The sequence below is a fragment of the Agelaius phoeniceus genome, chromosome 3 (genome assembly GCF_051311805.1).
Source record: "Agelaius phoeniceus isolate bAgePho1 chromosome 3, bAgePho1.hap1, whole genome shotgun sequence".
Taxonomy (NCBI): Eukaryota; Metazoa; Chordata; class Aves; order Passeriformes; family Icteridae; genus Agelaius; species Agelaius phoeniceus.
In genome coordinates this window covers 54116315-54188403 of record NC_135267.1, presented here as the reverse complement: position 1 = coordinate 54188403, position 72089 = coordinate 54116315, and positions in this window count along the sequence as shown.

Below are 72089 nucleotides of genomic sequence, written 5' to 3'. Positions count from 1 at the left end.
TCTCCCAGGTCTGTGATCTTCAGTGTCACCCTGAAGTGGGGAGGAGTGAGTGTGATGGCTGGAAGGAGAAAGCATTAGGTGGGATAAATTCGAATGCCGCACTGGAGCCCAAAAGGAACTGTAAAATTGTGGTCACTTAAAAGTGCAAATCTGGTTTATTTTTCAAGTATTAAAAACAGACATTGTCTTTGGCAGCATTTTGGAGAAATGTGTCTTAGCAAATTTCCTGACTGAACCAAAGAATTATTCAACATTACTTAAAGACTTGAAGCTATGGCCTAAATAGTAATTAGCATACTTGTTATTGGCATTGATGCCTTCCTCTGCAGAAAGCAGATGTAACAGTAAATATGAAAGTGATAAAAAATTTTCTCTTTTCAGCAGTCCTGCAAGTCATTTGGGTTGGTTTTTTTTTTTTGGTTTTTTTTTTTTTTTTTTTTACCATCATGTCATTCTCTCTTCAGAGTTCTATTAACATTTCTCATCCAAATACAGAAGGACAAAATTAGCCAGAGATGCAGGAGCATTGCAGCACAGTTGGCATGGCAGAAAGTTATTGAGATCAAATGGTGATCCATAAAGGATGTTCTGTAATCCCAAGGAGAAATGCATTGGTGGAAGCAATGAACCACATGGATGTTTTTAGTGATGGCAATGGCTGGCATTCAGAGTATTTAGCATTTGGCAGGGATGAACAGCCAGCCCAGGCAGCAGAGAAATTTGGAACCATCTGAGATCTCTTCAGAGCTAACAAGTTACTTCTGTTCCTTTTTTATTTAGTTGACAATCTGGAATCCATGGCTTGCCTGGTGATTAGCTGCCCTAAAGAAGGGAAATCAATCAGCCTCTTTCTATGATGCAGTGTTTTCTTACATTATATATGGTCTGTCCTGTGGCACTTGGTTTCAGACAGTGCTTTGGCCTAGCATTCATCTTCTCAAATCTATACCATAACTTAGACATATGTCTCAGGAGCCTTACCCTGAAACTCTGGGGGTAAGAAACCAAAAAAACCAAAACAAAGAAAGAGGGAAAAAATTGATTTGTGGAAGAAATTCTCTGAATCTTAGAATTCTCCACTTTAGAAGTCTAAGATCAGAATATTATTCCAATTTAAAGAAATTAAAATCTTAAATATTCGCACAGCAAGAATTTAGCAATTAATGAAATTCATTATGAAATAAACAAAAAGGTCTGAAGCATCAAATAATATTCAGCTTTGTGAGAAGCAACAAACAGAAGGAGTGGCCAAAGTATGCTGACCATTTTTTGCTGACCATTCAAGGTTTTTGAAGATATTTTTCTCTTACATAGAATGAAAACCAAATAATCTGGAAAGTAAGATATATCAAAACAATAAAATAAATATTCTGGAAATATTCTGAAAAAATTCTGGAAAGTGATCTATAGCAAATATTCGCTTTCAGGGCAAAAATGTTTATTGATCTAATTGTTTTCATGTGCAAAATAATCATGTCTTTCCAATGTCTACTCAATTTCGAGTAGATTTTTCAGGAGGAAACATCTTAGCACAGGCAGGAAATTATGTCTTCCATCCTGGTACCTAAAACACTGAAAACAAGTAATGAGGGGTGAGAGAGAGAGAGAGAGAGAAAGAGGAATTTACTTAATCTACTTCTGATACCTACAAAAGAGATGCCTTCATGTGAACTAGTGGCTCCCTTTATAATCAAACCTGGGTGTCTCTGGGGTGCAATTAGTTTGTCATAATTGTGCCTCTGTGTCAGAATATTTGCCTTAGGATCCATGTCCACTCTTCAAAAGTGATGTGGCACTGAGATTCCAGTGTTAATGTTCAATATGTATTTACATACCTGAAGTCTGGATTTATTTCAAGTCCTCTATTAACCTAGTTCACACACAAAAATGTCTGGATTCTGAAATCTTTCTCATATCCCATCAGGTAGAGAAAAAAGAATTTTGCTGTGTCTTCATCAATTAGAGAAAATGCACAAATAAGTAATTCACATGGAGGCACCTGCTGAACAAACATATAAACCCAACCAGGCATTCAAGGTCTAAAATTACTCCTTCAACTCTATAACCTCTACTACTCCTTCAACTCCTTCAACCTCTATAGGAAAAAAATTAGCTTTCCTGAACACTTTACTGAAGCCAATATTACTCCAAAAAAGGCACCAATGAAAGAGAAAGATTTTGTCAAATCTTCAGCTTTGTGAACATTTTTCAGCTAGATTGCTTTAAAAAGATGTAAGTCTATGAATTGAAAAAATTCCACTCACAAAATCAGAAGTTGCTGTCCATTTAAATACAGCATAAAGTAGTTTATTCCATCACTGGGGGGAAGTATAACATGTGTAGGCAGAGCTGGGAAAGCAACCATGCTGTTCCCCCTGTGGAATTTTTCCCATTTTTCCCATCCACATGGAACACCTTTAAGAGGGCTGCCTGTCTCCAGTGCTGGGAAAAGAGATCATGCCAGTGCAAAGACTGTTCAAAATAAATGTACTACACAGTTCTGCAGAAAGTGTCATCTTTGCTAATGCTTGCCTGCTTCTTCAGTCATGAAGAAAATAAGAGATAAAACATATTACAGCCTTTATTTTATTGCCTTTGGAAGTGATATTTTTTTGTTTGGTAAAAATGTGTGTTATTGTTTATTTTTAAATTCCTCTGCCAGGCTGACATCATGCTCTGCACATTATGAGAAAAAAATACTGCAGGGATTTTTCTTTTTTTTCTTACTTTCCAGAGAATGTAGTGTTGCAACTACTGGCAAGTTGCATAGACAAACAGTGAATGGATGATACTGCATTTAACTCCTCATTGGACCATTTATCTCCACAAAACAGAATTATTCTTTTTTCTTGAAAGATACTGTTTTCAAAGGTACCAGGCAGCCAGCAATCTGACCTACACTTGAAATACCAGCTCCTAAAATACCATCTTTTCATGTGTATGCTATCAAGCCCCCATGTTTTTCCTATTCAGCCTCAGAGAATAAATAAAATTTGAAATCTCATAACTAATTCTCCTACTCAACTATTCCCTTCATTTGCTCTGGCCTCTCCCTCTATTCCAGGTACTTCTCCTGACCCTGGATTCCCAGGGTCCTGTCTTGCTATTTCTCTTGCCCCCCAGCATGCCTTTTCAGCTTTTCTTTAATTCCAAAAGTTGACACTAAAATTACTTTGTTGGGGGGTGTTTCCTCATTTTAATGTGGATTTGAAAACAGAGTGACTTTTACTCTGAATGGCTTTTGTTCATACCAAGGAATGTGAAGGAACAAGGAATGAAAGACTTATTTTCTTTTTTCAGTAATTTGTAGTAATGTAGTCTTTGATCACAACAAATCCACCTTTGGGTTGGTCCTTGTGGCTTACTTAGAAAAGGAAGTGTTTTCCACTTCAGATGCTGACATTTGCCTTGGTGGGTTACCTGGGCCAAGCCATAATCTGCTGGGACTATTACAAATATAATAAAGTCCTTAGGAGTTTGTGCTCCACTTCATGAGAGCTCAATTCAAGATGGTTTTTCTGTCATGATGCACCAAAGTGTAAACAAGAGACAAATCCCCAAAGCCCTTCAAAGGAAAAAGTGGTGGGGACAGGGCCAGTAAAAAAACAACATCTCAGACTTGATCTCATCCTACGTTGTTGGGATGTTGTCCTGGTTCTTGCCAGGACAGGATTAACTTCTGTGGTAGCCAGGAGGATTTCATGGCCAGGACCTGGAGATTATTCTATACCACATCATGTAATTTTCCAAGAATGGGGGAGTGGGTCCCTTCTGGTGGAGTAACCCTAGTGGGAAGTGAGCAGTCAGGTAGTGCTGCTTCCTTCTGATATTATAGCTGTTATGGTTTGTTTTTCTTGCTACATTGCAGTTTCCAGTAAATTGTTCTTATCTCAACCTGTGATCTTTACCTTTTCTGCCTCAAATTCTCCTCTCTACCCTGCCACATGGGGAGGCAGCAGTGAGAGAGCAGCACCTGGTTTGGAGTGCTTCAGTGGGAACACTAAATTGGGGAATACCATTCCTAAACCATGACAGATGTTTCCAGTGTTGAGAAAACAGGAAGCAAAATACCTGAGGCTTCAATAAAAATTTGATTATACCTCCTCTACCCTGCCCACTCTGACATCAGTTGTCCTCTACTGTTTTCCAGAGAAGTGACTGCAACACAGACCAAGGGAGAGAAGAATTGCTCCTCCTAGTTTCAATGTCTCCATTTATCCCTTTAAGGAAGGCTTTAGAAAGAAACTTACTAGGTTGGAACAAGAAACCAGACCTTGCAATCAGCTCCACAGTCAGAGAGGCTCTGCACAGGCCCAAGAGCCTAGGGAGGGAACCTCTAACGACCTGGCTGCGGACCAAGATCAAAAGACATTTACCTTTTATTTCATGTGACATGAAGCTAATGCAATGTTTTAGAGGTGGTGTTGAACCAAAACATTGTCCCTGAGCCCCATTTGAGAATACATAGAGTCAGAACCTAAAGGCAGAATTAAGCTCTGAAATTTATGGCCGTTTTGTATTGGTGTGCTGGAGTGAACAAAAATCCCAGCTCACACTGAGTGTTGGAAGAGAGTTATCTCCCAGATCAAGACCTTGACTTTGCATCTTGCATGTAGTTTAAAGTTTGCTTGTTCACTTCCCATGAGAGTCATCTTGGCTCTGTCTGTATTGGTAAATTAAAGGTGCTTGGAATAGTTCTCTGGCACAGAGCCCAACCCACATGTGAGAGCTTGTGTCCATATCATTAACTGCTCTTGCCCTCCAGAACAGGATGACTGCATCCCAAACTGTCTGTTTGAAATGATCCTTGGCCCGCTGAGGGGGTGTGTGCACAGCCCACCCTTGGAAAAGCACCTGGATAACCCCACCTGCTAAGATGTAAGCGTGTGGCTGTAAACAGTATGTCTGGATCAAATACACAAAATCACCCCAAAACTCACAGTGTTAAAGAGGTAGATGACCATAAGCCAGAGTAAACAGCAATGAAGGAATTACATCAACTTTTGAAACAAAGAAGGACTAAGCTTGGAAGGAAATATAAAAGAAGGATCTCCATTTGTAATGGCAGGAGGAGATTGTGATGTGAAAACAGCGGTAGTCAAAACCTGATGTTCCCCCTGCAGAGACGCCCTGTAGCACCCTGAATTCTGACAGGCACAGCAGAGGCAGCTCTCCACAGAGCAGTCAGCACCTGGAGAAGAGACAGGAGGCATGGGAGCGCACCCCAGTGATGAGCCCTGACCTGTGGAGGCATCAGAGGGCTGCAGGGAGCAGCAGGGGAAAGTGGACAGCTGGAGATCCCCCGTGACCAAGTGTGTGCATGTTTGCATGTGCACGTGAGTTTAAAGTTTCTTGGGATTAGGCCTGTAAGAGTGTTGAGAGGTTTGTAGGTGTTTATTAACATGTTAGAAATGTGATTCATCTGTTATGTTATTGATATTTTTCTCATGAGAGGGCCAGCGTCCTCTGTGCAACATGTACTTCAGCTGCTCCTTTGGAGGTGTTCTCCCACTAAATGCCAGGAAATAAGCAGTGTCTGTAAGAGTAGGGCAAGACCTGGTACAAATATAAGAAAACCTGGATCCCCTTTTTTTTAGGTGAAATGCAGCAAACGTGGAAAAAAGCACATCATCAGCAGGTGAGCAGTTTGAGAGAATTATGTGCAATAATCCCTTACCTTTGTGACTTCACCAGGTCTTTAATCCTTCTTTATTTATGTATGTTAACATTAAATTTTGAGTGTGAAACTTGGTGTGATGGTGGCTAGAAGGTCACATCTATATTTCCACAAGATTTTGTAGTCAGCCCCTGCACAATCTGTGCATGGGAATTCAATCTGACAGTGGTGACACACACACAGAGTCCCTGTAATACTGGTAAGAGCAATTTTCATGCAAGTTACTCATGGTGAACTACTCAGCTCACCTTGCTTTGGCACCTAATTCAGTGGTCAGTGAAGTGGTGGTAGAAAGGAAAACTCTTGACTCTGCTAATGAGGGAGGAGACAGCAGAAGAAGATAAGGTACCCTGGGTGCTGGGGCAGGCAAGCAGCCTCTTCCCTTGAAGACCCTTGAAAATATTTTCTCTCCATTGGGTGGGCAGTGGTGCTCAATGAACTGCCTGAAACCTCAGCATGAGTTTGTTGCAGGCCAACTGGATCTCAGCTGGTAAATCCTTTGGGCCTGATCTAACACCTAGTAAAGAAATTGGAAATTATCCCATTTGTTCCACTAAGTTTCGCAGGTTTTTTATACATCTGCTTGTCTCCCTTTCTTCTCTCTTGTGATTAATATAAATTGCACAAGAGGAGTAAATATTTAAATACAAACGTTCTCACGTTAAGACATCTTATTTGGTTTATTCTTGGGATTTTTTTTTTGAAGTGGGGCAAAGAGAGCAATGTGCCTTTTCAGACTACTTCACTGTCAATTGTTCACTCTTCACCCCCATCTATGGATACAGAAATCACCAGACTAGCTCTGAAGGAAATATTTGGTCTAATAAAGGACTAATATTTGTGGCTGCTTTAATTGCATATGATTTAGAGTAACAGTCATAAAGTGTAGAACAACAGTCATAAAGTGTAGCACTATTTTAAATCTGGGTATTCTCAGCAGGGACTAAATGCAGTCTGGGAAAAGCAGGTAGAATAAAAAACATGCCTTTCATGTACTTTATTGCTCTTCTATGGCATGTAAGACTTCAGTAAGATTTGTCTATTGTTCAGGAAGCAAAAAAAAATTAGGCTCTCAACATTCTGACATATTAACTAATGTTAAAAATATTAGTGCTGAGGTGAAATCACTCCACATGTTATCAGTGATTTTATTGTTAGGTCTGCTCTGGTCTGTAGCCTGACCTAAATTCTTTCTACTCACTCTGTTTATAAATTTAAGACTAACTCTACAAGGGAATCTAGGCATGACTTCAGTGCACCTAATGTGCTCTCTGCATCCAGATCCTTGAAATAGCTACTTGCCTAATGGCCACTGGGGAGTACAGCACCCATTTAAATTAATGAGGGTTCCTAAATAAGTTTCTGAGGCATGCATTTAGGTGCCATTGGTGGGCCTGCTGTAGCTTGCAGACAAGGAATGCGAGTCAGATTATATGGCTTGATGGTAAAGTTGCAGCAGCTAATTCTTGAAGTGATAGCCTCAAAAAAATAATAGTTAACAAATGTTTTGGACTTTATCAGGAAATTATTTGAATGCTTCCTCACATGGCAAATGCGTCATCTGGTATTCACAACCAGCCACTAGCTCAGCAGGGACATGCCTACACCATTCATTTGGGAATGCTGGCATCTCCCTTATTCAGCAGGCTAGACCCTCATCTTTAGCCTGTGTGGGACTGACTTCAATAACCCAAGTCTTCTTTTTTAAACCAACGTATCAAAATCACCTCATTTAGCAATATGTGGTTGTCTCACTCTTTTTGTTTAAATTACGGCCAGCAGCGGTGGCACTCAGATTTCATGTTATACATTAGTCTGCACAACAATGCACTCTCTGGACTATTCTGACCATGTACTGAAAAATGCATCAGAGGTCTGGAACGCAGTGACCATGACTGGTCATAAACACATGACGCAATGTGTGAGCAGATGGCTCATGGGCTGGGCACAGAGGGTTACAGTGAATGTGGAGACATCAGGCTGGCCACTCATCACTTGTGGGGTTCCACAGGGCTCTGTCTTACACCTTGTGCCCTTCAGCATATTCAGAAATTACTTGGAAGCACAACTTGAAGAGATACTAAGCAAGTTTGCAGGTGATACAAAATGGGGAGGAGCTGTTGTCTCCATGGAAGGCAGAGGGGCCCTGTAGAGAGACCTTGACAAATTAGAGAGATGGGAAATCACGAAAGAAACGAAGCTTAACAAGTGCAAGTGATGAATTCTGTATCTGGGATGGAGATACAACCTGGGTTGTGTGTATAGGCTGTGGAATGAAAGGCTGGAAGAAAATGCTGTGGAAAGGGACCTGGAGGTCCTGGTCAATGGCAAGTTGAACATGAGTCAGCAGTGCCCTGGCAGCCAGGAGAGCCAAGTGTGTCCTGGGGGGCATCAGGCACAGCATGGCCAGCCAGGCAAGGGAGGGGATTGTCCTGCTCTGCTCTGCACTGGGGCAGCCTCACCTTGAGTAGAGTTTTGGGCACCACAATATGAAAAAGATATTGAACTATTAGAGACCATCCAAAGGAGGGCCACAAAGATGGTGAAGGATCTGGGTGGGGAAGCTGTATGAGGAGTGGTTGAGGTCACTTGGTCTCTTCAGCCTAGAGAAGAGGAGACAGGGGATACCTCATTGCAATCTACAATTCTTTCACAAGGGGAAATGAAGGGACAAGTAGAAGTACAAATCTTGTCACTTCTTTAACCACTGACAGGACTCAAGGAAATGTCATGAAGCTGAATTAGGGGAGGATTAGATGTCACTCAGAGAGTGGTTGAGCACTGGTCCAGGCTCCCCAGGGAAGTGGTCACTGCACCAAGCCTGTCTGAGTTCAAGAAGCAATTGGACAACTTGCTTCTCTGGACCATGACTCCCATATTCTTTCTTGTCACAGTGGTTCAGCTGTAGCAATAGGGCAGTACTACCTTAAAAATGGGATATACATTCCATGGGCTCAATCCCCGAAAGCACTGGAAAGACTAGAGTCCAGGTTTCCCCTTTATGGGTGACTAGTGCAGACAGTAGACTCCTGAGTGAAAGGTTTCTTCGCCCATTTATTTTTGAGAAGAAGATTGGGAAGCGGTGACTTGTTTTCATGAAAAAAAGTCATCTAGTGAACTGCAAGGCTTTGGAGAATGGTATGTGCCTGGACTTGACTTTAGGCAGCACTTAATCTATCTGGAGTCTTTTTCTTCCCCTAGATTTTACAATCTTTTATGAACTAGTTTGGAGTCTTGTATGCATAAGCTGGTGTTACTGGGATCCTGTACCCATCTTGAAGTCCTAGTTTGGCACTTACATATCTTGCCTTAAATTGCACAAGGAAGGTCTGTGTAAGGGCCAGGAGCTGAATATGAGCTCTCCATGTCCTAAAGTTACCTAAAACTGACCTGTTTGGGCTTCCTCCAATTTAATTTTGGCTTCCTCCAATTTAATAAGAATATTTATTAAAATTTAAAATTCTTTAGCATTGACTTTCCTGGATTTCTTGGTTTGTGGGTTGGATGCACAATAAGCATTTGTGAGCATTCATTCATCCTTTACTTTCAGAAAAATAGCTGACTGTAGGTGCCTGGGAAATTTTATCTGATTTGAATGCAGAGATCTATCTCCTAGATGTTTGGCTTGGCTAAGTTTAGCAAGCACTGTCATCGTCATCTCCAGCTTAGAACCAGAGGTCCCCTCAAAACCTTGGAAAGTTCTATGGTACAATCCCATCAACACAGGACTTTTTCCCCCTCCTCCCCCACTTCATGATTCTCCTTCTAGGAGTTCAGCTGCCTGTGATCCTAGGCTTAGCTTTGATACAGCCCAGCTGTGCAACCTTAGCTCAAACTTTTTGGAAACTACTGAGTTATGAGAAAGAGCTGTGAGAAAGTACATAGACTAGAATAACTGTGTACATAGACTAGAATCAGCCAAATTGTAATGTAGAATTGAAGGCAGAGGTAAGATCAGTAGCATGGGTAACAAATTAAAGATTCAAGGCAAAAAGCAAGGACAAGGAAAAGACAGCTGGAAGATGGCACCTCAGTGACACCAAGGACTAGCCTGCTCCCAGAAGCAGCACCAAAAGCTGATACTTCTCACCTGCTAATGCTTTCCAGCTCCCTTCCTCTCTTATGTGCCCCGTCCAACACATAACTGTCTTGTGGGGTGTTCTGTTGGTTATACCCTGTTTTGTGAATCTGTCCCTTCCTACATGGTAAAAGTTGCCCGAATAAAGAGAGCTGGGGGACAGAAAAATAACCTGTAAAAACATGGCTCTGTACTGCTGTACCTTAACATGGAGTAATACAGTATTGTACAGGGTACAGTTTAAATCGTTAGAGATATTTTTATATTGCATGCTTCCTTCCCAGGAATTATTACACTTCAGATGTGCTAGTTTTAGTGGGTTAGAAATCTACAGCTGCCTGACTGGAGACACATACCAGTTTAACCTTGTAATACAAGGAATGGGAAATATCCCAGAGGAGTTCAGTATTTGAAAAGAAAAATACCAAGACCAACACAGCTCTCCCTATGCCAGCTTATCAAAGGAAAGAGATCATTTAGATACATTCTTACTTTACTTTTGCTAGCACGAGTAATAGAGAACAGAAGGCTAAGAAACAGCACTGGTAGCACAGTGTATGACTGTAGATACCCACGAAACTGGAAATTAAAAGATCTCTTGCCATGTTTAAACATCAAATTTACACTTCCATGTTTGTTGTATTATAGAAGACTGATGGTAGCTAAAGTCAGCACAAGATGGCTCAGCTCTTCTCAGGTTTGGGCATACAACATAGGAGGAAAAATTTCTGATCTATCAAGAACAGAAGAACAGCAAAGTTTTCAAATTTAGGGGTGTCTGAAATTAGGAATCAAAGCTTTTTTCATTATGTGAAATCTTATTTCATTTTGTAGTGGTTAACAAGCAAAACAAGGCAACTTTAGTAGCCTGAATGTTGAAAAAGGCAACTTGTGATTATTGGCATGAATAAAATTGTCAAAATGTTCCCTTTCTTGATGTAGTGTCAGCAGCATTTGGATCTTTGTTAATATTCTGCCTTTCTCAGCTGTTTATTCCTGTATTTATTCGATAGTACTTCCTTTGAGTGTAACTCTACTTATCTAAAGTAGAAGATGGTGAATTAGAACACTCTGAAAACTGCATATTAATGTATCATGCCTTTTGTTTATAAACTCCAGGCTTCTTCAGATTTTTCTTTTATTCCTGTATAAATGTGAACTTTTCAACTTGGATAGTCTCGTAAAGCATTTTAAAAAAAGTACAAAAATTGCCAGTAGAAACATATATCTTAAAGTAATTCATATTTTGGCATGTAAAGTCCTCAGTTATTTTATAATGGTTACTTTATATTGTTCTCTTTATTAGATTTCTTTCTTCTTTTTTTTCTGCATTCAACTGATTATGTCCATGGAAACTAGACCTAATTGTAGCTTTACAGGCAGGCTATGTTTTCCATCATTGGCACATACTGATGTAAATCACTTGGGAGTAGCACAGGACAGAGCTGCTGTTTTCTGTTATGCTGCAAATCAGAACAAGATTGGTATTTCTGATTAATCATTTTTGCAAGTGGCCAACCAATTCCCTGCCAGATTATCATGTAATAAATAAAAACATCACCAAAGATATTAGGCTCAGCGCTAATCAAAAAAAAAAGATGATCTTTCAGGGTAGACATTTCTGAGTTTCCGCTTACTAAGTAGCCTTCACAACCTAAGTTCATTTTACCCATAAAAAGCCTAAGTGTTCTTCCTGTAGGTATGCAGACATGCATATCATCCCTTTCTTCACCCCTGATTGCAGCATGGAGCCTGTGACACCTCTATCCAGGCTGCTGCAGAGATGCACAGACCATACCAGTGGTGCAAGCATGCCTCCAAACCTTGCTTTTCTAAATGGCTCTGTGATGGCCATAAGGCTTGGGAAAGCTGGGGTACTGCTAAACAAAGAGGGAACCTTGGAAAAAATCTTTTTTGCCATCAAGACATCACTGAGACTTCCAGAGTTGTAAGGGATGCACCAGCAGAAGCTCAGCAGAGGGTCAGCAGCAGCCAAGGGCTGGGGAGCACTTATTTTCCACTGCTGAGGGAAAAAGGCAGGCTACTCCTTTGCAATTTAGCTCTATTTTGGCTCTGGCTTGGGCTAATCACTATCCTTTTCTTTAAAGCCAAAGGACCTTGGCAGAAGAGAATATGTGTCTCTTAGGGGCCACCCCAGCCCTTTTGGGAATCTGTGCCATGAGGATTTCAGATAGCACACTGATGAGTTTGCTCTGCCCCAGCAGATAAGGAGAGCCTTCTGTCAATACCAGCTTTGATCCCTGGCCTTTTCCAACTCATTGTCTTTGGGCACAGGTTTTTGGAGGGTTAAACTCAAATTTAAAGCCTCTGTTGTGAAACTCTCCATTGTACTTTTCTGTATGTTCTTCATAATATGAAAAAGAGATATAATTTTAATTATCACTGTTGGGTCTTGCATTAATCCAACATGCACTTGTCTTTGGCTGAAGGTTTTGATGACTTTACGAAAAACTTGCTTTAAAACACCTGAGGGTTAAAAAAATAATTTTTTTTCACTTTCAGCCTCTGAGATTTTGAGTCTGCTCTATGTATTCTACAAAACCTCATGAATTACAAGTACTGAAACATACAAAAGTATATTAAAATGTGTTTGCATTTATGATTTTTTTTAATTCCCCAACATTGGATGGTGTTAAGTTGACAGGAAAGCTAGAAATATAATGTCAAACCAGAAGCACCAAAGTTTAGCTGTTAGAATCTACGAGCTCAGGCACATATGCTCTCCTAACAGCACTGCTCATTCAATCACATTCTAGCAGCCTCCCGTCAGGAAGCGCTGATTTGTTTAACTCTATTAAGCTTAGATAAGAAAGGTAAATAATATGTCACCCAATATAAGACAACCACTCCAAAATAAGTTTGACATTGGCCAACAATCACTCTAACATTTTTGTGGCTTTAGCAGCTTTGGAGGCTGTTGAATGGCACAATGGGGAAAAAAAAGGAGAGCAGGAGAACGAACGCCCGCTTGTTGCTTTAGCCTATTCGAGATGAATTATTGGGAAGGACAGCCAACACTCGGGCTAAACGCTACCAGATGTGGCGCCGAGTGTGCCACCAGACGCTGCTGGTTTGCTGTGCAGCCGTAGGAAGTGGCCACAGTGGGTGGCAATGGGAGTCGGTGTCCGGCCGGTGACTGGGGGGGCCTGAGGGGCACAGCCCCAGCTTCTCGGGCAAATCCCACCCATCAGTGAGGCTGACACTGCAGCTAGGTACACAGTTCTATTTTTGTACCTGATTTCTGCCAGCAAACATCTTGTTACTAGGCATGTCTTTGACAACAACCTTGAGCATGAGGCAGGAGAAAGGACTTAGGTCTATTTGGGAGTGTGGGCAGCTCTAAAACTGCTCTGTTGCATAGGAGCTATACAGAGCAGCCACCAAAAGCTACCAGGACTGAACAGAGAGGCCTCCCTCATCTCATTGGACTCACTCAGGTTGTGATGAAGAAATAACTTTCTGAAAACTCTTCTTAAACATATCAATGGCAAAATCACTAATGGCTTTTGGTGTAAGATGGGGCTGGTACCCATCAAGAGCCAATCTGGAGTGTACTGGGAGCTGTGTGGTGTGACAAAAACAGACTGGTTGCTTCACCTTGCAGGCATCTGCCAGTTGTTTTCCAACAGAACTGTTTTGCAGCTTCTTGGCATGTAAATTACAGTGGCACAGCTCTCTGTTGAAACTTCACAAAGTCGTAGTAAACTGGTTGAATGCCTTGTGGTGTTCAAGGATTCAGTGATGGACAAAAAGGTTTTCAACACAAAAATTAATATTGCACAGTGATGTGGGAGGTCAGTCAAGGAGCACCAAAAACAATAGCAAAGACCCACACAGGGAGATGAAATTAACTTGTGAGCAGACTAAAAGCCAAAGTTTGCCCAGAAAAAGCTATCACCGGACATTCAATGAATGAAGGCATTCTTACAACAAGCTGGTTTCATAAAAGAGCAGAAGATGGTCTGTTGGCCAAGATACACTGTACCCCCTCCCACCTTCCTGATTCACAAAGGGTAAGAAAAGGTGTCAACCAGCAGCTGAAGTTTTTCTAGAACCATGCTCAGGGGACTCATCTTCCTGTGTGCAAAGAATGCAAGTGATTTCTGCCTCTGATCTTCAATGATTTTTTTTTTTTAAATTAATGATTTAGTTTGATACAGCAAAAAAATGTCACTGAAGAAAAGATTGTCATGATTTTTTCCCAATCTCAGCCCTCTTTTAGGTTTGACTATATCCTGCTCTGTGTTCGGCCGGTACAGGAATAATTTAAATCATAAACTAATATTTATATTCATTTAATTAATAGTAAATGTCTGCTCTTTATCTGTGCAGACATTTATCTGTACTATTTAATTAATAGTAAATTATCTGCTCTTTATCCCCTTAATTTATGGGGACTGAAAAAAAGTGGTTTTTTCCCTTTTCTTGCTTGAACTGGTCAAATCCATGTTCCCAGGGTCAAACAGTTAATTGTTGGAAGTTGGATTTCTCATTCATCACTCCAGTTTCTTGCCTGCCAGATGAGACAGGACAGTGCTATAGTCAAAAGTCCCCTAAAGCCATAGCAGCAGCATTTTAAAATTATTTCTTCCAGCTTGATAAATTTCATAGCTCTTAGGAAAGAAAGCTGTGGAATATCTTGTCTGGGGAAGTGGTGGGCCATTCACCAGCAGCAATCTGTAGATGTAAGTTTGCTGGACATCTGTCAGGAATGACACAGGCAATGTTACCTCTGCATTTAGGGTGGCCTGGAGACCTTCTGCAGTTCTGCATCTCTGTCCACCCAGAGGATGATCAGGGCCTGCCTCATCCCTCAGTGTACAGGATCCATGCCACTATGGCCATATCTCATTACCCTAACCCTTCATTTATGTGGAGGTGAACTTTCTATTTTATAGAAATTTTAACAGCACTGAACAGCAGGGTTTTGGCTCCTTCTTACAGTGTGACAGGTTTTGTTGAAGAGACCACAAGAATTTGATAGGTAGCCTGTATTCCAAGTCTGAGTTTAAAGTGCTCTGAAAACATCTGTTTTAGTTGACTCTTGTAGGTGGGAATGTCATTCCTAGCACTTTCATGAAACTGCTGACATCAATTTTAAAATTATTTTAATGTAAGGAACACAAATAAACAACTCATAGACTTGAATGCACTATAAACCACTCTGGTGCCTCCTATCCAGGTCAGTTTGGGAAAGATGTAATTATCAGACCCATTCCTAGGTTGAATTTAATCATTGGGCAAAACACAGCTGCAAACTCCATCTTTACAGGGACAAAAGCATAAAATTCACACCCTGTCTTTAAGCCACAATAAAGACACCAGTATCCAAAAGCTATCTTCCAAATCCATTCCAAAGTTCCCCTGCTCTTGATACTATTGTGTTCACCAAATCAGCTGGATTTTAAGGGTGCTTGCCCTTTCTTTAGGTCATAGTTTCCCATGAGACAGCCAGATCTCAATGTGAGTCTCTGTGACTACAGAAAAAAATAAGATTCCTTCCTGGTTCACCACCCAGGCATGGATTTATCCAGGCATGTGCAGGAGAGCTGGCAGGGATGGGGAGAACTGTAAAAACCTCACCTTAGTAGTGCTGCCTAGGTAGAAAGCAGATATTGTTTAATATGACTAATCTCAGCCACTTGCACAGGCTTTTCCAACAGGCCTGTGTTTTTCAGATGCCAGTCTTTGTGGATTTTGCATTTCTTGCTTAGATCTTTTGATTTCTTTGCCCAAATTTCCTTAAGCAATCTCGTATGAGTTTGTTATTCTATCATATGCATTACCTGTAGTTGTAAAATGCTGGTAAGCCACCTTCTGGAAAGACCACAAGAGAATGTTCTTTAGAATTACAAATGAGTTGCACTGGATGAGCTTCACATTTAACTGTTTTATCTCACTTCCCTCCCTTGCTCTGTGAAGTTGACAGAGAGAAACTTGAGTTGCAAAGCTGGCTCTAGACAACATCTCTAAAATTCAATTAGCTGGAATCTGTGCTTTTGCCTCAGTTTTTGAACAGCTGATATAAACCAGTAGACATCCACTGATTTCAAAACTTCTGCTGTTGAATTATGCCAGCTGAACTCTGGCCCATTTTGCATCTCACCATTCCTTGCCACAGTAGGCAGTGAGTGCAGAAAGCAAACACTTCTCTATCATAGCCACCCCCAGAATGGGCCAGACCCTAAGGTGAATTATGTGAATGATCCTAGGAAATGTTCTTAGAAGAGGAATTCATTTGACAGAGGGAAATCATTCAGTGAAAAGGGTGGGTGCACAGAAGAACTTCTCTCTCTTCAGGAGCAAGGTTCTTGTGAGCACATCTCACTCTAGCAGCCAGGGCTATGACACTTATTCCACAAAAGCTGCATAAATATTTTTGACTTCTGCTCAACATTGTTACATTAAGGCTTTTGAAAAAGTAAAGAGATCTTTCACTTCTTGTTTCCAAATGATACAGAAGAGAGAATTACATTTTCTGACAAAGACAGTACAGTCAAGTACTCAGCAAGGATTTCCTGTTACTGGAAAATATGTGATGCATTTTCAGTTTTCTACACTTCTGACGATTGATTAAATATCTTTTTCTTTTCTTTTCCAGTATGAATTGAGTAACAAACAGTACAGATTCATCATGGAAGAACAATTTAACTTTAGTACACAAAAGAGTAATAAACCTTTAAGAGTGTATAGTAACAGTAGATACAGGAACACATATCTTGACTGAAGAATTTGACTCTGTGCTATGCACTGAGCAAGTGGGTAGGAAAACATAGCCTGGATAGTCTGTGGAAAATGCTGAGATAAATTTTCCAAGAGACTCATAATTTTTTACATTTCCATGGGAAGAATGAATAAAGAAAAGTTGCAATTGGACTGTGTCCTGGCCAGGTGCCATTCAGTGCTATTGTAAGTAAGCTGGATGGTTGATAAAACTGAGTTACTACATTTTTAGAGGACATAATAATTAGAAAGAGCATACATCTGCTGGAAGCAGGAATTAAACAAAAACCAAAATAACAAAAAAACAGAATAACTGGAGAAATGTTCTAATGCCGTAATTATTACAGACTTACAGTATTTCTATATGAAGACAATAAGGAGAAGTACCAGTTTCTACACTTTGGTGGAAAAACATGTTCGTGGTGGGGAGAAATTGACTAGACAACAGATCTACAGGAATAAAAACAGAATAATCGGAAGATGAATGTGCTTGCTGGAAATTGTGAGTGTGAAAAGAACCTTGGGGGGTATAAACTTTTATACATCTTATAGTGTATATGATGATCATATGGTGTCATATGATCCTTGAATTCCATTCAGGTTTGAAAGACCTTTGTTTGACTCCAGTCTACAGTTGTACTCTAAAGAGGATTTGGACCTACAGGAAAGGGTTCAGAAAGCAGCAGCTTAAATCTCCTGACAGGAATTGGTCTTTTTTTACTTCCCAAATGGAAGAAGGTGCTTTCAAAATAAATATTCAGGGCAAGGACATTAAATGCTGGGAATTTCCACAGCCTCTTTTACTTGAGGCCTTCAGACAAACACCTGCTAGAAATGAAATATATAGTTTGTATAGCTTGTTTCTGAAATGAAGTAGAAAAGTATGATCTTCTGAGATCTCTTGAGGAGTACCTTGAGATTTCACATGGGTCTTGTGATTAACCTAGGACTTACGGCACTTCCAGAAACAACCAACAAAGATAGTGGCATTTAGAAAGCTGTTTGTGAAGATTTTACAAACCCTTCCAACAGAATCTGGAGTTCAAAGGTGTGTGTTTGCTATTCAGGATACATGAAGACACATAGGCTGCATGTGACAGGAGGGAGACACTGAGGGGAATGCACACAGGGGAAGGGATCCTTTACAGTCACCAACTCAACAACCCTGGTTAGGACTGTTACAAGAAATGGGCTCCCCTCCTATATTGTGTGCAGTGGGGTTTTTTTAACCTGTTAACCCTGAACAAAATACAGCAACATGCTTGACTGGAAAAATAGTATTTATTTGAAGATATTAAGAAATGGAAAATCCACTACTTCTTTTGTAATTTTCTTTAATGGTTTAACATTCCCTTCCCTTGGGACAGGGTAAAACTCAACCCATTCCAAACCAAACCAAATTAAACCAAACCGAAACAACCAAATAACACCTCCCTTCCCCCCTGTCTGCCTTATTTCCAGTCTGAATTTTTGTGGATTGAATTTTAAGCTCTTCTTTATTTTCTTAGTAGATTAAAAAGCCCTTGAGTGACTGGTTTTCTTTCTTTTCATTTTCTTTTATTTTCTTTTTTTTTTCCAAAATGTGGATAAAAACTTTCTGTTTGTCTCCTTGAGAAGTAAAGTCCCAGTCTTTCTGGTGCCTCTTTTTTTTTTTGTATTCCCTCCAAGTTCCTGACACCCTCTAAAAACTACAGTTACCAGAAGTGGATATGATGCTGTACTATCTTTTTGCCAGTGCTGAATACAAAAGTTAATTTACCTCTCAACTCCTACTCACTGATCTGTTTATTCAGCTATGAACTGCAGAAAGATGAAATGACCTCTTGCATCATGGGTCTGGTTCCCTGCTATTTGAATTGCCCAACCATTTATAAGAACTAGAACTGCTGCACTGGGTCCAGCCAAAAGTCCGTGAAGGCCACTACCGCTTCTCTGCCAGTAGCAAGTCACAGAAACTTAAGGAAAACCAGAACAAGTTTACAGTGATCTTTTTCCCAGTATATTTCACAGTTTTCATCAGTTTGCAGTTTAATGACCTCTTAAATAAAAAGCTGCACTTTTGTGCTTAATAATACTTGATAGATTTTTTCCCCATTGATTTATGTAATCTGACACTCTCTAGTTCTTGTCCTGTGAAAAATAGTGAATAATCCTTCACTGTTCATCTTCTCTATACTGTTAATAGCATTTTATTTCTTTACCATGCATCCCTTTACATTTCTCTTTTCCAAGACACATACTCTTAATCTAGCTCACTCTACAGAACTCAATGCCTAATGCTGTAATTTCTGACATATTTTTCTCCTTTTACTCTTTTGTTTTGGAAATGGGAACAAAGAACTGTGCATAGAATTCAAGATGCAAGTTCTATTTTTATTTGTTTGTCCTGGTAAGAGAGTTCTGCAAAAGGACTCACCACCTAAAAGGACTCAGTTACCTAAATTAGTTATTTAAGTAGACTGGCCAGATTTCCAGGACTATTGGGTACCCACTGCCTTCCACTGAGGTAGTGGAAACTGTGGTTTTTGCTTTTCTGAATATCTGAACCCTGCTGTGGACATTGAGCACATTGGAACTAACCTTTATAATACAAATATATCTTGGAAATAGACTGTTTGCCCAAACAGCAATAGAATGAAAAAAAAAATCCTCTAACTCTTTCACATTTTTTAATGCTGAGGTTAAATATGCAATCATGGGCAAGCAGGAAGAGGGTGTGCAAACTCTCTGCAACTGTATCATTTCATCATTTTTATGAGCAGTGGGGATTATTTTTTTTGCAAAGATCACTATGCATTATAAAAACATCTGATTTTTGAAACACATTTCCTGGCATCTTAGATTTCAGTAATATTTCTTCTTTTCTTCTTGTATTTTAACTTTTTTGTAGAGTTTGTGCTTTTTCTTCCCTCCCACCCCCCAAGCCCTCCTTCCTCACAATTTCTTGGAGAAAATATGGCTAATTATATCTAACTTAGGTTACATTTATATTGCCCTATGGAAAAAAAGTGTTTATCTTTTACAACAGCAGTGGGAATGTTGAACTGCTTTACTAGCCTGACGTATTCCCTTGTAACAGATAGGGGAAAAGTTTTAGTTCTTTTTAACAGAAGGCTTTTATTGGTGCAACCCTTATTCTTTGCCACGGATTGCAACTTCACTGAAAGGCCCAAGTGAAGAAAAAAAGGAACAAATAAGGAAGAAAAATTCATGAATTTGAGTACACCTGTCTCTTGTATTGGAAAAGTCCCATGGAAAAGTAGTGGTATTGTTCTCCTCTATGAACCTGTCTCCTTTCATAAGCATTGCACAGTTTTTTCTCCACATAATTAAAAAAAGGAGAGTTAGTGTCCTGGGAATTTGTATGCTTCATTTACTAGCACCTGGTGTACTTCTTTCTCCGTCTTGCTTTGTTTCCCAGTAATATAGAGAGTAGATTACATAGCACAGAAAAAACAGGAAAGTCCATGGGACTGCCTCTTTCTGGAAAAACATGGCAGTGTGGTTTTACTGCATTAGGAAAGCATCTCTTCTTTATCCTTCATGGGAGTCTTTCAAACATGAAATAAACATTTGGTGATTGAAGTAAATGGAAATATTGACTTTTTTGTCTACAAATGATAACAAGGGACCTGAATTGCAAGGATTTCAGATCCTGAAGCAGTAGGGGATGGTGGAGTTTGCTGACAGAGTTTGGACTAATAAATAACAAGTTTCCTTGATGAGCTCTACTTGAGTTTTCTTGTAACAAGAAAATTCTTCACCCCCAGGACGACAAATGAAAGATTGTCAGCATTTCCAGGACGGCAGCCTCTGCCTTTAGCTTCTGGAGTCAAAATCATCATTGCCAATGTTAGCAGTCCTCTGTTGGCCAAGGGGATTTCACCAAAAAGAACCTGCCTCAATATTTTGCTACCTAAATTATGCCTATGCCAGAACTTGTTATCAGAAGCAGAGCATTGCATAGAGCTAGCAAAAGATGTTTCTCATCTAATTGCATTTTAGTGCCTACAGCACTGTAAAGATAAAGCCTGTATTTTGTGATGGGCGTGTTGAAAATGTACAGAATAAATGTCCTGCTTTATTAAACAATCATCTAATTCTGAGAGGTGTGCTTTGAATTTCCCTTCATAAGCAGTAATGTTCAAATGAGAGAGAATTTTTCTATTCGGACACAAGACACAGTTTCATAGGTTCTGCCTAGAAAAATGAATGCTGTCTTGGGAATCTAAGGCAAGAGTTATGACCTCAGCCATGATTTGTTTTGCTCACAAAACCTGGAAAAGTGATCCTACTGCCTTATTTTTTTTTTCAAAAGAAGGATAATTGCTGACATCTAGACATGCAAATCAGGATCCATACTGATGTTTCCCTTTTCACACTCTTCACACATTCCCTCTCCTTTAGCTCCAGCAATGCTGGGGGTGTTTGTGGTCTCAGATCTAACAGGATTTGTCTAGCATCACCTCAGACAGAGCATGTTGATGCCATGCATCCTTTTCATCCTACACATGCTGTGACTTTGCTTGCATCCTTGGTCAATTGCTTCGAAATGTAGCATTGCAAGTACTGCAGAACAGGTGGGTTTATTTTAGCTGTGTGTTTGGCAGAATTTTTGGTATAGAAGATGTCTGAACACCAGCTCTCAAAGCAAGTGCTGAAGATACTTTTGGGGAAAGTTTGCATGCAAGAGCTGGCAGCTGCTCCCTCCAAAGCTGCTGGCATAACTCCTGGGAGCCCAGTGGATCCTCAGTGGCCAGAAGCCTGCTGGGACCAGATGAGGGCAGGGGAGGGATCCCTGGGCCTTGGATCAGCCCCAGGTAAAGATGTAGCTGGCTTTAATTTTGCCAAACCTGGAGAAAAGTGAGAGATAGCACTGAGAAACTGGGAAAAGCAAACAAAATTCACACATCTTCAAAAAGGCTGAACTAGGGCAGTAACATAAGGGTGGATCTGCAACCCTCAGGTCTTTGTTATGCTGGGGGAGAACTTTAGAGGGTGGTAATTGTCTTCCTGTGGATTTGCCTTACAAATTCTCATTGCTCTTCTCACCATTGATATCGTTGAATGGGATGGTGTGGGATGGTATGAGATGGAATGAGATGGGATGAGATGGGATGAAGCAGAAAAACCTAGTATCCTACTGATACAAAGTTCAATATTGTGTTGATTAAGAAAAAAATATTGGATTATTCAGAGTTTCACTTTACCTGAGTCTCACGAGACCAGTTTTGTGTTATATCGCACTTACTGTCCCTTTCCCCAAGTAATATTGAAATCCTCCTGCACAATCTAAATGAAGCTGAGCTGAAGAAATCTGCAGAAGATGCAGACTGAGAAGTAGACACAAATCGACACAAATCATTACTCAAAACTAGAGGATATGATGTTTTTCTTGCTGTGTTGACACTTTGCAACTTGTCTCCTGGTGTGAGCTTTTTAACTGCTATGGCAAAACTATAATGCTTTTTTGCCCCAGTATGATTTTGTTATAATACTGATTTTTTGTGGAAAAAAAAAAATTAACTAAACTACAAGCAAACAAAAGAACCCAAACACCAAAGCTCCCAAATAAACTAAACCAGCCACAAAAAAAAAAAAAAAGAAAAAAAAAGAAAAAAAAAGAAAAGAAAAAAAAATAGAAAAGCCACAAAAAGCCACACACAAAAAAAAAAAAAAAAAAAAAAAACCAAAAAAAAAAAAACAAAAACAGGTAATTGATATCCCCAAATATCGTACCTTACTGAAGTCAAAGGAAATGTTGCCCTGGCCCTCACCAATGCTGCAAATCCAGTCTACAGAAGGATCAGAAGTGAAGTCTGGGTTCACACCAAAGCAGTTGCATGGCTGTGACACTACAACATTGCTATGGTCCACTGGCCCTGGGCAAGGGGTGATGTCTGAGCAAGCACCACATGGCAGCTGTTCAGGGAGTCACCATGGAAGTTGCATGGAGTTGCACCATGGAAGCTGTGACAGTGCAGAGCACGCATACACGCATGCCAGCATAGAGGCACAGGATTACATTGTATATAAAAGTTTCCCAATCCTTTTGAGGCCCCTGGGGTGAATATGTCACCAAATCTGAGCCAAATCTAGATCTCGCCTGCTGTTGGTGCCAGCACTGGATATTTCTTGCAGCAAACTCTTCAGCAGGTCCTGACTGGAGTGGCACTTTGTTTTTATGAGCAGAGATAGCCCGATTGCTTCATGCAGCATAAATGTCACTTTTACATTCACAGTCTAACTTTGCATGGCACAAATGAACGGGCAATGGCACCTTATGTGAGTCTAGCGCAGTGCACTTTACATTCAGTGTTGCAAAAGAGCCTGGCTGGGCTGTGACCTTTTGCTTTTGTCAACCTCCTGACTCAAGGAGAAATGGAAACAAGCTCACAGATTACTTAGTAATGAATAATACTCCAGATGTTTTTAACCCCGTCTTCTGTTGGACATCAACAGAAGCAGTTGATGGGTGCAGCTATAATATATCTTTACTCTCAAAGAAAAAGAAAAAGCTGGCGCTTGTTCAAAAAAGGAAAAAAACACCACAGTCACATGAGTGATTTTACTCAAAGAGGCTCATGAAATGTGCCTCCTTCAAATTAATCTTACTGGAATCCTAAAAATCAGAAGGGTGCCACAGGGTGTTAGGTTAGCAAGCCAGAAGCATTTGCTATGACCTTCAATTCCTCTCGCCACAACTCAGGCCAAAAAACATCTCCAAGTAAGCAGATTTGTATTCTTAAGAGGTTTGTAACATGGGTGAAATTGCTATGTGTAAATTTTTTCTATGGGGAAAAAAAAGGAAGAGAGAAAATATTGCAGCTGCAATCAACCCAGGGAAACTGAAGCAACAAAATGGAGTGAGAGCTGTAGGAGTAAGGAGTTCTGTCAAAACTGAATGTGCTGGTGAAAAACACCCAATGAAGGTGCCCACATTCCTCTGCAGAGAAGGAAAGGACGATGGTTAAGACTGGCAACCCACATTAGCTGAGGGGCTGGTTGAGTTTTAAATGGCTATTATTTATTCATTAAATAAACCAATTGAATGTCTCACCTCACTGAACAGCCACAAGAAACATCAGCCAACACAGGTAGGCTATCCAAGGAGGAGAAAATGACAAAGAAATACCTCTGTTTTCTTCCAGATGCCTGGGAAATTTGGTAGCTTTTATCAGCATTCCAAGCAAACTCAAAAGTCAGATACTCACATCAAAAATGTTCCATCAACAATTCCTTTGTTTTTCTCTTCTTGAAAGGGGCAGAGAGTGGCAGACACTGGAGGGGGATGAAAAAAAAAAAAAGATTAGAATCTCCATCGCAATTCTTAAATTGAAAAACAAAATTATTATATTGAAGGGAAAAAACCCCACCCAGTTATAGAGGAAATAAGGTGTATGAAATATGTCCAAAAAACTTATTGCACCACCCAGCAAGTACCAAACTTAATAGTTTCCTTCAAATGCTTCCTGGCTTGTTTCCTGCATAGACATGCCACAGGCAGCAGGCTGAGACTCTCACAAGCCCTTTCCACCCTTCCTTCATGGTCAGCAGCTGATAACCAGCCAGAGCTGATCTGACTCACATTGCAGCAGAGGGTAACATTAAAGGGTAACATTAAAGAGCCACTTCACCTAGGAGAGCACAGCTATTTGATATGCAGAGCTTTTTGTTACCTCTGCCTTGTAGCCACAGGGAAGCATCTCTCACCCTGCAGCGCAGAGTTTCCAGCAGAAAGAACTTCTTTAGCACCAGGAGACAAATATACATTAATTCCATCGTGACCAGAAGCAGAATTTCAGAGATAACAGTTCCTCTCTCCTTTCTGCTGGGCTCTCAGCAGCTGCCAGGTGTACATCCTATGCCTGGCTTTGAGGCAGCTATGCTGACCCTCCACACCTGAGCCAATGGCATCCAAAGGCTGGATTTTTCCAGTGCACTAAGGATGGCTAAAGGCTGGATTTTTCCTGGCTTGATTTTGCTTTCTACTGAGTCCACACCATAATTTTTCTCTATCTGGAAAAGAAAAGCTGGACAAAATGATAGAAGCATCTTAACACCCTGTTTACAATCATCCCATTTAGAGATAATTACAAACATGTTGAATCTATCTGTATTTGAGATACGTATGTTTGTCTTCTCTTCCTCGTATTCTCTTTACTTTTTTATCAGCCATTGACTACATTAAGTGTAAAAAGGAAAAAATATTTTCAAAACATTAATTTCTCTCCTCTCTCTTTCATTGATTTGAACTCTAGGAAACAGGTTTATGTATTTGATTCAAAGACCAGAGATCAATACCATGGCTGCCTATATTACATGTATGTAATGGAGTAGTATAGTGGCATGGTACAGTGTATATACACTATGTGGTGAATTATTGCAGAGTTGAGATATATGATAAAGCTGTAACACACTGTGTGCATCTAGGCAGCATATATAGAATGTGTATATGCATTATATGTATACTTGCTCATACCTATATGGTGCATATTTTTATTTAGAAATCCAGACTGTCTGTTACACAGCATATATAATAGAGTATCTGGGCTTCAAACGTGGCTTTTATGTGTCACAGTATTCATGTGCAAATTGCTCTGTGCCGAACTGTTAATGAGGCCATATGCATTTATCAGGTATGTCTGTCTGTGCACTCTCACTGCAGTAACCTGAGATTACCTATGACTTCAAACTTCTGCAATATATGCACTTTTCTTCCACACCACCTATTTTCCCATGCCTCTCTGTCTACAGGATTTTGGTTAAAGAAGCTGAAGTATGAGCTGTATCAGTTCCAATGCTGACTGGCCAGTCCTTGCATGTGTCCTGACTGGCCAGCTGGCAGACCAAACCAAGTAGATAATTACTACTCTTACACTGTAGCTTTTTGTTTAGTCCTTGAACTGGGCTAACCTCCATTACCAAGCCACTGACTCCACAAAGTTTGCAGAAGTTTGCAGTTTGTTTGAAACTTCTGTCCTTCTGTTGAATTTGCTTGGAGTTAACCAATAGGCAGCGGGAGAAATGACAGGCACATATAGAAACAAATAGAGAGAGGAACTGAATGTGTATGACCCAGTTTCTTAGGAAACAATGAAGGGATTAATGTTCTTAGGCACTTCAAAGTTGTATGTCTAGTCCAAATTACTTGTCTTGGTCACTTCCACCCTCAATGAAGAAGACAGGCGTATCCAGCAGGCATTTGACCCAGTTAAGGATATGTAGAGGAGCATTTCTTGGAAAAAAAAAAATTGTGGCACTCTATGGCATATGGGCAGCTATTGATTAAGGACGGCTGTCCGTTGGTCTGTCACAGCCATTAGCTGGAGCAGAAGCTGAGCTCCTCGGTGACCCCGGCAATCAGCCTGGGGAGTGTACACTCCTGAAGAGGAACCAAGCCCAGATCAATCTGTCACTCTGCAGTTACACCCAGACCTGTGTTTCTATAGACACATCCATGTCCTATAGTCCAACATTTATTCAGAAAGAAAACATCAACAGTGCTGGACAAAATTTTTCGTCCCTGGCAGAATTATCAGTGATTAGACTGTGCTGCTGGGTATGCAAAACACAAGAGGGCTTTCTGCATACAGACAAAACTTTCAACAGGTCCAGTGCAGGCTGGAGGTGTCAGGCTTACTGCACAGGCTCAGATGAACCACCTGGGCACAGCTGCTCATCTGCCCACGGCAGATTCACTGCACTTAGAGAGGCAGAGGGCAAATATGACTGGTCTGATACAGCCTGGGCTCATCATGTTTTCTGTGTGTGCATCACACATTTCTCTGCCAAGGGAATTCGAAAGGGAAACCCTTATCATAGTTGGAAATGTTATTGGAAAATGTTAATAAGAGTACTTTTCAAATAGTACTTTCAAAACATGCAAAGTCTTATTGGAATAAAGCAAAATGCAGAATGGCATAGGTGTGGGGCAAGAAAGAATTACTGGGCTTGCAGGTATATGACTAAGCATAGGCTTATTAGGAGAGTGCTGAAGGCTTCAGCAGGAAAGAGTGAAATTTACAGACACACTCAGATCACACGAGAATTACCATTTTCACTTCCAAAATCATAACCAGTTACACCTAGCATCTATGAATTTAAAGACAGAGTCTGAAAACAATAGTTCTGATTAAATATGCTTTTAATCTCAAAATACTGTGTTTATGTTCCTTAAGCTAGAGTGGTGCTAAATTTGGAAATGTTCTAGAGCACTTTTGAAAGGGATGTAAAATATCCATATCCTCAATAGAGAGAAATGCAATCTTTTGATTGGGAATCAAACCAGCTGTAATCCCTACAGATGAAATTAGCCCAGCTGTAAGGGAGGAAGACCTCCCTCCCAAGTGAAGAAAGACAAAGGATTTCCTTCAGGCTGTGGTTCATATTATTATTTTTGCTTTCAGGTGCCATCTAAACTCTTTGTAGGCTGATGACTATTTCTACCCCTTGGGGTTATATCAGGCCACAGGCCACAAATTCCTAGAGTTGTTCTTTGCCACAGGTAAAACGTATAAGAATGTCCTCTGTCTTAATCAGTGATAGACTCTCCACAAAAACCCAATGCACTCCTTCAATTCCCTCAAACCCCCACCTTGTGGGTGATGCCTGCAGAGGACTGCAGGGCCTGTAGTTGTTATATTGACCACAGCTATTTTGTTGTCCCCTTATAACCTTCCCAGATGTATATTTTATTTATCTGTGGCCACTGCTTGCAGACTGTGAGATCCTTATAGCAGGAACAACCTTTACTGTTCTGCAGTTTTGTGTCCTGCAGTTAGTGTGATGGTTTTATTGCGCTATAATCCTTGACTGCAGGCTACAAGAAAATGCCTCAAAATGCAGATCTAGCTCTAGGCAGAAGCTCAATTTGCCTAGGGACTGTCAGGAAAGACAAACAATCTGTAGTCAAGCCTACTTACCCATGAGAAGGCCTTACAAGCAGGTTAGCAGCTGCTGCAGAAAGAGGGGCAGCAGCATGTGTGTTGGCAGCCTCTCCTGGCAGTCATGTCCTCTGCTTCCATCGATTGTGGTTTCCCCATGTACCAGAAGCAGCAAGCTCAGCTCTTGAGGAGTCATTCCTGGTTCTTCACCACATTGGTCTTTTCTCCATACCTCACTTTATTTTCCCTGGCAGAAGTTTCCTCAGCCTTAGCCTTGGCAAAGAAAAACTCTGTTCTTGCTGTGCTGCCCGAGGAGCCTTGAGCCAGCACCATCTCCACACATAGAAACATCTGTGAATAAGTAAACAATTTTGATCAGTTCCTGTCCAGTAACTCCACATTGAACTTCAATGTATTTTAGTTCATTTTAGGTGGGAGATGAGTATTCAGCAAAGGTAATAGCTAAATGCCAGACTTTCTCAATTCCCTCCAAAGCACACATGAAATAAGATTGCAGCCTTATATAATGCTCTATTTGTTAGAGGTAGAAAAATAGGAGGGTGTCTGTACAACCATGTCTAATACTTTGGTCAAGCTGTATTAATTATATACACTATTATTTTTCTATGCATGAATCAAAACAGAGGGTTTTTTTCCTTGCTATCAATATAGGAAAATGCCTTATTTATGCAGGTGCAAAGTGCTGTGTGTGTGTGTGTACCCTGGGCTAGGTGAATGCAGACTCTTGCTTGGAAGCCATTTGAAAAATACCACTGATTTGTTTGGATTTTTTTGCCAGCAAGGATTGGTCACAGGGTCAACATATGGGACTGATTTAGGGCATTATTCAAATGAGCACCCTGTGCCACTGCTTTCTTGCTCTCTCCCAAACCAGCAGCAAACTATTTCAGCAGTCAAAACAACAGTCACTTTGGTAGAATATACACTCTAATCCACAGTCTGTGAGTTACACCTTAATGATTTATCCAGACTAGATGCTTCTCTGTTCCCTGAAATCTTCCCCATGTTGTTATTTAAAAAGTATGAAAGTACATAGAGCACACAAAAATGTAAGCATGCATTTGTCTGCTTGTATTTGTATGTTTGTGCTGGTAGGGGGAAGTTTAACATTATGGATGACCTCATGTTGCAAAAATCATCTCTGCATATATATTTTAGTAATGCTCTGGAGTGTTCTGATCAGTGTTCTGGCAAGGTCAGTGCCTGGGATTAAAATGTTCTAAATTGTTAAAATTGATGTGATTTAAAAATGCCTCCTCCCTCCTCACAGTTTGTAAAATATTCCCCAAATGCTGGAGAAAAAGCAGAAGCAGGAATGTAAATTTTCAGTGATTAAATGACTCATTGTTCACTGCAGGCACAGTAGGTCCACCTCCTGAAAACCAAGCCCTTCAGCAGAAATGCTGTCTGGGAGGAGATCTCGTATTGCTTTTTGCTTACAGCAGAGGAATAAATGATTTGACAAATTGCAGGTCATTACAAAATCAATGGAAGAGTGTAGTTAATACTTAATTTAGGTACTTTCCACCAAAAAAAGCTGATAGTTAAGTAGTGACAGCATATTTCTTGGAAAGTGGGGATGAGTAGCAATGAGACAACCAAGGAAAAATTGAAATCTGCTACTGTCCACCTGTGGGGTGAAACCTGGCCAAACTTCAGCAGAAAACTAGAGCAGTTGAACTTGTGTAGAGCTACAGCAGACTGATATCAGATATCTATTTATGTCTTGGGGTTCCCTCATGTGCATGCAGACACACAAGCATGTACAGAAACAATGTGCACACTGTGAACAAAAAACTGTTCACAGTATGCACATACTGAAAAAGTGAATAGTCCAGAAAACTGTTGCTGAAATGCCCCAAATTTCAGAAAGTGAAGGTTATAAGAGATGAACCCCACCAAAAATTACTTTATTTTTATCAATACCCTTCTCTCATCTATTGTACTGGTGTTTATAATTTATAAACTGTGTTTATAAATGCTTCTACAGGTGATGTGTTTCTATATTTTTCTCTGTTCTTGACTAGAGGCAGTTTGTAAAGGGTACCCTCCAGGAATATGTCTGCAGAGAGGAGATGTAAGGTATGAAGAGTACTAGAACTTACCAGGACCAGAATTCACTCTATCACCAAGGAAGACAGCAAACTGGGAGCCTCACTGCTTCAGTCATTCCACCACAACCTAACATTGCAAAGAGGGTAATGGGAGTCCATATGTTAATTTTGTTTATCAGATGCTTGGTTTTGGGTACCACTACCAGCCTGGGCATTGGTACAGCCAGTGCTGCTGCCTCACAGAACAGCCTCAGTTTCCCCTTGGGCATATGGTGGCATGTGCCCGGGCAAGTACTCACCTGAGGACACGTCCAAGAGCTTCTGGCCATCATCTGCTTCCTATAATGCCATTCTCATCTCCTTCAGGTACTGTTCAGCTCCTCAGAACACAAAGTTGAGGATCTCTGAGAATTGGCTGTAGGGAATTGCCTGATCCAGTTCACAGGCCTCTTGTCAAGTCATATACTTAACAAGTAGAGGAAATGTTTCCACAACTTTACAGATGCATAAAAAGAGATCTTCAAACCTTAGAGGAAAGTGAGAAGCTGCTTTTTTTCCCCAGCTTCCCCCACAGAAAAAGAATGATGAGCACAGAAAAAAACCCAACACATTGCTTAGTTTGCACACTATCACAACAGGATGGGGCAGCTACGAGCATGCACTCAGTTTATGTTTTCCCTCACAATGACTGAACACACGGAGAACAGGAAACTCAGCTCTAATTCATGTAAAAACATACAGCATACAAAATAAACCACTAAAAAGTCTCATTCCTTATATGGTCTAATCTGAGGCTCTCCAAAACATGCAGGTGAGTTATCAATTTCTTAATAACTTTATTGGAGCCATGGGACAATGAAATAGATTATTACTATCTACATTTTGTCATGTATATGCTACCTGCATCCCATACCTAAAAAGCTACTGGAAATACTGTTACATAGCTTTTTCTCACTTAGCTCTTTGATCCTTAGTATTTTTTTCTTTTATCTCTCCTTTCATCAACTTTTACCAACAAATCTCTTCTACTCTTTCTTACTTTGTGTTTGAAGCTTTATCACTAGTAAATTACATTCAGCTAGGTTTTCAGTGATACTGGACATGCCTGTGGAAGATAAGAAAGTGGAAAGGCATGGTGACAGCCCATGAAGGCATTACCTGGAATCTTCCCTGCTGGTCCCTCAATGATACAGCAGCAAAGAAATCTTTGCTTGCAGAGAGATGTGTCCAAGACCTCTTGGATATCATCTGTTTCCAGTAATGCCCTGCCAGGTGATTTCTCACAGGAGGCTTCATTTTCTGCTTGCAGAGGTGCTTGAAGAGGGCGATTTTTTTTCCAGCTTAAATAATGGACCCAGTGAAACTTCTCTTGGAAAAGAGTGTAATAATTCCATGGGAGAAGAAGCTGGTGGGTATCCTGAGGATGGATTTTTTTTTCACAGTACTCAGGATTTGTGCATTAATAGATTGTTAAAGGTTAATTGCACTTCAGTACTTGTCTTTCCTTAACAGCAGTCTATATTTATACCATCATTAACTAGGATGTCAGGAGCTTAAGAGAACAGCCTAAATTTCCAAACATTTCTTACAAAAATAAGTTGTGCAGACCAAAGCTGTCCAATAACTGAGAGTTCCACGAAAATCAGAAAACAAACAAGGCATTCCCACTGAGCAGTGTTTTCAAACAGGTGGGAGGGCAAGGCCTGTGTATTTGGCTATTTTTGTACTGTAGGAACTGGGAGTACATCCCAGATCTAAAATTTGGAGCATCTCCATGGGACCATGGATGTATCCATCCCCTCCTCCTTCTCTTCTGCCAAACTGGCAATCACATTGCCACAGAGCCCCAAAATTTATGTGCAGCCATTGAGTACTTCTCAGGGAATTAGAGGGTGGCATCCCTCAGTGAGGGATGGGGGCCCAATACTCTCCTCTTACAGGAACATGGCACTAATTATAAAGCTAGATGTTTTGTCCTATTTATGCAGGTATTTCATTGAGAGCAATTAGTGCTTGTAGAGCACTAATTGTAGTTTCAAAGTTAAATGTATAAGTGAGAGCCAAAATTAGGATCAGAATTTAATATACAGAAAAAGCAACTCTGTAACATAGTATATTCATGAATGTAATTCTTGGAGACCACATTTGTTCCTTTACAACTCTGTCAAATCAATAGAATTACATTGGGGATTAATTCACAATTTAACCACATTGAAAATAACTATAATGTCCTATGACTATAATATTTTCATTTTCCATGGGGAGAAATTTGCCAATATGTAATATGGTCTCCCGTACCTGATTGCACATTACCTCCAAAATCTGCTAGAGCCTGCAAGAATGATAAAGCTGAGGAGACCATGCTGTTTAGGTTGGAAAAATGCCAGCTGCATCACTGGCTGAACATGCAGTCTGCCTTTGAAATGGATGCATAAAAATCATGTTCAAATAATGTGGCATATGTTGATTACTAGATCTTAAAACTTCTTGGTTGTTTCAGGAAATCTCTTTGTGGGAAAAAAAGGGGGCCCAGTCCTAAAGAGGTCATGACAGCTCCACTTCCTGGTGACTTAACTAGGAACTGGAAGTGCAGCACTGGAAGCTAAAGGATTTGTTATTGTCACTTTAGTCTGGCACATGCTTGGAGAAGTTTCTTTAGAACCATTAGAATCACAGACATATTTAGAACTTTCACAGCTTGGTCCTAACAGAGGTCTTTAAAACTATATGATCTATTTGTTTTCTGAATTCATGGTCTAGTAATTCTGTAAAGGATAAAAGTATAAAATACTAAGCTTCTGATGAAAGGGTATACCTATATCCCTTTATTTTCATCAGTCTGAGCTTCTCAAGTATCTTAAAATAAAATATGACACAAAAATATTTTAAAGAACTGGAAAATATTTATAGTCCCTCAAATGTTCTTAGGATATTGTAGTTTGTATTTTCACAACACCTCTTAAGAGTATTTTAGTTTGGTTTTCAACTACAACTAGAAGTTCATAGTTTCTTGATTTAAAATAGACCTTTGAAATCCAAAGCTTCTCATGTTTTTCATTCAGAAATTTCTTTTCCATAGTCTGATATCCTACTCTCCTCCAATACTAACTTTAAAACATTCAGGGCATTGTTTTAAATTTTCAATTTGTTTCAATTATTGAAGGCGTTGATGGTACAAAGAAAAGAATTAGAAGTAAAGGAATCTCATTAATTTGTTTTCTCGTTCAAAAGTAACTTTTTAATGAAAGTTATACTTTTAGAATCAGTTTTTCAATAAGCAAACGGGACAATCCAGGGAATAATTGATACTGATAATGAGGGACCATGTTGAAACAGGTGATTTTATCCTCAGCTTCAAATAATTATGGATATTTTAATGCTTATTATGCAGTGCTAAAAATCTTGTCTCCTGATTTTTTGTACCAGCTCTTGCTGTCTGCTAAAACATCTTCTCTGCCTTTCTTATATACAGTTTATATGCTACATCTTTACCTCACAGATTTGCTCTCCAGCCAGGTGCCACCACCAGTTTAAGAAAGGTTTTCCTCTGTGGTACAAGTAGCTCTTGGAGCATGTAGATCTAAATGTCATCACATTGCAGCATTTTAGCACAGGGTGATGATATTCTGTTTTGACACAGTGTCATCACGCTGCATCCCAGTAGGAAGATGTTTTGACACAAAGTGCTAACAAAACATCAAAATGTTAAAAATTGCTCTTTAATATTCATGTGCTCTGTGATGCCTGGAGCATACTAACTGATAATAGCAAGCCAGAGGACCAGTAAAGATTGCTGTTAATGTATTTCTTGAATTTTTACACAAACAAGTTCCTACTAAAAATTGCTGCCTGGGTGAAGGTGACCACATGTCCTCCATAAGGACTATTAAAGAGGATGTTACAAACTTTGCATCTTAATTTACAGAAAAAAATACCTAAACCATGAACTCACCCAAAACCTTCTTTCTTGCCTTTTTTATTTTGTTTTTACAATGTGCAAAGACAAATTAACTTATAGTCAGAAATAGCAGCATGGAGGAAGTACAACCCTAATCTGAGAGACTGGAGGTAGAAACTATTACAGCTGCCTACATATGAAAGAGGTGGCCTGTCTAAGAAAAGGACTGAGTATCTAAGAAACAACTCAGGCTTTTGGGGTGTGAAGTACAGTGAGGGGAGGAAAGGTTTCAAGCTGAATAGAGTCAGAAGGAGCCAGCCTGCTCAGGGTCCCAGTTTTCTGGTCTGAAACTCGCAGTTCAGCATCCTGGATGGGAAAACAGCCAAGCAAGCAGGGAAACTGCAAGAGGTTTGCATGCCAGAGCTGGAGGCAGCAACTTTTATCAATTTTAAATTGCTGGAAGAAGCAACTTTTATCAACCTAAAGCTGAAGCCCTCACATAAGTTTCTTAATATGCTTCATAGAAGGGATGCAGGCAATGTTTTTACTGAACCCAGACCTGAGTTTGTCCTGAATTACAGCCGTGTGCTGCAGGGCTGCAGCAGCAGCTGGGACAGAGAAGCTGCAGATCGAGGCTTTTCACCACCCAGGCTGAGATGAGCAGCAGCATGACACTGGGTCAAAGGCAGGATTTGTACAGTCAGATGTTCTCCCCACTGCCCAGTCTGTTCCTACACAGCACTGGCAGAGACAGCTGCACAACAGCCGCATTATTCATCATGTTTCATTAGGATAATTTTATTTTCATCAATCAGCTAAATTGTCTTAATTTTTTTAACCACAGAAAATTATTTATTTTAAGGCAATACTAGTAAACCAGTAAAATAATTACTTTACTTTATAATGATTAGTGGACAGCATCACATTTTCCTGACATTTTTAAAGTGTAAAACCCTGGAACTATTGACAGTTTTGACAGAGACCAATAGTTGTTTTTCAGTCTTTTTCAGAGCTACACTTCTCTTAATATTTGATATTGATTTTGTCAATATTGATTAATATTGACTTTATATTTGATATTACGGAGTTTACCAGAAAGGTGACATATTGAAAAATTACAAATAACTCTGGAGAAACTTTTAATGCAGAGGAATGCCTAAATTCTACAGATTAGCATAAACATGAAATTATTCCTTGTCATCTGCAAATATGCAGTGCATGCAAATCCATTCTGCTTTGTGAACAGTTACTGATTTCTTTGAATCTATCAAAAGACTAAAAGTTACTTACTTAAAAAAATGTGTTTGTAGAACCAGATTCTTAATAAAACCTGTGTCTGGACATGCTACTCTTTCATCGTGAATTTTCACTAGCTGTAACATTACAGGCTTGCTATCATTATAGCATTGAATTACTTGCACTAGTGTCCATGAAACTTAAATTTCATCCCTTTCTTTAAGAGGTGACAGCCAAGAAGAGACTCACATATTCTCACAGTCTGAAACAAATATTTTAGTTTAATAATTTAACAATATTTTATTCTAAAGGATTATTGTTAATGTAGAGATTTGGTCCTGAGCCCAGTTCTCCAAGGATTAGTCTCTCCAAAGCTTCTGGCACATGTTTAAGTTACATTTGGACATAATTAATGATTGTCATGAGGAATGGCCATAACCAGCAGTCTGTGCAGAACGTGTCCTTCACTGTTATAGGCTAAATACTTTAATAGCTCAGCACCTTCATTTCTTATTGTCTTCTCTCAGAGCCAAGGTGCTCAGAATAAAAATTGACTGGATGATGACAATTTCACTTTATGCAGCTTTCAAGGTTTAACAGTTGTTTTGGTTTCACATCGAATTATCTGTTGTAATACTGAAACCTGAACTGCTCAGTGAGGCTACCAAGTGGCATTTCTTATTTTACTTCTACATCACCTCAAATCTTTTAAAAACCCTGAAATCACCTTCCCCAAATGAATGGAGTAGAGCCCAAGACAGCTTCTCTTTTTTCTTTTTTTTTCTTTTATCCTTGTAAGAAAACCCAAACAAAAACCCCTCACCGTTCATAACTTTAAAGGAGAAAAATTAACCTGATGGCTTTTGTCCAATAAATGAGTGGGAACTTCAGCATTTTCTTGACTCTGGACCCCTGGGTATTGCACAGCCTTCACATCACTCAGAGGCCCTCTTACACCTACATGGCCAAGGAGCATGACTGGTGTGTCTGTGCACAAGCCTTGGCTTTTGACTCCAGGCAGGTGAGCAGGAGCAGGCACTGCTGCCTCGCCCACGTGGGAGCTCCAGTTTGCTCTGCTGTGATAGCATCCATGCATTCCTAAAACAATTTCAAGCTGTTTCTAGACAAAATCTGCAGTTAGCAGGTGATTGGGTTTTTATAAAAATGTATGTAAATGGTAAACACATGCTTTAGGGCTGGGTTCCATAGCAGATGGAAATTATTATAGCATGCCATTGATTTACAGAGATGGGTAGGAGAGTTGTCGTCTCTCTCTCTTTCTCCGCTCCTTCATGCTTCCTCAGGCAGCCAAACATCCAGCTCTGCCTCAGAGTTATCTGCATATGCCCAGCAAGGCTGGTGTGCCTACCACACATGTGCTGGCCATCTGTACAGAGCCTGTGCAGGCGCTTCAGCGAGCTGCTCTGAGATTTCCTGGACAAAGGAATAGGAGCTGTATCTACTTGCACTTGCGCCGTGTCAAGGGTGTGTGACCACACATTTGGCCAGTGTGCTGGGGGCTGAGTCCAGCCCCAGAGCACAGCTGACTTCAGCTGCAGGTCTGCCTATCCACTGTGGGGTGTTTTCCTTTCAGTTCTAGTCATTCTGTCAGTGCTGGCATTGATCTCCATTTGACTCACCTTTCAGAGCCCAGACAGAGTGGGGAAGTGATTGCCCTCTGCAGCTGCAACCATGTGAAAGGTCTCTGAGCAAATCCTCTCGCTTACTCAATTATCCCCTCACTGAAGTGATTTGCGCTGCCGTGGGCGGGGAGACCTGAACTCCCAGAGCACCACACTCATTTATCAGGTGAAATGAGGCAAAGAAAGCAAGGTCAGTGAGTGTCCATGCTGCTTACAAGCTGCAGAGCCCTCAAGCCTGTCATTGCCCAGATTACTTTAAAACTCATTCCCTTCCCAGCACACGATCCCCTTTACCAGCCTCTGCTCTCCACTTACCGGCAGGAGGAAGCTTGTTAGCCTTTGTCCCCACATCCAAGAGAGAGATGGGCACCACTGACAAAAGCCACATCACAGAAAGTAGTACTCATGCTACTGAAACAGGCTTCCTTCATTCTTGGTGCATCATCTGAGAAATTCCTCAGCCCCCTGACATATTTTGATGGAAATCAATATTGGTAAGAAGACAAATCAGGAACAGATGGAAAAAGATCACTTAAGATTGGCATTTTAGGTCATCCTTGGACAAAAAATTGCAAAATAGCCACATTAATAAGCAAGTTTCAGTGAACAATTTTAGCCTGGTTTTCTGTAGAAATGGCTATGCTATCTATCTGTTCTTCTCTCTTGTTCCTAATTCCCATTTCTACCAAGATTCAGGGAAAAATTTGGATCTTTAGGAGGGAGATTTCATTCATGGACGTCCTGTGAAGAGAGATCTGCTTACAGAGAAAAGATATCCCATAAGTGTCCCAGCTAAATCTGACCTAGATCTGTAGGACAGGAAATTTCATTTCTTTTGACATCATACCAATGACTTGTCACTATTACAATCAGTCTTAATAAACAAAGTGGGCCTAGCTCAGTTTCGACAGGCAGCATCTGTGTAGACTCTGAAGTTTGATAACTGATGTTTAAAACTTCACCACAGAGCTATGGCACAGCTTTCAAGGACTAAGAAACCCAGGACTTGTACAGACTGTGAGGATACTTCATCCAGCTCAGTACCCCCTTGTAATCAAAGGCTTATGAGATACCAGTGAGGAACAAATGGTGAGGAGAATATGTGTGCCTTCCTCCAATCTAGAAGCCTAGAGGCCTCTCCTAGAGATAATCTTGATATTCACTTGACAGATTATTGATATTTAGCTATTGAAAGGTAATTATCAACTATCTATCCCATTATTTTTGTCTGGATTTGACACTGGAGTGAGTGATGCAGAGAGATTTTGTCAGCTTTCAGGATCATAAAAAAGTAATTATAATCATATAGACCAAGCTTGGCTGCTCATCTTTTTCCTTTAGTGTAAGGAGACATCAGTAGATCTGCTTGTCCTGACAGAAAACTCAGATTTCTTTTGATTTAAACACAAATGCTATTTTTTTGATTCTTATCCAATCTTAAGAATAGGCAGGATACTCTGGACACGATTTTTCTGCTGTTGTTTACGTATGCTTCTACAGGGTGTGCAAGGTATGAAAAAAACCAAATATATAGAGATCCTTTTGCAGAAAATCTTGGGCCAGTGGTGAGCATGTTCTCCAGCTGAGAAGATGAGTGGGATGCAAGGGAATCCTATCATTACAATAAGAAAATGGGAAATATGTGTGCACACTAGCTGTTTCAGAAGTGATATAGCAGCTGCTTTTTAAGAAAAGTTGAAATGGACATTTATTTACCAGAAATTCTTGGGTTTCATTCATATGATTGAGGTACTTTAACAGAATGCTTCGTGTTTTGCTATCTTTCATTCTCTTGTCTCTGAACCAGAGTTTTCAGTGCTGGTCTGGCATAAAAGCAGTAGCTGTACTTATATTACCTCTTCCATAGAGAGCTGCCCAAGCAACTGGAATTGCAAAGACAATCCCTAGGAACAGGTTCTGAAAAGGCTCTTACAGCCACTTTCCCACTTCTCCTCATAGAATAAAGAAAACATTGCTAATTATCCTCCATTTATCCAATTTCTTTTGTGCATGAGGCGTGCAAACAAGTTTACACAGTTTAAATCCCAGGTGTTATTTCTGTAGCATTCCTGGGAAGAGATTTTGTCTCTGTGCCACTGGCTGCATTATTAGTTGGCAGAGCAGAGGTCTGAGCACTGCTGATGGTCCCCAGAGCCATGGTGAGTTTGGCTGCAGCTCTGGAGAGACATCTCTCCTCTGCACTTCAGACATCTGTCTGCTGTCTGGTGGGGAAAATGAAAAAGCATAAGGCTTGAACTTCATATCTTAAATGCATCTGCTTGTCATAGGCAGTATCATATGGGAGAAAATTAAATACAAGCTGTACGATGGTCCAGTTCAGGTTAGCACCCTATGTTGCTCTCAGAAACTATCTAATAACGGACATAAAATAATCCAGAGCAAAAGCTTCAGCTTCTTTTCTGAAACCATATATTTTGGTGATGATGGAAATATGCCAAAGGCTAAGTTTGCACAGAGAGCAATGTTGAAACCAAAGCAAGCATTCGAAGGCCAAACATATAACTTCCTTTTCCTCACTGCATAGCTGGTGGAGTCTCTCCTCCTTTTGCACAAAAAAAAATTTAGAGAAGTTTCCTTGCAGATGAGGTTTTTTTCTCATTTAATATAGATTGAATCTACTTTCTTCTTCATTAAGTAAAATTCTGAAGTCTGTTACTAAGGATAAAACCAAGCTCTGAACCAAAAGAAAAACAGTTATCAGCTGCATTTTCTGAACTGGCAGACTGAAAAAACCCTGTATTTTTATGCATGAGGCAAATAAGGGTGAAAGTTTTCATAGAAATCTTAGAGTGCTAGAACACTCACCCTGTCGAGTGCTAAATACCTTTGATGAATATGAAATGCAATGTGGTATGCAGATGACAGAGCGGGCGCTTAGAAAGCGCAAAACAAAACAAAAAAATCCTAACCCTTGGACAGTGAGATTAAGCAGATAGGATGACACTATACAGAGCTCCAAAGACACTCCATGTGCAGACATGCACTAAATCACAGCCTTTTATAAAGCCATGCAGGCTGCCAGTTCAGATCCTTCATCAGCTGCAGTGAACATGATGGACTGTCTGGTGTGTGGGTGCAGTGCCATGCCAACAGATGGGCATGAACATAAACAGGCAGGAGACTGCACAGGAGCTTCAGGATGGGCCCACTCAGGTCACAGGTAAGACAAGAACAAATAAATTTTCATGTGGTTTCTATGGTTTCCACTTGGCATCAGCATGTGTGATTTGCACACCTCTCTGGGGCTGGATTGTTGTGAAAGATTGCTATAAAACATTTTTGTGTATGCAAAAGGCAGGATCTTTAGAATCCACCTACTGTCAGAGATTCAGGACAGAGGGCGGAATGATTGGAGAGGAAAAAGCATGCATGAAATTTCTTTTCATTTCATCAACACAAAACCCCTTTGAGTAAGCAGAGGTCTGCATGCCTTCAGTTAGCTCAGTGTTGTCTGCACTAGGCAGGTGGAAGATGCTTCTTCCACAAAAAAGCCATCTTGCAGGCAAACCCTGCTGATGAAAGGGCCTTCTGTGTGGCCACAGTGCAACCAAGTGATTTTCTTTCAGTGGGTAGAGATTATTCTAGTGGCTTTGGCATCTCAAATTGAAAGCAAGTTGCTTGAGCAGCAATCTGTTTATTTAATCATTTGCCGCACAGTATGCATAGCTGTCAGATGACACAAATCCGCCTTATTCTGTCAGCCAAAACTATTTTTGCAAATAATAATTTTTTATCTTGCTTCATCCTTGAGGAATTAAACCCCCCTTGATACAGGATCTTTGTCTTTCTCATGGTTCCTCTGATGGAATACTCTGCAGCTTTGCAGATAATATAAATGATAGACAAGGACAAACTTATTTTAGTTTCAATCACCAGGTCAAACTCTGTCCTCACTTACTCTCACTTAACCACAGAGACTTCAGTGTGGCTGCAATCGAGGATGGAATCTGACCCATTGTGTTTGTTTTCAATCACAATATGCATGACTTAATTCTGCCTTCTCCTTTATTTTAATCTCCGAGGACAGCCTGAAGAATCAGATGTTGAATCTCAGGAGATTTCTCCCCAGTGAAATATTCTAAGTATGTCAGGAAAAACGTTTTGTCAATTCCATCTTGTTGATTCACCCCAGCCAGCTGGCGGGGCAGTCTCAGCCACGACACGCTGCCATGCAAACCGGGAGGTCAGAGCTGGGCACGGGCAGGCAGGATGGTTGGACCTTGTGCTGGAGCAGATTGGAAGGATTCCATGTATTGTTGTAGAGGAGGTGCTGTGTCTTCTGAGGGGAGGGGAGGGGAGGTTGCGCGTCAGCTGTCGCTCAGGACTTCATTTAACCAGCTGAAGAAGAGATAAATTGGAGTTAAGGCATATCCTTGTTTCCACCATCCTTGATGAGATTCTGCCCCGTCTTTTTTTACCAAAGGCATCAGAATCGTGGTGCACCTATGAAGATAGCGGAGCTGGAGGCTCTGCCTTGCCAACCTCCAGATCTACTGATACTTAATAAATGATTCCATGCAGACAAAACAAATCTTCCACCAAATGGGCACTTCAGAAATTGCCTCTCATAAAGATCAGATATATTTTTTATTGTCCTTGAAAATTAAAATGATGATTGACTTTTTATGTGGCTTATCATTACAGTTATTACAGGACTTATCATTACAAGACTTTTTCTTTCCTTGACGAAACTGATCCAGATCCTGCAAATAACCTGGAGAGTTTCAATTTATCTCTGACATACCAAGGGATTTCCCAAAAATGATGTACTTTCACTCTGTAGATTATTTGCACTGCAATGGCAAAGGAAAGATGGCAATGGTGACCCATGAAGAACACCCCCTTGACAGGGGACAGCTTAGATAGGCACACATTTCAAAAAAGTATTAGATTTATGTTTATGTGTCACTGTGTGGAAGAAAAGCATCATGCTACAGGTGGCATGGGAGGGCACTGAGTTGTTCGACAATTCAGAAGGAAAGTGTATGTCAAACAAGAGCAACAAAAATTTTTCTCCAAAAGTGCAAGTTCTTCTCTTAGAAACCATGAATTTGTGACCAGAAGCCCTCTGTGTTACTGAGATTTTAACACTAGAGGGTATTTTAAGAAAGTAAGGCATGACTGTTCCACTAAGGGTTATATTTTCATAGTGCTTCAGGTGCTTAGATCTGTATTGCCCTTGCCTTGAATCATAGCCCTACAGACCAAAACAATACTATTGGTGCCTTAGTGCAAAATTAACAGGGAAAACAACCAAAGCAAAGGAGCAGACGCAGAAAGCAATACACAAAGAGACAAGCGATACAAAGCAGAACCAAACTTAGACATCAGAGGTCAACCCACAAAATATTGTGAAGGGTAAACATGTAAAAAAGAAGTATTCCAATGAAAGTAGTGACAAAATGGTTTCTGAGAAAGCTGCAGGGCTCCCTCATATGGGCTCCTTATGCAATATGTACCCCTTGCTCTCCTACATTTGGCTTTGGCACACACATGACACACAGTAAGAAAGCAATCATGAACCATTTTTTTGGTGTTAGAAATGTTAATTCAACTCTAATTTCAATGAAGATTTGTTGTAGAAATTGAGAGGGCTCCAAATAGATAAAGGAAAAAAAAAAAAAAGCACAACTTTGTTTTACCTTACTTTTCTGACTCTTACTTTGCTGACTCTTACTTCATTTAACGGGAGAAATGTCTCAGAGAACTAGAATCTGCAAGACCAACACATGATCAGAATAACAGAAAAAGAGAGAGGAACACACCAAACAATGTATGCAGTCAGAAGTGAAACAAGTTTCTTATTGCAAACCTATACTATTTGCCATAATATTCTGTGCACAGGAAAATAAACTTCAGTCAATATAAATCGTTATTCTGACATTTCCTCCTAAAATGCAAAGCCTGCCTTGTAGCTCATTAGTGGAAAGAAGTTTTAACAGCACCTTTAGTAGGAAATTGGAGTAAATTTCAGTCCTTGCATTTGCTCCCAAAAATTAAAGCACACTAATAGTTTCAGGGACTCAAAAGCCACCTTCTCACCAGATAGATGTTGTGGATTTTCAGCTGTCCTCAACTGGTCCCTGATGACTTCTGCTCAGGTTCATCACTGTCACTGTGAACACTGTCAAGGACCCAGATAGAAGCAATGTTCTGATTTCCCAAAGAGAAAACTAGTTGTTGTGATTTCCCAAAGAGCAAGCTGGTTGTTTAAGATAGGTCTCTTGCTGAATGTGATGTTATATTCAAAATTAGGCACCCTCCAGAAGGATGCTTATTTGTGTAAGCAATTAAATTATATGGTTCTTCCTTAGGGTAAATAAGAGGCTTCTTCCAGCTCCTTCCTTTCACTTCTCCATGATTTTTTTTTATATAGATCTAGATATTTGCAGTTCCTCCTGGTCTAACTTAGGTTTAAGACTTGTATGAGTTGCTTCTATGACTGACCTCCCAAAGTCCATTGATTGTCAGAAAGGCTCTCAAAGGTGAATTCCCTCCAGGTGCCCAGGTCTTGGAGCACATCCCAAAGGCAGACCCTGCCCCTGGTCACTTCTTCCTGACTGGCCTTTATTCAAGAAAGTTTTAGTCCTCATGACTGAAACAAAACATCCTCAAGGAACTTATGAATAAGTCCATTTGCTTCCTGCTTCAAACACTTCTAAAACATTAACCTGAAGCATAAACGTTTCTGCCTTTCATTTCCTTGGGGATGACAGGAGAGAGAGACTGAGACTGATTGCAAAAGCTGAAGTGCTTGTCTGAAGTTTTTAGCCTGACTCTGGTCAGGCCCCAGGTGACCAGCTAATGAAAATAATTCAAACTTTACCAAAACAAGAGCCATTTATAATGTGGAAATTCTAGACAGACAGCTCTGAAAAACCCTGGGAACAAACATGGAGATAAATCTTTGCAAGAAAAAACATCCCCACCTCACTACTCACAAGGTCAATTTAAAATAGCATTGTGGGGCACAACCCCCACATGTGGCAGAAAATTAGTTAGTATTAGGTCTTTCTTAAATACATCCATACCTGTGCTCTTGTTCCTTTGGAGTCATGTGGTATGAGGAAATGTTTGGCTTTAGAAATATTAGGAAGAATTTTGATCCCATGCCTTTTAAGTAGATGGATTTTAGGATTATTCTTAAGAACAGTTTCTTTAACTGCAAATGAAAGAGGAAGAAATGACCCATTGAAAATGGGTACAAAAGCCCTGATTTCAAATAAACAGAACACAGCCAAGAAACGAGACATAGAACAGTAAGAGGAACATGCACGAAGGAGGAAATCAGCTGGGGCACTCCACTAACAAAACTGGAAGCCTTCAGATGTCAAAAACCTCCCAGAAACAGGAAAAGGAGGATGGATTGCATGCCGTGGCACATAGGCTGTGCAAGCTTGGAGCAAGCCAGCAGCAATGAATCCCAGCTGCAGGTAACCAGTGACAGGGAGCCCCAGCATCCTGGGCAAAGTGTGTGCTGGGTTTCCCAGGCTTGGTGGCCAGCTCCTGACCAGCCCTGCCCTGACTAAAGGGCTGTACATCCTGTGTGCCAGGAGGAGCTCCTTAGCAGCCCAGGAGCCTGGGATTGGCAGGGACCTCCGGGCCAAGAAGCCTGCCCGTATTAGGAAAACACGCATTACCTCTTGCTGGCTCAGGACCACCCCAAGGGCATGCCCAAAGACCAAGCAAGGGGAAAAATTTGGAATCACGCTCAAAACTGTTCTGAGACCATTCCCCACACCAAAAAATAGAAGGGGCTTCTTTCCAATTAAGTCAACTTAGAAGCCTTATCTAATGTGTTATAATTGAGGCATTCAAACTGCATTAGAATAAAGTGCTTTTAAAGCAAGGTTTGTTAATAAAATGTCTTTAGCAGACACACAACAGAGCTAATAATTACTTATTTATATGATCTTCATAATAAAATCTAAAACATTTCCACGTGCATATATACATTTTCATCTTGCCATTTTTTAATACTTAGTTTCTTAATAGTTATCTTAGCATTCACCAAGAAGTCTGCAGAGGCCTAGATTGTATTTTTTCTGTGGAAAACCAATGATTGGAAAATTGACTTTTTAGCAACTGCTGCTTTCTGAGGGATCTTAGATATGTCCTAATAAAAAAGTTGTAAAAATTATTCAATTATTTATACCAAATCATAACCTAATATAGAGCTGAGCAAAAGTTCTTTTTTACTAACTGTCTGTTATCAGGCTGAATAACCTGTTCACATAACACCGTACTAATGCTATGGAGAGGAGCTTTTTAAAAGTATTTATTACTTCAAAAACAAGTGAAAGACAAGAACATTACATAAAACCTCAATATATCTTCATATTAAACCAGTCGCTCTGGATATAGTTGTTTCCTTCAAGTTCTCACTGAAAGAAGAAAATTATTTCTGAAAATGATGGAGAATTCTCCATGTGGTCAAAATTTCTAAATCCTGATTGCTCCATTATGTCGTGTTGTGACATACCAAATTACCATGGAGCATTACTGTCTACACCATCACTTGGAAGCAGTTTTAAAAACATGTATGCAATCAATGATGAAAGTCAGATCTATGTGATTTTTCTTTTTTCCCAGGTGTCCAACATTATTTTGGTGGGACTTATTTCAGTACATTATTGAAACTGTCAGGAATTAGCAAAATGAAATGAAAATAGAAGTAAAACCCTTGAGAGATCTAATAGTGTAATTCTGCTCCTTTCTAGCTCCTCTGAGTACAGCTGTCAAGAAGACATCACACCAGGAAAAATACTCAAAGGCTTTTGGTGTCTGTGCTCAAGGGAAGAAATGTGTTAAACTAAAAAAATGTTATACTGGCCAAAAGGGTTTGGAGGAAATTTTGTCAGTCTGTTACTTTTTCCACTACAAGATGTCTCACCTCTAAATTCCAAGATAATGCATTATAGTTTGTTCTTTACTTAGTACCAATCATCTTGAGCCATATCATTAGTGTGAATAAAATTCATATGAAATATAAACAAACCTGAAAAAGTCTCCATGAAGGTTTATAGTTGAATATGTAGTAGTAGACCCCATATCAGAAAATTATGGGAGAATGGCCAAAGTCACAGCCGTCACTACCAATGCCTAGTGAAAGACCTTCAAATTTCAGAGGTAATCTCCCATTACCCCAGCTTTCTATCCCCCAACTGGGATCATGGCCAGGAGCTTCCTGCAGGCAAAGCCACTGGTGGTGCAGTGATGATGAATGGTTTACTTCCTTCCCTCCAGGAAGTGCACAGGTTAGAGATGCTGACATTCAGCAGCTCAGGAGGTCGCTTCTCCAAGAGAAGCCTCTCTCCCACATGAGCTACATAGCTACAGCTGACTCCCATAGCTCAGTGGGGGAACACACAGCCTCAGAAAAAAAAGTGTGGGTGATGCTCATGGTCTGGGTGGGGCAAGGTGAAGGGGAACACCTTTTCATTGCTAGTCTACAAGTATTTCAGTCTTATCCTAAACATATCACCAGGGAAGCTTGGGAGAGGCAAGTAGTTTCATCCCTACCTCACTCATCCCTGACAGTCACTCCAGATGCCTCCAGGGTATTCCTTTACAAGCTTATCAGGTCCTTTTGGCAAGCAGATTCCCAGATTTGCAGTGACAGGCTGAAGCTTTCTGACTACATCACTGTTATTTTCTCAACAACTGTGCTACAAAAGTAAATCAACAGAGGCTAGCCTGGGTCTTCCAGTAACTCAGCAATCTGATAACTATCTCAACAATTGTACTAATAATTAACACTCCCTTTAAGTGTGTCCATGCCCTTGAGACCAATTGTCCTGGTATCTAAATTGCAAGATCATAAAATAGCAAGAAAAGGAAAAAAAATTGCCTGTCCACTCTATTTACATCTTTTTCCTAATAAATCCTCTTAGAAAGAAGAAAAATTTGCAGGGAAACTTTTATGAACAAGCTAAAGAATAACAATTATTTTTTTAAATGACTTGTGAATAATTTCCAGAAAACCAGCCATGTCCCAGACAAATTGTTGAAAGAAGGAGGCCAGATAGACAGGAACTGCATAGAGAATTAGATTTGTCATGACTGAGTGACTCAGTTGTAATCCAAAGTGAAAATTAAGGTACAGAAAGTTATATTCAAATAACTTTCAAGTTTTGGCTTCATTTCAGGTGAGCAAGCATGCTACATTTGAGTCATGCTGCTGAATTTTTTCCCAGCTTGCACTGTAGGCTTTAAAAAATGAGAACCTTGGCATTTTGTATAGGTCAAGCTAAGTGGTATCATAGGTTAAGTTCTGGCATTCAATCTAAATGCCCTAATGTTTGTACTCTACAGCCAGATTTGAAACATTACTTAAATTGTCTACAGCCAAACAAAGAGTGATCACTGCACAAGCCTCCTCCAAGAGTTTTCTACTCTTCCTTCTCTGCTTTCCTGTGTCAGAGAAATGCCTTTTCAAAGTGTCAGGAAAACCATTAGGTACTCTCTGCACTTGGAAGGGATGCTGACTTTTTAAAAAGTTTGAGCTGAAATTTTTCATGTTGTGGAGCATTTCGATTAAAAATAAAAAATTATTGATACAAGAGTTCAAGTGGCATATGCCAAATGACTGGAAAATAGTCCTTGCTGTTCCTTGTAAAATCTATCTTCTAAGGCTTTACTATAACTGTGGTAGCAAAGGCTCATAATTCTTACCAACTTTGTGTGACTCTGAGTTTCCATTAATCACCTCCTAGGAAAGCAACTGTTCTCAGTCCTGTGGACTGTTTGTCTCATCTTTTCCTGCTCAGTGTGCTAGGGTAGCCTTCATTTTATGTTTGCCACAGCTTAATCACTTAGCAGCTCTCCAATAATGATGTTGTTCAGACCCAGATCATCCAATGTCATCAACTAGGCATTTACACACAGTACTTTGGTTTTGGAACTTAGTGCAGGCTTTAATTGCAGAAGACTAAGGAAAATTCTGTAAGAGAAAGTTAAGAAGCAGAAAGTATAATTTGAACCAAGTCAGATTTTGCAACTTACAGTAGATGCTGTGAGTGTGCTCAAAAACTTTCTTCTGGCTTTACATATTTCAAAGAATATCCCCCTATTCTTATGAGGAGTAATTCAGGTACTTGAAGATATTCCCTTCCAGCAACTCAAGCTTTAGCAAGCAAAGAACTTCCCTAAGGGAGTTGAGCTACAAGACCTGGTGTTAACAGTTGCTTTTCAGATGGGATAGGGAATCTGCCCTAATCAGTGTTCTCAGCAGATATATCCCACCTGTACTGCAGAGTGTTGGGTGGAATCCTGTTTGTGCCACCTGTATAAAGCAACCTGGAGCCCTGATGGGGACAAGGGGCATGCAGGCACATACGCTCTATTGGTACCTCTGTACAACCCACTTCACCTCTCTGGATGGCTGGGTGACTGGTTTTGGTTGTTCACCAGGAGTTAGGGGCTGTATGGCCCCTGCTACTTTACAGCTACTACCAAAGAACATTTTTTCCCTCCATTGGAAACTGGTTAAACCTATGTCAGCTAAACCTTCTCTATTTCTAAATGAGCACTACCACAGAGACACTCACTTTATGTTGAGTTCATCCATTTACTAAATTCACCTTTGTTTTCCAGACCATCATTGGGTAGACAAGACACTAATACCATAATAACATATTTTTACTTCCTTTTTAATAATTCTGGTACAGAAGCCTATAGGTATTTCATATTTGTAAAATATCTAATAAGTTAGAATATTTGACTTTAATCACAACTGCACTGCACATGCCTTGATAATCTTTTCCCTCATCTACTCCAAACTGTCATTTTGAGCTTTGCATCTCATCATGCTTCTCTATGGTGTGTACAAAATGCCGCTAAACCATATTTATTCCCAAACAAATCAAGCCTTTGTCACTTCTCTTTTTCAAATACCTCCTGCAGATTCTGCTAAATTCCTACATAACATGTGACCTTCTTATCAAAAACTTTTTCACATTGTCTGATTCCCTGACTGGTGCAATACCTGAGTCATCCATAGTTAAATATCCCTTTTGTTTTCTTTCCTGGCTTTACTATTTTTTCCTATAAAAACCATGTCTCTTTGCTTTCTATTTTGTGCCAATGGCATTTTCTTCATTTCAGCCCTTCCTTCCAAGGCATTTCTCACAGTAAGCCTTCCACTAGTGTCCAGATAAAGCTTTCACTGTCTGATGTGCTTAAACTATATTCTTGATGTTTTACAGGCAAACAATACATTGTAACCACCAGTAAACTGTACTTACCAATACTGTGTGTGGAAACTAAGCTTGAAAGAAGTCAGCCCAAATTGCACCTTGGAAATATACAATAAAAAAACCCAAAAAGCAAACAAACAAATGTTTCACTCCAGCAATCAGAAATTAAAAGAGTGAGGGATCGTGTGTGCATGTCTTTCTGGCTCAAACTCTGATTTTTCCCCATTTCTGTCAATGGAAGTTTCACCATTGGGCTGAATGTGTCCAAGGCCAACACTGTAAAGGGGCTCCAGCAAAGAAAAACTGATTGCTGATGAGCAGCCTTGCTTAGGTTCTAAACCCAGTAAGTTTTGCTTGGTTTTGACCAGCTTGGTTGTTTTCCTTTCAGCCTCATTTTTTAGGGCCCATAGAAACAAATGAGTTTCTGCTATTTACAATAGAGGTGAGGGAGCTAATGTGCATCACTGTGGATGCTACTTCAGTGTGTCTCAGTGCAAAATCAGTTTCCAAGGGAGTTTCAGCTATGAAGGAATCTTTAACCTTGCCTGTAACTACCCTCTGAACTGGTCAGGTCAAGCTCACCGCTAAGAATATTTTTAAATGGGTCTTAATATTTCTGTAGAGATTTTTGTACATTGTTGATGATGGTTTCTTTAATATTTTTGTAAGAGTTTTTGTGATGTTGACGGTGGCTCTAGGTGTGTTTTTATATCTGCTTTGAGTGCATATGATGGGAACTACCAAGCATATAGAGAAGTCATTTAATTATAACCCACTCCTTGGGAAGAGGAAGATTGGCCTACATTGAGATTAATGAACTGCATGGCAGAGAAGTTTGTAAGACCAAGTTTTAACCCATTTATATTTTAGGGAAGTTTATGCCCCTGAAAACTGACTATGGGGAAATTCCCACATCTCCCATTAAAATGTTCCCACCTACTGCTTCACAATGGAAAGAATACCAGAAAGATTTTTTTAGGGCAAAGAATTCAGTCATGTTATTTCTACTATCCCAACTAGAAATGACTCCTTGCACTATTGCAACTAGAAATATTGCCACATTATTTGTTGCTGAGCTTCTTCCAACAGAAACACCACAAAAATGCTTTTTTCTTGGGGATATTTAGACTATGAAGTTCTTACAAATTGTATATATCAACATAGCTCAAATGAGTACCAAGTATTTTTCTTTTTTAACGTTACCAGTGTTTTGAGGCCAAACTTCCCTTTTCATTTTGAGGAGACAACATCAGATTAGAGATCTGGCTGAAAAGAAATTATCACCAGAGTCCTTACTAGGCAAAAGATGAAGAAATTATAAATAATTAAGAAATGTACAAAACCTAATCTTTGCTTTAGAAGTAGGTCAGAATTCTATCTTTTCTGAAAAAGGAGATTGTCTGGTGTATTTAAGCAGGATGGACAGACAACCTGATAACTTTCTGGTTGATTTATTTGTATACATGTTATGTCCTGGTCCACTCAGCTGGCTTAGGGGAAGGTTGCTAGATTCAGTCTGGGTGGTACATGAGAGAAACAACAAAATGCTCAGGAGGTTCAATAACTAACTTTTACTTGCAAAATTTAAAACATCAAGGTAGGTTAAGGCACTTGGCAAATTTTAAAACAACATGCAGACAAAGTAAAGCACTTTACAAACTTTAACTTAGAACACTTAACCTTAGCCAACTTTCACTTATCCCAACACAACAAGGCTCTTACTAAGGCACTGACTTGAATTTTTTAGTCTGGCTTACAATATACTTAGAGAAGAAGAAGTTGGGAGAAGAAAAAGAGAAAGAGAGAGGATAAGAGTAGAAACATCTCACCACCCATGGATCCAATGACAAGACTTTGTTGTTGCAATTTAAATGTCTGTTGGTTAAGGTGTTGGTTGAAGTCTTGATCCACAAAGGGAAGCCACAAAACACAAGGTTCAATGGGTTAATATAGACTCAGGCTAGGTGGGAGCACCCAGGTACTTCCCCTGGGGATGGAGATTTACACTGTGATGTAACACTGTGGATCATGTGCAGTCCTCTGTTGGAGGGCCCCAGAAATGAGTCTGGGGGCTCTTCAGGGATTTTTGATGGTTTATCACCCCTTCTAAGACATGACAGGTGCCTCTCCCATCAGCATAGTTGAGCCAAATACACCAAATCAGAAGTGATGAGCACCTTTAGGTCTCCATGTGAATGTTGCAATACCTCTGAGGAGTGGTTGTGGGAGAAAGTTTTACAGCTGGTCAAGTTATGTCCCATCAGAAGGGATGAATAGTGTGAATGTCCTGATAGCTTTTCTGGAGGGGAGTCTTTCAACTGGGCCAGTTGTACCATGGAGAACTTTGGCATGATGATGAAAAGCACCACACCACCTCAAAGGGTTTGCTTCATATTGGCTTCTTCTCTTAGGTGGCTCAAACCTCAGCTGTTGGCAAAACAAAGGTTGATCTGTCATGGTGCTCATGCCCTCTGAATGGGTAACCTTGAATATCATCAACAAAGCACCTGCTGCTTTTGCAAATGGCTGACTGAGACATTAACTTTTCAGTCTCTCACAACACATAGTTACACAGGTCTTACAAATTCTGCTACTAGACCCAGCACTGGTAGGGAAATCACTTCCATTTTCAATAGCTCCATTTAGGTTATCTTCTAATTCAGAAATATTTTGTTATGTGATTGAACAAAGATGTGTTTCATGTCTTCTCTTCTGTTTATTGCATTGAAAGACCCTAAGACTGACTTTTAAGGTCAAAATAGGGAAGGGAGACCTCTGAAATTCTGCTGCTTTGGTGACACAGCTATTGGAAAGCAAGTGAATCAAAAGGGAGGTGTCCTTTCTACATTCATCACCACTTTCAAATGGTTCTCTGCAAAAAAAAGGTCTGAAATCTCCAAAATCTGGAGGAGAGCTAGATAAGGTGAGAAAGCTTATAAAAAAATATATGGAGACCCATGCTGCAAGAATTCAAGCCCACAGCAATTTCCTTGCTTAAATTAGCCATCATAATTTTGTCACATTGCATTGTATTGTCTGTGCACATTTTGGAGGCTCACTGTGAGGTAAAGCTTGCCAAAAGTTGCTTGGAGGAGCATATTGATTGTGATGAAGATGGATGCTGGATTCCCTCTACCTTGGAGAAGTTTAGGTTCAGTTGAGAAGCATCTACCTTATTCTGCTTAATATGAGGGATCAAACTGGACCACCAGTCTAAACTGACTCCTCAAATTCCCTGTGTTGTGTTCACACTTAAAGTCTATGAATGTTATGGCTTGAAGTCTCCTCTAAGTAGCAAAGATGATAACTGGCCTTGCTTTGACTTCTAGGAATGAAAGAACTGACCCATAAAGATGAAGAAAAAAAATTATGTTTTATTAAATGTACTTCTAGTCTGTGTCCAACACTAAAAAAGCTCATCTTAAAATTAGCATTATCTTTGGTTTCTTTTCATTTCCCTTCAGTTGCTCACTCAAATACTGCAGTTCTGCAGCATCCCAGAGGAGCAGCCCAGGAAGGCTGAGACTCATGAAGGGACTCTCAGACCTGGTAACTGCACAACCAATTTCCAGAGAGTGATGCTTCAACAGACTACAGGCAGAGAGATGTCTGAACACAAATAATCTCAGTGTTCAAAGACAGTTCCCAGGCTGAGTGCCAGAATGGGTTTTGGGATGGTACTGAGGAACAGAAATGTCAGTCAGAGCCTCTCTTTCCTCTGACTCACACTGCTTTTATCATAGTATGGCTGCACTGAGCAGCCAGCACACTGTCATGGATAGAGAGGACATCAGAAATGGGCACACAAAGTAACCAAAGAAGCGACATCTAGGTAGGTCCCTTTGCTCCAGCCTAAATTTTATTCTTTTTTTTCCCAAAAACTATTTGGCAGTCCCTGGAGTTGTTGAGTAACTGGGCTAGAATTTTTGGTTTGTTTTCTTTATACAAAATGGGATTTTAATTGTGCAATAGCATTGTTCTGGGATGCAGACAGCTTTTGCAGTCTGTCTGCAGCCTTGTATTTTTAAAGCATCTGTGTTTTTAAAACAAAGGTCAGTGATCATGCTATCAGGTCATTACTGTATCTGTGTCACTGAGGGATAAGAGCCTGCTGATGACTGGGCCACCAATTCCCCCACGCCTCCAGCAGCAGCTTGGGTGCAACCATCTGCAGGGCTACTGCAGGACTGCTGCGCTCTCCCACCCTGCCCAGCCATGCTGCACATCAAGGTTGTCTTTCCCAGGTGTTCCCCGTCCAGACAGGTCACAGAACGTGATTTAGTACTGCTGGTAATCAGCACCTTGAGGTAAATTAAAAGCAAGACTGTAAATCCTGACATGCTCTTTCATCCATGACTTTTTGGTTCTTAACATCAAAATAGACTGACATTCCTTAGTCACACGGCAGGGCTGGGTCTTGTTTTACAGAGAAATTGAAGACTGCAGCCACAGTGCTCCTGCTGTAATGCTATAGCATGTGGGAAGAGGGTGAGTGACATGGTGAATAGAGTACTGGCTTTGTTCCTCTGGGATCCTCTGGGTTTTCAGCTGAATCTCAAGTCCTCTGTTAAATGAGTAGTCTCTGTTCCACTCCTGGGAGAATGGCAGTCTGCTTTAGAAAACTGTGGTGCCTTAATTCATCAGGCTCTGTAGCTGAAAGCTAGGAGCCAGATTCTTAGAGAAAGTTAATGTCTTCCTACTGGAGAGAGGATCACTTCTGCCCCTCCAAGTTCAGGTCATGTTGCCCATGAAGAAGCCAAGGACCCTTCTGCCAGAGCTGGTCTCAACCACAAAATGTAGCAGTAATGTAATTCTCCAGCTAGCACCTGCTAACACGCCTCCTAGGCAGCACTATTATTAGTCCAAAATAAAGTGAGTAAACTGTAAGTCCAAATAAGCTTTAATACTGGTCCACAGTCTGATCTCACTGTTGAGGTATTCCACCAATGTCAATAGAATTATTCAGCCCTTAAGAAGATTTGAATCTATCCCAATGTCATACATGTCAACATCTCAGCACCTCATTCTCAACAGTAAGCCAGATCTCACAACCTATGGTGTCTGATGATCAGTGGGAAGTTGGTCTATGCCATTTGCTCTTCTGGGAAAAGGCTGTAAGGGGCACGATTCAAGGGCTGTAGTCTGAATGGAGAGATCTGTGTTCATGCTGAAAGGCATTGCTATGCAGAGATCTGGAAACAGGGTAGACAGGGCTTAGCAAAAATATTCTCCTCAAGGGCAGCAGTGGTGTTCTGACATAGGAACACAGCTTCCAAGTCTAGGTCAGTGTCTCTGTGCTGCCCTATACAGATACTCCTGTTATCTGGAGGCTCCTTTAACAGGAGTTCTGTACACAGTCCTCGGCTGACTCATACAGATACACCTGTGAGATTCTGCTCCTCTGAGGGGAAGATAAAGTAGTACTTTCACTGAAACAGCTGTGAGTAAGTCTGTGCAGCTTGGTAAGACATGTATGGAGCCAAAAGAGCTGTATGAAATTCCACGGTGTGCCTTTCTTCTTTCCTTGCAACCAATGAGACATTAGTCCACCTTTCACTCAGCATCTCTTACACCATCGTATCCATTCTCATCTTTCCTTCATCTCCTTTCACATCTCATTCTCTTATGACCAGCCTTGAAGCTTCACTGCAGCCCTCCAGGACTTACCACTCAGCAACACCAGCACCCCTGTCACCTGAAATGCCAGTGCTCAAATAATTCATTATTATTCTTCATTGTATACATTAGAGAGAACTTTCTCAACTAATAATGCTTTAGATTAAAACTTATCTGAGCTTTAAGCCACTTAAGAGTTCTCAGGTGTTGTACTTCCAGTCATAAGTAAGTCATAAGCTGAAGTGTGAACAATTGCTTTTTTCCTTCAGAACACTCATTCATTATTAATCTCTCAGCTACAAGTGTGATGACTGGAGTCTTACTTCAGGGAGACTGATAGCAGAGCTATGTCTTGGGGTAGGGAGTCAATATCTAAGACCTATCTCTTTTAGATAAGCAATTAGACCAAGGTTATGAAGCTTGTGTGAAAAAAAAAAGGGATTTATTTCAGATCCTTAAGCACTTCAGTGGGTTAGCAGGAACCTGGAGGCTAACTTATTTGTTGGCTCCTACATGTACATGATCAGGTTTGTAAATGTTTGGTTCATTTTCCATAAAAGAAACCAAACCATGAATTACCTAATACTAAGTACTCAGGAGAGAAGACAAACAGTTTTGGAAATAGGGTGATGTAGCAGATCAAATGTACATAGTTATCAGCTGCTGCTGGGGAAGGTGCACACCTGCAGCATCCTGGAAATCATATCAGCAGTCTTGAACAAAAGGGCAAACAGTCCTGTGTTTAAGATAATAATTACAGGGAAAACTGGATGGGGAGCATGCTGTGGTCCTAATTGCATCTAAATACAAAGCCCAGTGTTTTAAAGGCAGTGTTTAAATCAAAGCACATTCCCCTTTCATTACTGGACCTTCAAGGCAGGGTGAATTCATAGCAAATTCTAAGGTTTTAAAGTCCTTTCCCATACATTAAATCATCAAAGACTTTTCTGCATGTATTTTGGACTGGCTTATGGCCAATCAGGGGAGACCTGACCATTTTCACTATATCTGCTTAGTGTTCCTACAGCAGAAGAAAACACTTTGTGTAGGAACCAACCTACTTGCTGACTGTTAAATTCACACTGCCTGTGTTTGTCTGAACAGTGGAGAATACAAACCCCCATTATCTCAGAACTGTGATTCCTTTTAAGACTCAAAACACCACTAACAACTAGAGGAAAACTCTGTCCCTGCCCTTAGCAGTTTAAGGACAAACTGCCAGAATACCCAACTCTCACAAAAAAAAAATTAATTCCATTATTAACTACCTCTCTTCTCCAAAGAAAAACATCTCAGAGCTTCAGCTTGAATCTCCTAGCGTAAGAAAAGCAGGGTAACTCCATAGACAATAGTCTCCTCATGGAGATGAACCACAATGAATGTGGTGCTTCACTCTAATGTCCCCAAGGCAGACCTTGCAGCTGATGTGGCACCTGACATCTTACCTCGAGCAGGGAGACTCAAGTCACACTCTATGAAGTGTGAAAGGACAAAGCTCACAGTTCCCACAGGCAGGTGTGGAGGAGGACAAAGCCCTTATATTGTATACTGACCTGCCTTTAATGTGCCATTTATCTGGCATCATATGCCATCCAGAAAACCAAGTGAATGGAAAAGCTGCTAAGCAGAAAAAAGAAGAAACCCTGTAAAGAAAAGGCAAAGCACTGCCTATCAGGCAAAAACCACAAAAAGCTTAACAAGTGATACAAGCTTTCTATCAGTTGTAGTTTTCTATAAGCTTCAAGCGTATCCTATATGGTAGTGACCAAAGTGGAAGTTTACACAATGTACTAGAAAACTGAGTTGTGCATGGGAGAAAATAATTTTTTACCACCTTTCACACCCATTGTATTTGTGGACCAATTTCCACTAGACCCTGATTCAGCTGCAATGAGTAAAGGAACAACAGAAAACTGGCATGTATTGCATGCAGGGAATACTGCAATCTGTGTCTATAGGGATGAAATTGCAGCAAGATGACATTGCAAGCACAGGTGAAATATCTGCTGCACATTGCCCTGCCCTCCTAATTTCTGAACCAAAATGGACCACTGAGGAATCAGAAGGTATTAAGCACAGCTGACTAACAGTGGGCAGGATTTTTTCTTCATCTCTGTGTCTAGACAAAGCCATCCTTTAACAGTGAAAAGAAAAACATGTATCCTAAAAAAATAGTTCCAGCATGTTTGAGGTTGTGGTGTGTTCAGAAGGAATGGGAACTTTGTGATAGCTGAAAAAAGAGAGAGATAAAGGATACTCTTTGGATTTAACCAATTCCTCCCTAAGGTAAGACAGAAGTAGAGGATCTCAATGTTCTTCCTTTGCATTTGACAGATAAGCCTAAAACCTGCCCCATCCTCCTGAATTTCCTAGTCACCAATCCAAGAGCCAGCTTCTCCTTATTCCTCATGATTAAAAGAGTGCTGTCCAGACTGTACGATTGTCCATAGGTTGAGTTCTGCAGTCCAAGCATTTCATGGAGGTAATTAAAGAAGACTTAATAGCAGACATATCCAGGAGGTATCAGAAGGAAACTTGACATTATAGGCTTATCAATTAATTTTTTCCTATCTTTTTGCCATTTCTGTGCTTATGATGCAATAAGGCCCAGTTGTACTCAGTGGCAAAACTTACACTACATTTTGCCACTTGAATGCAGACAGTCTTTGTGTTCCCAGCTGGAGAAAAAAGACCATACCCAGCTGCTCAGTAAGGGAATAGCATGCATGGGAGAGAAGGAGAAGAAAAAGGGAAAGCACCATGTGCCTGTTGGCCTCCCCCCGCTCCCACCTCGCCTCTTGTGCATCCCCCAAGGTCAGGCACAATCTGTCCCTTTGTATCCAGGAAAGAAATAGGACGCAAAGTGTTAGGAATTTCCTAAAACTGTCTTGAATCATGTGCTGTTTAAGTAACTGTCATTTTGCTGCCTGGTTCATTGACACTTGGGTCTTAAATGGTGCTTGTGGAGGAGTAATATTTTCAGCTCTGAAGGGGTAAAGAAAACAGTTTTAGAAAAGAAAGCCTTTGAACAGTGATATGCCAAGGAGGAATATGTTGATATGCTTATTTCACATAAAGCCCACATTCTCCTTGCATGAAATCAACAAGACGTTAAAATAAGTATTTCACCAAAGTGTGGCATTCAGGCAAGGTCTATTTTCATAGAGGAAAAAAGTTAGAACAGATGGTTGAAGGAAAAATTAGTTTAGAGACATCAGAAACAGCTGAATAAACTTTCAGTAGTCTAAGAGAAAAAAAGAGTCTCAATCTTCTGGTTTATTCCTATTTTCCTATTTACATTCTTTAAATGCACTGGAAATGGCATTCAACTTTTCTAGTACCTTGGCCTTTTTAATTTATTAATTTTTTTTTGGTTTGGGTATGATAATGTTTAAGGTCATAAGGAGGAACACTGTTAAAACAGCACTAGATTTTGTGTTACTTTCTATGTATTAATTTTTAATTAGTGAACTTAGAGGCATATGAGGCTTCAGAGCCATTATTAGTCCACACCTCCTGAGCACACCATGACAGAGGTGGGATTAAGAATCAGGTTCATGTGTTAGAAAGAAAAAAAATCAGTCATGACTTTCCTTAGATAGTTTCTGCTCTGTAGTGTAGTATATAAATACATGTCTGTTTGAGAGCTCATTGCCAGCCTCACCTGATATGTTCAGTGCCAGTGGAAGAAATTTTGTTCATTGATTTATTTCCTCATAGATTACACAGTGGTCAGTTCTTTTCTTTTCTGGTGTAACGCTACTTTTAGATCTAAATAGAGAAGAAGAAGAAAAGCGCTGGAAAGAGCATTTTACACATTAAAAATAATTTCTGCTTCCAGGCATGTGAAAGACATTAGATAAGCAACTTTTTTCAATGATACCAGATCCAATTTGTATCATTACAAGAAGAATCAAAGAGTGGTAAAATAAGACATAGTCTAAATATTTATTAGCAATTAGAACGACCTTATCTCAGATATTGTTATAAGTTCTTTTCTGAATGGGAGACATTTTAAAATCTCAATTTGCATGTGAATCCATAATAACTATATCTATATAATAAAATAGTAAATACTTTTCTGAGATACACAGGGAATTATCTAAGCCTGGGACAGGAAGATGAAGAACATGAATTTTTGATAAATAATATATATGTATTTGATTTGATTGAATGTCAGGCAGTGGTTTGGTAATCCTAAAATAATTGGAGATGACTAGAGAGGTCTGAGTCCCAGAGATAGTGGGAGTGTTTTCAGCAACAGCAATGAAATAGAATTTTCATTCTTATAATAAAAATATTATTATTTTCATTTTAAAATTCTCCTCATGGTAAAATATTTTTTTTACCTAACATATGTCCAGAAACAAATCTCGTTTCTCTCATGTCAAGTAGAAACATAATAATAAACAAAAAATAATCTAGTCTGGAAGGGTTAAGATTGTTGGCATAGACAAAGAGTTAGAGTCTTGTTCCTACTCAGGAACATCAATGAGTTATAAACAAATAAATGGTTTTTTCATCCTTAGATTTGAAGTAAGAAAAAATTTTCCTGGTGGCAGAATGAAAACTAAAGTTGAATTTAATGACTGATGCCAGAGACACCATCTTCCTAATTTATTTTATGATAAGTTTTCTTCTCCACCAAAACAAAGACACTCGATTTTATATTTCTTTAAATTAATATAGAATTGGTTTTATAGATAACTAAAACTCAAAACAAACCCAATGAAAGTCAATAAGCAATAAAATCGAGATACAATTTTATGTTATTTCAGCAGAATGCCAAATTATTTCCAACTGAAATTTGACAAAAATATTTTTTCAGGATTTTTAGAAAAGTTATTTATATTTTATATCCTATATTTTTTTGATATTTTGTGAAAAAATGTGAATATTTTGAGTAACTTTATTTTTAGCCTACAGTGTAAGAATACTTTGTTTACTTCCTTTCATAGTTCCAAAGCAAATGTCTTATCTTGACTTCATTTTCAGTCTACTAATATTTAGAGCAGTGTGGAACTTTTTTTCTGTATAATAATAGAGTGGAGCCAAAGCTGTGTTTATAACCTGTGTTTATTAAGAGAGATAATTAATTCCATAATAAACTTGTTTTATTAATAATCTAATCTTGTTCCTGTGGCTGAATGAGAGTCATATCCTTCCAGGACAGCTTCCAGGACAGGACCCTCAAGGAAGATAATTTTAATTTACTGGTAGAGAAGCACACATGGAGAGTTGAAAGACCAGAGAGGAAGCCAACTGGTTTATGAATATGATCTAAAATCCCTTTACAGAAAAATTTGAAAATATTATTTTTATTAGAAAGATCTAAACTTTTATGTTCGAGTTTAACAAATTCATTGATGTATGCACATGAAAAACACAATTCAGCTTCTGCTGATCTGGTTTTTGTACAATTTGGATTAAATTCAGATGAAGTCATAGCATCTATGATTGCCCATGTCATCCTTCATTTTACCATTATGTCATACTAGTACTTTGAACTGACTGATCCAGGCCTATATCTCACATGAAATGTTCCAACCACTTGAGTATTGCTACTGTAAGGTAGCAATAAAACAACTAGTAGGCTACATCTCTGTCTTTATCATATTGACATTCTATAAGACATAATTCTTCAGCTTCTTAATGGGTGTTTAAAGAAATTCCCATGTTTCAAATATTCAAATGGATCAAAGGAGGCATTATATGATACCCAGTTTTCCTTCTATTTGTCACAAGTAGACTTAATTGATTTTTTAATTATTTTGATGGATTTTGAGCAAACTGCTTGGTGAAAAATGTCTCCCTTTTTGCCAGAAAAATGCTTTCGGTATGTACTATTAAATTAAAACTGTTTTCTACCATCAGGATAAAAATTAGAACTTAAACATGAGCCACAACAGGGAGACAGCTTAGGTGAACATGGATTCACCTTCCATCTCAGTTAATACAACTTTTGAAGTAATGGAGAGATCACACACAATTTCTGTTGATGTTGTAGTAAATGCTTAAGATTTGGTTTAACAAAACTTTAAATATGTCTGTCATTGGACTCCATAGGTAGTTGTGCTTCCCTTCTGACTGGATAAGTTCCTAGGTTGTGTGAAGAGTCCACCTCTGGCCTCGGTGAACCTTTGGAAGAGCTCATGGAAAATCAAGGCACTGTAGCTCACGTCTCTGCCATCTCCTCATTCCTCAGATTTGGGACCACCATCCAACAGCCAGTCTTTGGATCTCCACACTGTCTTTTTGCAGGCTCTTGCAGTTAACACAAATGATCACCCAGAAGCCAAACAGATCCTTCCCTGGGTGTGGTGTGCAATATACTCACCTTCAAGATTTTCACCGTTCTTAAAGACAATATAGCTCTTTACAGGCAAAGTACAAGAGCGATTAAAAACCAATAAGTAAACTAACTGATTACAAATTCTCTGTAACTAATTCTTTCACTGAGGGACCATCTGTATAGGACATCACAATCAGGAAAGCACCTGATATCCTGAGTTCCTACCCAGGGTCTGCTTATCTAGAGCAAATGGATCTCCATAAATATCCCTCTTTTGTCATTAGTTTTCACCCTGGAGGTGGTCAAGGTCTGGTCTCAGGTGTACCACTGGCAGGTAATTTCCTCTTCAATTAATTCTTTTACTTTGGAGAAACACCTTATTTTTTCAAGAAAATAAATTTTGAGGGAAAAGCATGCAAATTAGCAAATCTTGCTAATTTCTTATTCTGTGACACTAATGTAGGGAATCCTACCACAGATACAGATAAAATTGAGTAGCGAATACAAAAATGATAAAAAAAGAGTTGCTGTCTCACATTCACATCTGCAACAAGTTCATAATTTCCAACTGGATTCATATCACAAACAGATTCTCCATGTCAACACCAGATTTTGCAAAAGTATTGATGCGCTGGGGTTCATGGGAAATTGGTGAGCAGCTGGGACAGATTCTTCCATAAATTTTAATGCTGACCATGTAAGTAAACTTCATTTCTGAAAAGAAGTCAGCTATGTTTTGATACTGTGCTCTGAGATTCTGCTACAAAAATTAAGCAGTCAAAAGCAGGAACAGAGTTGCCAACACCTGTGATTTTATTAGGAGAGAGATCACTTTTCTTAAAACCTAAGCTCCTCAAGTCATATTATAACAGGAAACTGTCATGTTTCATTCTTTCAGAAGAAGTAGTTTTTACCTTTTGCGGTTGTGAAGAAAAGTTGAAAATATAAATCCAATAGCCAGGGCCACCAGATGACAAAGTCGCCAGTATTTTAAGGAATGTGATGGTTTATAAAGGCCTGAAGTTGAGAACACTGAAATAATGCTATTCAAACAAAGAAGGCAGTGAATAATGATGTGAAAGTAAAATCCAAAGTGTCAGAGTGCTTCCTCTATCCTACTAAAGAGAAGAAATAGCATGCATAGTGAAACTCCACAGCTTCAAAGCTCATCCACATTTTTATCCTGGAGAAGTTGTTTAAAAATATATATCTTTATTCTTGGAGAATGAAGCACGTACTATGTCATATGAGAACTGCTAATACACTAATGGAAAGATAAAGCAATGGTTTAGGTCTACATGCTGGAACTGTACTTTTCCTGTTTCTCCAGATAAATAACAAGAGAGATATGTCAAATAATATGAAGCCAAGTTATTGCAGAATGTGCAGAAACTACTTCCTGTGAAGAAATAAGGTTTAATTAGCTAAAAAGGAAGTGTACAGAGGGATGATAACTGAGAGTTGGTCACCCTCTCTCTGATGAGATTATCCTCTGTACCTCTGAACTTTATTATCCAAACAAGTCCATGGCGTGATTTGGTGTCTCCAATAATCTTGTGCTAATTTTTACTCATGCAGTCTGTCAAGAGGCCCTGAGTTGTTTGCAGAACAGCTCTATATATAAAGAACAATAGACTGCATCAACTGCGTGAGCAGGAACATTATTTTAGGCATCAAAAAAGACACTTTTTTGTCATGATACAAAGTCTATTGAAATCAACAAATAACTTTCAGTATTTGACTGAAAATCTTTGGCCAGTTTTGATTAGTATATTTTTTACCTTTATTTTAAAATTGATTCACCTGATCATCTTGGGAAGTACAATCCTAGGTCTCCTAAAACAGCTGAGAGTGTGGAAACAGGATCAGATTGAGCTGACCCCTGAAGCATTGTCAAAGGCCAGCCACATTTCTCCTTCAAACATGCAGACCGCCAGAGTAGAGACAGAGCGGAGGACAGGCAACAGGTTACCAGTTTGGGTCCAGTGCTAGAATCCTCCTTTGCTTACTCCTGGACTCATCTGCTTTCTGGCTGTGAGTGACCTTGCTCTCTGTCTGAGGAAGGTCAAGGCTGGACGGGTCTTTGAGCAACCTGATCTAATGGAAAGTGTCCTTGACCATGGCGGGTGGGCTGGAATGGAGTGATCTTTGAAGGTCCCCTTAAGCCCAAACCATTCTGTGATTCTATAATAAAAGATCATCAACACAGCTTTCTTCAGGAGTTCAGACATTGATTTATAACTACCCATGTGCCAAAAGACTGACTCCACTCCCTGTTACAAGGAATGAGTCTGGTTGTGTCCCCCCTACTGCTTGGTGAGCTGCTTTCCATGCAAAATGGGGTGATACTGTCAAAGTCTCAGGGTGTTCCACAACCATGCAGTGCTGCCTAATGCAAATAGAGAGCCATCCTGCCTGAAGCAAAGCATGGAAACCCATTGGAAAATCTCATTCTATAAAAAAAGTTTAAAAAGCCAAGAATTAACACTTTTCACTGCCATAATCTATGGCAGGTATTTGTTTGGGGTCCCAATACAGCAACATTTCATTTTTTAGGCAATCTATTTAGTGTGAAAATGTGCCAATATTAGTTCATGTATTCTGGGGGATTTAGAGCTCTGGAAAGGAAAGCCTATAAAAATATATGTAAGACAGTGTGGACAAAAGTAAAGAACAAAATGAGGTAGTAAAGGAATTACAGAAAGATATGGGATGAGATGTAGGAGTCATTGAGAAATTAGGATCAAAAGCAGCTGTCACTCTTATTTGTCCTTTAGCAAGAGTTTATTAACATCCCTGACTGAGGGACCCCACTGTGCTAAAAGTGTTGCAGAAACTCACTGTAATTTTTACAGGCATGCTCTGCCCTGTGCCATTTCTAATCTCAGCTGGTGAGCAAGGGCACAAAGGCACAGAGAAAGGAAGCAGCTTGCTCAAAGTAGGTTAGTGGCAGAAATAAAGATAGGATCCAGATCTCCTGCAGCCAACTGGACGCATCCCATGGAGAAAAGTGTAATCTGCCTCCCAAGCCCACAGGGAAGCTTCCAGGCAGAAAAATCTGTTCAGATCAAAAAGCAAGGAAAAGGAGAAAGTGTGGGCTTGAGGATCCTAATTGGCATACTTAGGAACATGCCGACTATCTGTGACTTTCTCCCAGTGGAAAGCTCCAAGGGAATAAACAAGTACAGATGATTTAAGCAAAAACCAAGACTCAGTAGCTACTGCACTCAGAGCCTCTGCTAACACTGCATCCCATTCTCTTTTCAGAAGGAGAAATAGCACGGCAAAGACAGCCCAGACCTCTCACAAGTGTATTATACAGGCAGGACAAGCAAAGGATAAGTATGTTATTCTAAGCATTAGTGGTTTGGGGCAAATTCTGCACTAGAACATTTCTTTTTAGCTAAAAAGTACAAATTCATTTAAGTCTGGGTTTCTTGACATTTGATTTCAGTTTCTGTTCCAAGCTGTTTCTGATCATCATCTTTTAGCTGTTTAGAGATTTAGGAGACTGCAAAATGGCTTCTGTCTACTAAAATTTCAACATGGCTGTAAAAAAACCATTATTTTTAAAAAGTGGCCTATTATCTAGCGAATATGCAATACAAATGAGCAAATCTCCATCCTGTTGCACACTGCCATTAACAGGAACAAGATAATTTACATTAACCTCCACAAAGAAATTGTTAGCAATAATGTAAGCAAGGCATGAAATAAAACCTTCCAAAGGAAAGCATGATTGTCAGTGCACCCGAGGTTTTGTTAATGTCAAGAGTTTCAAGGCTAAGGAACAGACTTTAAAAAGGATATTCTAAGACAGAGAGGAAACATTATTCAACTCAATCCATTTTAATGCAATGATCCATTAATTGTACAGGGAGAATATTACTTTTTTTCTCCAGAAATGTGATGGTATTCTGCTTAAAAGAGATGTAGTATCTCTGCCAGTGAAGCATGTTAGGATTCCTGCATCAGCCCTAAAAGAAGGCAAGATGAAGCACAAGGATGCTAGATATTGGGCTCTTCTACTTGCATCTCTGATGTGAGCTAAAGGAAATAATCATATTCATCTTTGGAAGCCAGATTCTGAATTAAAATGCTCAAAATGTAGACATCATATTTTTTAAGGAGTTGCTTCTTACAATTTGATCTTCCTATTGCACACTATGTATTACTGTCAGAGGGGGTCACAACACAGACACAGACCTTTTGCTTCCTGTGCTGGTCACTCAGGTAGTACATTCTGCCTGCAGGCAAGCACTGCTTGGTTTCTCCCAGATTATTCCCATTTCTTATTCTCTTTACACACAGATATTCATCACATGCATTTTTCACTATCAGTTCAGAGGGAATCTTTCTTTACATATGTTTCTTTACATTTAAATAGGTTGGATTTTGGATATTTTATGATAGTTACTTTCTTCCTTTATGAGAAAAACAATGCCAAAATTCTAAAATCATGAATGATACTCTAAAACTAGTTAAGGCAGGGAAGTTGCATGTGCTTTGGTTTCCAGCTCTAGGTAGGATCATCTTTAAACTGATGTGCTCCCAGTGCAGGTTGGCTCATTATGAGCAGAGCTCTGGAAGGTAACTGTGAGTGATGAATTCCTTAGACCCCAAATGGCTCTGGAAGTTTAACTTTTCCAGGCACATGTAAAGGGAATCATTAACTTGGTCATTAAATCACAGGACAGAGTCTGGCAGCACAGAGATAGTGGTGGCAGCGCTCGTTTGTGATGATCTAAAGTATATATGAAACTGGCAGCTTTATTTTTTTTCCTTTCTGCTTGTGGAAGAGTTCAGAAGAACACTCTGTAAGTCAATCTGAAGGAAAGATGATGGGATGATGCCGATGCTGGTTATTACTGTAATTTTTTCAATGGCTTCACTTTCTTTCACTTTGCAACACAATCTTTCTAGGGATTTAATGCTGAAGCGTTTAAGTACAAAATCCTATTGCTGGGACCCATGCTCAGAAATTAAAAAAAATTCACATTCAGAAGCAGGACCCTTTGTATTGTTGAATCCATTTCTCTGTTTATAAAATATGACTGACATTTATCTACGGGGAATTTATCTCTACTCTTGCTGCTCAGTTGGCTGGAAAAAGCGGAGAGGAGGCAGCCTGCTGGTAACACATCACATGTTTTTTATATTAGGACCTACGCATCTTGGATAGGGTTTCTGGAGTTCACAGCTCAGGCTCACTCTGACGCTGACTGAACATACTCCACTGGATCAGCCCCCAAAAATGCTGGCTGGACATGAATGGAATAGATGTTTTAATTGATGCAAGATCAGACTTGTAATAACAAAGTTCAAGGATCAATTAATTCAGGGGCATCCCTGCTTCTGTTTTTTTGATTATACCCACAGGCCTTGCAGGGGCCTACAATTAACTGGAAAAAAAATTAAAAAGGGAAAACAGAGAGAGATAAAGTTGTTGTGAGGGGTGAGTATCACTTTCCTTGCAGAGTCTGGAACTGAGACTGAATTTCCTATGCCTTCAGTCTCCAATATCATAAGGTTACAGTCACCACAGTTCCATCTTATGGGAAGGGGATCTTTGCAAGGATGCTTCCTGGAATGATATCTACATGCACAGCTCTGGGGGAGATCCAGACACAGTGTTCAAAATAAGGCAGGCTACTGCTGGTCCCTTGTTGGGAGCGGCTGATGGTGGCCCTCAAAATGGACATTTTCCCTCTGAAATGTTGGTTGTATTTGCAGCATCCTGAATTCCTCCTTAGCTCCAGAGTTTCCGGGTCAAAAATCCCCATTCATCTCAGTGGCAGAAACATAGTGAAACCACTTAAAAGAAGCCTGGAGGGGCTGTTGTCTCCTCTGCCCCCAGCAAGCTCCCAAAGGAAGAGCCTGAAACTTCCCCTCACACAAGTGTTTTGTTACTGCTAGCCTTCACACTGAGGGACACTCTGGGGTGGATCTATGGAATGCCCTTAGTTGCCTGTCTTGGTGGATCATATCCACACCTTGTCTCAGGAGGCAGTTCAGTCACCATTTGATCCCTCCCATCCTTTACTTCCCTCCTGCTGCAGCTATATCCAGTCCTGGTGGACTCACTACAGGGGATTTTGGTGAAGATTTTTGTCTTCCCCTCAGCAGAGGGGGTTTTCTTTCTTTTTCGGTCTAAGTGAGGCTAATCCAGAACTTAGCAATTTAAGAATTAAGTTGTATTGTCAAACTCTTAACAGAAGATTCATTGCAACCGTATTAAACATAGGTTATACTCAAGAGACCAAGCTGGAGTAACCTGAGGTGTGAATTAACCCTTACAGGATGGGGCTTGTGAATATGGTAGAAGTTGTATTAACCTTTTTTATGTTTTTCAATTAAGTCCACAGAGGTCAGTTTTGATTAGAATGAAACAGGGTTAGCTACAACAGGGAAGCTTCTGAGGAGCTCACTCCTCAACGTTTTTTATGCAACAGACAACATTATCTATGTACAACAGTAACGTCAAATACGACCTCTGTGGAAAGGATTCTAAGCCAGTATCCTTTACTGCCTTCTGGACTGAAAGTGGTGGCTTTGGACTCCTCATGAGCTGGTTTGATAAAAGCTTGTGCAGGGTACATGCAGGGTGAAACATGAGGGAGGTGGAGAGTGTGAAGCAAAAGCGGCGCTTGTGAGCATGTGGCTTGCATCTCACCCCGAGTGCACAGTGCAGCTGTACCTGAGCTGCCTATGAACCTTCAAAGCACAGGAATTAGCTCTCACTAACAAAGCCACGGAGCAAAAGCCATGTTTGAAGCTGCCACTGCTTCCCCAGTGACAGTTACCGGGAATGTAAAACATCTTGGCATGAAATTGAGATATAAGTCACACACAACAGGGCTGCCTTGCATATCTACAGTGCTAAAGGAGCATGCCCTTAGCTAGAGAAGATGCAGCAAAAGATCAGTTTGTTACCAGACTGCACTGTACTCAAAGGAGGCATGAGAATTTACAAGTGACAAGCACCACACGATGGTGTGCACCAAGTGCCAGCTCTGGGCCACCATCCAAAGTGGTTTTCCTCAAGGGAAATTCAGTGCATCCAGTATCACCTCGCTGGCTACATTCATTCACTGCTCACAATGTTTCAGAGCTCTTCAGAGCCGCAGCTGTGGAGAAGTCTTGCCTTTTTGGCAAGTGTGCAGGATGGCCGAGCATATCAAATGAGCTTTCTAAGCTTAATTGATAATGACAACAAGTCTAAGGCAATCACATACAAAAGTCTCTCTTCTCTCAGATGTTGCTGGATGAGTGCTGGCACAGCCGCCTTCCCTCACAAACATTTCAGATACTGTTTCTTACTTTTTGGCTAAAGCTTTCAGTAAGACTTGGAAAAATCCCAAGATTTATCATGGGTCTGGGTTGCCTTTTTATATTTTTTTTCTACTTCATTATTCTTATTCTTCTCAGACAAAATACTGCTTGATGCACTTAAGAAAAAAATCATCCTCTAACTCTGTTCTCACTTTCAGTTCTCACTGAGGGTTTGGGGTGAGGTTGGGAATGCTCTAAAGCAGCACCTTTACAGACAGCACGTTAATGACACAGAGGTCAGATTCATTTCACTTACACCTTAGCTAATGGACTTTTTACAGAGTACACACACACACACACATGCAGCTTTCTGTGTCTTCATAAATAAAATCTCCTCTGAGCACAAGATTGTACCTTTATGGGACTTTTATGAAGTGGCATTGTTCAGTGAACTTCACCTAAGTATGTGTCAACATTATGTCTGGGCCAATGTGCTACAGTTAGGAGCTGGAAGTGAAGGTTTCCAAACCTCAGGAGTGCTCATCAGTGGGGTTCTGAAGCAGGTACTTTGCAGGCAGTGGAAGCACGCAGGGACAGGGAATGTTGGAATCTGGTCTTGACCCAAACCCAAACACTTTTAAATCTGAATGGTGTTTGGATCCAATTTTTTTTCAGCACACTACTGAAATATGAAAGCTGTTCATAGAAGCTGTTCATCTGATGGTAAACTTCCCTCACACATATGGTGTGTTCTAAGCTGTGCCTTGGTTCAGGTTCATGCCTAGGGGAAACATCTTCTCTGCTTCACAGTGGCCTACATTTTGTCGTTCAAACAGCTCTCCCCTCCAGCCTCTTCCCAGTGTGGTTTGAAGAGCTGCAATCTCTGTTTCTTCTCTTCCAGCCATAACAATCCGCCTAAGAATGTCACCAAACCTGCTCCTTGTATCTCTCCTGAACCCCAAGTGGAAATTCGTCTATGAGGGCTCAGGTAGGCGTTGATCATACACCTACCAAGCATGACCACCTTGCAACAAGAGATGCCCATGCTTGCTGCAGCCCAGCCTGCCAGCCCATCACTAGTGAGGAGCCCATGGCTGTACAGGCATCACCCTGGGCTGTTCAACAGCCAGGACCCTCAGGAGGGGTGTGACTAGTAAAAGGCACATCACTCCAGCTCTATCCATTAAGCCTACTTGTCTCAGTGCAGCAAAGACAAGAAATAACGCATTTTGAAAGGTGGTCCAAGAGAATACCTCTGGCCACACTTCCAGCTATTTCCCTTACACAGAGTAATAAACACACCACACCCAGGAAAAAATCAGAAATGGGATTTAGGTTGTTCATTTGCAATGAAACTGGAAACCTAATCTCAGCTCTCTCTTCTCATTGGCTTGCCCAAGCATGGCCATTTTATCTGCAAGAGCAGATTGTTGAAAACAATCATCCATGTATCATCCATGTCCGTGCCTCTTGAGGTCAGAGTTAAATAAGAATAAAATATTGATAACCGCTCTTCTCATCAGTTCCCTGGTTTCCCTGTCAGAACAAACATCTAAGACTGAGACACCATCCCAAAGCCAGCAACTGTTCACCCCAGCTTAAAACAGACCATAGCTTTCCTCTCTAACGTATCACTCATTGCCTGGCTCACTACATATAAGTTGCATTTTTTTTCCTCCACTGAAACCTGTACAAAAGAGCCAAAGCCTAGACACACCTGCAGCAGAAGAGCAATGGCTTTTTATGACCATGACCTGAAGTCACCATATCAATTTACTCTTCTTCCTGGCTCTGTGTCAAATCCCACTTGCATGATCCACACAATGAGTCCAAGTTGTCCAAAGGAGACAGAGGGATTTCAGTTTGCTGCTGTGTAATTAGGCTCAGTAAATGACAATGCACTTCAGCAGAAAACCTGGTGCCGTTGGTATTGAAGCAAGAGAGAAAAGAGGAAAGAAAGACACACAGAAACTTCCTCCATAAGGAGTGCAGAACTTTCCCCTTCTGGGATGAGACCAAGTAGCAAAGCAGAGACACCTCTGATCAGTGTTACTCAAGAGCACCTATACTTTCCCCCCTACTTTTCTGGCTGATGCATTTTAGTGCATAAGCACAGATGTCACAGCTGTCTGCAGGCCAGAAGCATGTCCCAGGTGGCCTTGGTTCTTGTCCATGGAGGCTGGGAGGCAAAACCCAGGAGGGCTGTGAAAGCATGGGGGCAGCAGCAAGGAAGCATGGCTGACCCCATGGGCAGGCATAAGCTTTTTGACCAGGTAGAATAACAAGTTCCTCCAATTTCCTGGGTCAAAGATGGATGCTCTTTTCCTGCACAGTGGACTGTATATCCATCCCCCAACCCCAAGGCAAAGCGTAGATAGAATCACTTTCTTACAATACTGGAGAGGGATTGTGCACTTGAAAAATCTAGGAGAAGTCATTATTTTAAATACAGTGGCCTGGGGGCTGCACTCTGAACTTGAAGGGGACAGGCATTATATTTAAGTGCCTTCTTTTGCTCTTTTTTTCTCAAATTGACCAAAGCAGGAGTCATGTGCAGAACCTGACCTCTGGCTGGTTACCAAGAAGGGTCCACCAATATTTTCTGTCAGGAAAAGGCTGAGGAAGATTTTGTAGTCAGCTCTTTGGCCTGAGCAGCCAATATTGAAATAAAAAAAAGAACTAAAAAAACAGACCAGAGAATAGAAAATAAAAATGTATTTAAAAGTACTGTTGTAAAACATGGAAACACAGTAATTTTATTTTACATGTATTTTTAAATGAAGCTCATTTGTAATAAATTAAGCTCATGAAACTTGCCCTGGATTTCACAGATCATAGAGAAAGGGCAGGGGACAATCGCATGGGGCAGTAAACCAGAGAGGTAAGGTCCCCAGGCTTATGTGGTTCCCTGTTGAAACTAGCTCATCAGTGGAAATCATCTTTCTTTCTTTCTTTCTTTCTTTCTTTCTTTCTTTCTTTCTTTCTTCCTTTCTTCCTTTCTTCCTTTCTTCCTTTCTTCCTTTCTTCCTTTCTTCCTTTCTTCCTTTCCTTCCTTTCCTTCCTTCCTTCCTTCCTTCCTTCCTTCCTTCCTTCCTTCCTTCCTTCCTTCCTTCCTTCCTTCCTTCCTTCCTTCCTTCCTTCCTTCCTTCCTTCCTTCCTTCCTTCCTTCCTTCCTTCCTTCCTTCCTTCCTTCCTTCCTTCCCACAACAATCCCATGTCTGCTCTCTTTTTCCCATTTCATCCCTACTTATGTAACACCTGTGCTGGAAAAAAAATAACCTTCTGACCATCCCACAGTTCCAAAAGCAATTATTTAATGAAAATATTGTAAAAATTGTTAGTGTAAACAGGAAAAGAAGTTTTTAATTAGACATAGGAGAAAAAGCAGATTAGCCCCAGGATCTCTTGTATGGAGATCATCGGGCCATTACAGCAGCTATTTTCCTGATGTCTGCATGGACCGAAGCCAACTACTTTTTGCTCCTGCTGAAGAATCAGGTTAATCAAAACGATGACAGCCAAATGGACAGAGAGCAGGATTCATCCAGGCCTCTTTGTCTAAACTCCAGATGGAATCAGAAAGTTAAAGCACAGACAGCATGTCCAGGATGGCCAGGCCCTCATGTGACAAGCCCTGTCTAAAAATCGTTCCCATTAATTTGCAACTGTCAATCACCTCAGCATTCTGCTCCGAAACAATGGCTGGCCCCGGACCACAGCTTCTCCCCATCTCCTCACACTAGCACAGCTGAGAATTAGGGAATTTTTTTCTTGATTAGTAAAGACTTTTTGGTGCAGTGCAACATGCTTGGTTCAAGAAAAACGCCTCTTAAAAGCCAAAAGAATCTTTACACAGACCCACACCCCCACCCTCTAATAAAGAACTAAAACAATTTAATGGGTTAGATTTAGCAGCTGAGTTTGGTCTGTGTGAACAACAAAGTTTTCAGCTTGGCACTAGCATAAAAAAAAAGAGAAAGGAGGGTGGAAGTTGGTTTGAAGTGAAATTAAAAGCAGGGGAAACAAAACCCAGGACTCACCACCCCCCTGGAGAAGAAGGAGATGGTGGCATCTCTGTTTCACCCAACAGCTCATGGGTGGCTGCTCTCGCCCAGGATGACCTTACCCACAGAGGGGCTGAACGTGGGCTCCAGGCGCTGCTGCAGTGACTACAAGGAGAAGTGTCACCGGAGACAATGAGAACATCTTTCCTCCGCTGTCTACAACCCACTGCTTTCTGCACTTTCTTGAGTGGCTGTGGGGCTGGTAGCTGGCTTCAAAGTCAAACAATTAAAGACAGGATTGAAGTATGGTCTCAATTTTGGTTTTGGAACTGAAGATATAGGACAGACGGGAGATAACAAGTTCTTCTGAAGTTTTTTGTCTTGATTGTCTGTATTCCCAATGAGAAAACAGCAGAAATCCAAGTTTCTAAATGGCTTTAGGATGACTAA